This window comes from Quercus lobata, chromosome 10 (assembly GCF_001633185.2).
Source record: "Quercus lobata isolate SW786 chromosome 10, ValleyOak3.0 Primary Assembly, whole genome shotgun sequence".
Classification (NCBI taxonomy): domain Eukaryota; kingdom Viridiplantae; phylum Streptophyta; class Magnoliopsida; order Fagales; family Fagaceae; genus Quercus; species Quercus lobata.
In genome coordinates, this window is record NC_044913.1 from 10,599,301 (window position 1) to 10,660,447 (window position 61,147).

Genomic DNA, 61,147 nt, shown 5'->3' on the forward strand with positions numbered 1-61,147 from the left:
ATGCAGCATTATGTGGAATTGGAAGATATGGTGCATATGGCTATCAAAGTGGAACAACAACTCAAGAGAGGGAATGGGACACATGCAGGCCACAACTCTAGTTTTACCTCTTGGAAATCGAGTCATGCTAAGCCATTGGACAAGTCACAAATGCCCAAACCCGAGCCCAAGTCAGCGACCACCAGCCACGTTCCTCAAGGTAAAATCGAAGCCTCTACCTCTAGGAATCGTGATATTAAATGTTTTAGATGTCAAGGCAGAGCCACATAGCAAGTCAATGTCCAAACAAGTAAGTCATGGTGTTGCAAGCCAATGGTGAAATTGTGACCGATGATGAAGATTCCGACACCGACGACATGCCGCCATTAGAGGATGTTTCCGAGGAGGAGTATTTAGCCCCTGGCGCATTGACATTGGTGGCAAAGAGAGCATTGAGCTTGCAAGCGAAAGGAGTTGATGAAATATAGCGGAAGAATATCTTTCACACTAGGTGCTACGTTAAAGACAAGGTATGTAGTGTGATTATTGATGGTGGTAGTTGTACTAATGTTGCAAGCATAATTATGGTGGAGAAATTGAGATTGCCCATGTTAAAACACCCTAGACCGTACAAGTTGCAATGGCTAAATGATAGTGGTGAGATCAGGGTGAACAAGCAAGTGTTAGTTGCATTTCGAATCGGTAAATACGAAGATGAAGTGTTGTGTGATGTAGTACCGATGCAAGCGGGACACTTATTGCTAGGGCGTCCATGGCAATTCGATAGGCAAATGAAGCATGATGGCTTTACGAACAAGTATTATTTTGTACTTAATCAACGATCAATCACTCTTATACCATTGACATCGCAGCAAGTATACGAGGATCAAGTAAGATTACACAAGGAGAGTGATCAAAAGAAAGAAAGTGAGCAAAAGAAAAAGAGTGAAAATCAAAGAGAGGCCGAGAAAAATGAGGGAGAAAAAGAAAATCAAAATTCGGCCCTTGAGAGAAAGTCAAAGAGAAAACAAAAGAATTTCTATGTAAAAGTGAACAAGATCAAGCGAGCAATGTTTTCAAATAAGCCGATGATTGTACTTTTGTACAAAGAAGCACTTTTAAACACTAACGAACTTGACCTTGCTTTGCCTAGTTCTATTGTTTCTTTTTTGCAGGAGTACGAGGATGTCTTCCCCGAGAAAACACCACATAGGTTACCTTCAAGCCGAGGGATTGAACATCAAATTGATTTTGTTCCCGGTGCAACCATTCCAAACCGACCAGCTTATAGGAGCAATCCCGAGGAGACAAAGGAGCTTCAACGACAGGTAAGTGAATTGTTGGAGAAAGGGCACGTGAGGGAGAGCATGAGCCCATGTGCAGTTCCGGTCTTACTTGTACCTAAGAAGGATGGGACGTGGAGAATGTGCGTTGATTGCCGAGCCATCAACAACATAACAGTAAAGTATCGTCATCCTATCCCACGCTTAGATGATATGTTAGATGAGCTGCATGGTTCTTGCATATTTTCTAAGATTGATTTAAAAAGTGGTTATCATCAAGTTAGGATAAAAGAAGGAGATGAATGGAAAACCGCCTTTAAAACAAAATATGGTTTGTATGAATGGTTAGTTATGCCTTTTGGTTTGACTAATGCTCCGAGCACCTTTATGAGACTTATGAACTATGTTTTGCGTGCATTTATAGGCAGATTTGTTATTATCTATTTTGATGATATACTTATTTATAGCAAAAACATAGATGATCATGTAGTACATTTGAAATCCGTTTTAGATGTGCTAAGGAAAGAAAGGTTGTTTGCTAATTTAAAGAAGTGCACTTTTTTTACCGATACGCTTGTATTTTTGGGATTTGTTGTTAGTGCACAAGGTATACAGGTTGATGAAGAGAAGGTACATGCAATCCAAGATTGGCCGAGTCCCATAAGTGTAGGTAATGTTCGTAGTTTTCATGGACTTGCTAGTTTCTACCGGCGGTTCATGAAGGACTTCAATAGCTTAGCCACACCGCTTATCGAAATGATCAAGAAGAACGTTGGATTTCGGTGGGGAGAAGAACAAAAGAAGGCATTTTAATTAATCAAAGAGAAGCTGACTAACGCACCTTTGCTGTCTTTGCCCAACTTTTCTAAAACGTTTGAAATTAAATGTGATGCTTCAGCTATTGGTATAGGAGCCATTTTTATGCAAGAAGGACGACCAATTGCTTATTTCAGCGAGAAACTTAGCGGGGCAGCCTTAAACTACCCAACTTATGACAAGGAGTTGTATGCATTGGTTCGGGCTTTAGAGACGTGGCAGCACTACCTATGGCTTAAGGAGTTCGTGATTCACACCGATCATGAGTCCTTGAAACACTTGAAGGGCCAACACAAGCTAAACAAAAGGCATGCGCGATGGGTGGAGTTCATAGAGACGTTTCCATACGTCATTCGGTACAAGCAAGGTAAGGAGAATGTAGTCGCCGATGCACTTTCTCGCAGGTATGTCTTACTCTCCACACTTGATGCAAAATTGCTTGGTTTTGAACACATTAAAGAACTATATGTTGAAGACCATGAATTTTGTGAAGAATATCGAGCTTGTGAGAAAATCGCCTCTGGTAATTTCTTTAAGCTTGATGGATTCCTATTTCGAGAAAATAAGCTATACGTGCCTAATTGTTCTATAAGGGAGTTATTAGTGCAAGAATCACATGGTGGGGGATTAATGGGACATTTTGGAGTTGCAGGAACACTTCTATTGGCCTCACATGAAACGAGATGTTGAACGGATTTGTGGTAGATGTGTCACATGTAGGCAAGCTAAATCCAAAGTGCAGCCCAACGGTTTGTATACTCCTTTACCAATTCCTAGTGAGTCTTGGATTGATATTTTAATGGATTTTGTGTTAGGATTGCCTAGGACTAAACGTGGAAGAGATTCAATTTTTGTGGTTGTGGATAGATTTTCTAAAATGGCACATTTTATTCCATGTCACAAAACGGATGACGCTTCACATGTTGCTGATTTGTTCTTTAGAGAGATTGTGAGATTACATGGCATGCCTAAGACAATTGTTTCAGATAGAGATGCTAAGTTCTTGAGCTATTTTTGGAAGACTTTGTGGTGTAAGTTAGGTACTAAGCTATTCTTTTCCACTACTTGTCATCCACAAATTGATGGTCAAACTGAAATAGTAAATAGGACTTTGTCTACTCTATTGAGGGCAATCATTAGAAAGAACATCAAAACATGGGAAGAATGTTTACCACATATTGAGTTTGCATATAATAGAGCTGTTCATTCTGCTACCAAATTTTTGCCATTTGAAATTGTGTATGGGTTTAATCCTTTAACTCCATTGGATTTATCTCTTTTACCTTTGACGGAGCACGTTAATTTAGATGGCAAAAAGAAAGCTGACTTTGTGAAGCAGATTCATGAGAAAGCAAGACTCAACATTGAGCGAAGAACGAAGCAATATGCCACACAAGCCAACAAGGGACGTTGCAAACTGGTTTTTGAACCCGAAAATTGGGTTTGGCTGCAAATGAGAAAAGAAAGATTCCTGGCGAAAAGATGTTCCAAATTGCTCCCAAGAGGAGATGGTCCCTTCCAAGTTCTCGAGCGTATCAATGACAACACTTACAAGCTAGATTTACCTAGTGAGTACGATGTAAGTACCACTTTTAATATTACTGATTTGAGTCCTTTTGATATAGGTGATGATTTGAGGGAAAATCCTTTTCAAGAGGAGGGGAATGATGGAGATCAAGGCACTGCTTCGAAGGATCTCGTTCAAGTACCAATTGGGCTGGTTATGAGAGCACGAGCAAAGAAGTTCAAGGATGTACTCAACGGACTCATCCAAGAGTTATGGGTTTAAGCAAATTCGTGGAGACCCATTGAGCATGATCCACGTGGGCAACAAAAAATCGTTACCTTGATTCAAGTTCTAGAAGGATCCGGTCAAGGCTAAGAATTGGCATGAAATATTTTGGATCTATGTAAAAAACGTTATTCTAGGTTTATATGATTTATTTCCTTATTTTTAGGTGCATTTAATGCTTTTTAGGTCAAACTTTATTCCTAATATGGTTAGGTATCAATTAGGAGTTATTTTAGAATATATTTTCTTGTTTGTTAAGTTTTAAGGAGCCCTTAAATAGTCATCTAAGTCTATAAACGTTTTTCAGACATCATTGATAAAACTTATGAGATTTATTCTCTTTGGTTCTTTGAAGAACTACTCGAACTTATCGGGAATTCCCGTGGCGTTCATCTCGACTTATCAAACGGAGTTTCCACCACCGTTTGTAGCGTCTTCCTTATACCGAGGTTCTTGTTTGTCATAAACAACGGGTCGAGATCTCCCATTTGAATCTATCCATAGAACGATCTTGGGTTCCCTTTCGTTGTTAGGTCTCGTTATTCTTGACGGGATTCACATCACAAAGATGACAATGAAACTTTTTTCTAAGTCAGATAGAAATTCTATTATGCTTGAACTTATACATTCTGATGTATGTTAATTGAATGGTGTATTAACTAGAGGAGGTAAAAGATACTTCATTATATTCATTGATGATTTCTCTAGATTTACATATGTGTATTTAATGAGAAATAAAGATGAATTCTTTGACATGTTCAAACGCTATAAAACTGAAGTAGAAAATCAAAAGGATAGGAAAATAAAGATCCTACAGAGTGATAGAGGTGGTGAATATTTTGCTAATGATTATTCTATGTTTTGTGAGGAACATGATATAATACACCAAAGTTCAGCCCCTTATACACCCCAACAAAATGGTTTGGTTGAAAGAAAAAATAGGACTCTTGGAGACATGGTAAATGTCATAATCTTAAGCGCAGAGCTCCCATTTAATTTATGGGGAGAGGCATTGCTTACAACATATCATGTGCAGAATAGAGTACCTTCCAAGAAGATTAAAGTATCTCCATATGAGTTATGGAATTGAAGGAAACCAAACATTAATTATATGAAAGTGTAGGGGTGTTTAGCCTTTTATAGAGTAGTTGATCCAAAAAGAACAAAATTAGAACCAAGAGCTATGAAAAATGTGTTTGTAGGTTATGTTGAAAATTCAAAGGCATATAGATTATTAGACTTAAGCTCTAATACAATGGTGGAATCAAGAGATGTTGAGTTTATTGAGAATAAATTCAGTAAAGATTCCATGAATGCCTTGATACCTACTTAAACACAACAAGGTAACTCTAATCCTAATACTACTTTGGGTGGTGCTAAAAGGATTGAAAATGGTTCACCAAGTGAACAAAGAAAGAGTTAAAGGATAAGAAAAGTAAAGGATTTTGGTTCAGATTTCATTTCTTATCAAGTTCAATTGTACCTAGTTAAAGGTAATAGACAAGTGGTCTTAAATAAAATACCTATAGTATTCAACACAGAGAATGATCCTAAAACATTTGAGGAAGCTATGGCTTCTAGAGATTCAGCTTTCTGGAAAGAAGCTGTGTATGATGAGATGAACTCAATATTATCCAATAATACTTAAGTCCTAGTGGATCTACCTACTAGTTCTAAACCAATTGATTGTAAATGGGTATTTAGAAGAAAATATAATACTAATGGGTCAATACAAACTTTTAAAGCAAGATTAGTGGTAAAAGGTTTTAAACAAAGGGAAGGAGTAGGCTACTTTGATACCTATGCACCGGTAACTAGGATCACGTCTATTCATGTGTTGTTAGCACTTGCATCCATATATAAGTTAATTGTACATCAAATGAATGTTAAGACAACTTTCCTAAATGGTGATCTTAATGAGGAAGTTTACATGGAACAACCTGAGTGTTTTATACTTCCTATAAATGAAAAGTAAGTTTGCAAGTTAGTTAAGTCTTTGTATGGCTTGAAACAAGCTCCAAAACAATGGCATGAGAAGTTTGACTCAGCAATTTTTTCGGATGGCTTTGTGCACAATAGTTTCGACAAATGTATGTATTCCAAATTCACAAAGGAATATGAAGTCATTGTATGCCTTTATGTGAATGATATACTTATATTTGGTACAAATATGAAAGGTGTATATGAAACCAAAAAGTATCTTTCTTCTATGTTTCAAATGAAAGATTTAAACGAAGTAGATACTATTTTAGGAATCAAAATTAAAAGACATGGTGAGGGATTTGCAATCTGTCAATCTCATTATGTTAAGAAAGTGCTTCAAAGATTTGAACATCTTAATATAAAGGAAGCAAATACACCTTTCGATTGGAGCATAAAATTGGATGAAAACACTAGAAGAGCAATAGCTCAGCTTGAGTATGCTAGTGCTATTGGTAGCATGATGTATGCTATGCATTGTACAAGACCAGACATATCATTTTCAGTGAGCAAACTTTCTAGATTTACAAGTAATCCAAGTGTGGATCACTGGAAAGCAATTGGTAGAGTTCTTAGTTATTTAAAGAAAACCATAAGTTTAGGACTCTTTTATTCTGAATTTTTAGCTGTGTTGGAAGGTTATTCAGATGCTAGTTGAATTACTAGTGTGAGTGATAACAAATCCACATCTGGTTGGATATTCACTCTTGGTGGGGGTGTCATCTCTTGGGCATTAAAGAAGCAAACTTGTGTTTCTCACTCCACCATGGAATCAGAATTTATAGCATTGTCGGCAGTAGGCAAGGAAGCGAAATGGCTAAGAAATATGTTGTTAGACATAGAGTTGTGGTCACAACCGAGACCAGCCATTTTGGTGTACTGCGATAATGAAGCCACCTTGGGCAGAGCAAACAGTAAAATGTATAATGGTAAGTCTTGACATATAGGTCTAAGACATGATTACATAAGAGAATTAATAGAATCTGGTACCATTTCAATTGTCTATGTAAAGTCAAATAAAAATTTGGTAAACCCTTTAATCAAAGCAGTGTCTCGAGATATGATTAGGGTAATATCCATTGGAATGAGACTAAAACCCTTCTTTTAAAAGAATCACCAATAGTGGGAACCCAACCTCAAATTGATTTATTCTAAAGAGGTTTAAATGGTAACAAAAAGCTATTGATACGTGGTTAGTAAAAGCACTAATTTTGTGTCTCATTCAGGATGGATTAGTGCAGACTATTATGATGTAATTAATGATGAGTTTTACACTCTTAATGAAGTTTATAAAGTATAAATATCTGTGTAACAGGGACAAAAGAACGAACTTCACCTTTGTGAACATAAAAGTGGTGCTGCTTCTAGCAAGAGTAAAGGGTTTTCTTTTGTAAATTTTCACTAAACTGGAAAGGGCATAAGGCCATTATAGTGCTAATAATAGTGGATTTCTAAATGTGTTTTGGATGTTCTCATGTGTGTGTTATTTCCGATTTCAACACATAAAAGTTTTGGTTTAAGCAGCAAGCCACCATTAAATTTGTTAATTTCATGAGCAATTATACTAAGGAGAGGTTTAAGTTGAAAGACACCTTTTATTATGCATAATAGAATATCAATCAAGTGCGACATATATTATTACAACCTAGTGGGGGATTGTTGTATGTTTAGGTATATACAAGGATAGGTTGTAATAATGATATTTGAGTTTGGAGAATATGGTTTCATAAAGTGACAATTCAAGTGTTGGAATTTTCTAAGTGAAAATTCAAAAATCAGTATTTTCGATTAGTCGAAATTTTGGCTCGATTGATCGAAAATGGTAAAGAAAAAATCCTGGAGTTTCTGGATGTCTCGATCACTGTTCAATTCCTGTTTAACCAATCAAAAAGAACACTCGATCAATCGAAAGTAATTTTCGACCGATTGAAAATCATGAAACAAGATTTTCTGCATAATTTTCTAATGACTGTTCAGAAAGGTTGAAGAGGTTTCAAGCCTTGTTAACGGTTTTATGAAACATTTTAACTGTCCATACGTGCCTTTTGAAAAAATAACTAACTCCACAAAATAATAAGTTAAAGAGAAACACAAGAAATCTTGTGGTTATTTCCCAAAATTGCTATCTATAGAACCCAACATTTTGGTTGTATCTTGGGGACAAATTTGCAATAATCCTTTAGCAATAATAGTGTGAGAGACAAATATTGTCTAAGGAAACAATATAGTGCCTCCAAGTTATTTATTTTCTGTTTATCTTTTGTGTTAGTCTTGTTTTTCTATTATTATTTTGTGTAATATCCCCAACAAGTACATCTTCTTGCACAACACCATGACAGATTTTTTTTCACACTTTAACCATATATTTGCAACTGGTTTTCAGCATATCAAAGCATATCTTGTACATAAAAGCAATTTAAATTACGAAAAGGAAATATATGTAGTAAAAACCTTAACTTCAACCAAATTAAAGATGGACATCAATTTATTTCAATATTTCGGGAGTGGGGGGTTGAACTGGATTGTGACTGTGAATCTAACAAAATGTTTGATACGAGTAGCCGAGTACAAAATAATATCTAGTGCAAGCAACAAAATTGCCTTTCTTATGAACGAATCAGTTAAAGTATGCCGAAATAGAAAGATCACAAAATTAGGTGAGAGAGCACCGTAGAAAGAACTTAAAAGTTCATCTTAAAATAAGTCAAAATATAAACTAACTTTAGTAAAAACCATTTGCATTAAACAGGAAAAGTAACTCGCATGTTCTATTTGGTTCCCTAGGAAAATGTGTAGAGGATAATAAATATCTTTGAAATTCCTTTAAGGCATTTGCATAAGTTTGTGTAAAAATTCTTGTTCATTTTAGCATAAGAGTCTTTTTTTTTTTTTTTTTTACAACTATTTTTCAAAATGGTGAGGCTTAGGTCCAGTGCATTGGACCCGTTGAAATGGTGACACGTATCCAAAAGTGGACATAGTGATGGAGCCAGGATCTGACTTAAGGGGGGCAAAAATTACATTTGACCAAGGTTGTCAAATTCGGACCGGACTGGATGATCCGACCCGATTACCAATGACCCATGCCTTAACCTAGTTGTTTAGAGAGTGAAAACTCCATCACCTTGCTATCAACTTCAATGGCCTTTAGCAAGAACACTCAAGATTCATCAAGAATGACTTTAACCAGACTTGGTGCTTTTGTCATCAATAACTATTCTTTAAATGCTCATAGCAAACCTAAAACTCTTAATTAACTTCAATCTCAATTGATTCGAGAAACCAAGGTTCAAACAGTCATCTCCTTGGATTTTCTTGCAAGGGAGAAAATTTTCAACAAAGAGCTATCCACCTTAGAGTATCTCACGTTTGGGGGCAAATCCCCTTCTTCCTTCGCAAGAAGTTGTTTACATGATTCCTCATATATCATAGGAAGGCCAAGAGTTGAACTTCCCTTGGTTCATATGGATCTTCTTTCTCCTCAATCATCCTCTTAAGTCGTGTCAATCATGATGACTAACGCCTCTACTGTTGAGGAAAAGATGCTTGAAATATAGCAAAATATCATCTTTCTCACAAAAGCACTCAAAGATAGGGACCTTCAAATTGCAACCCTAATGAACAAGCTAGAAGTAAAAGATTCTGGTAAATTAAGCTATGGTCCTAAGTCTTCACATGACTTCATCCCCACAAAGGAAGACAAAGGGAAAGGAACTGAAGACACCATTAAGCTATGGTCCTACGTTAGTTGTTTTGTTATCTATTCAACGACTCCAAGATATGATAACAAACATCATTTAAGCACAATATGGAGGTTCTTCTACAATTTCTCTTATGTACTCAAAGCCCTAAACAAAGCACGTTGACAACACGAGAATGCCCAATAAGTATCAACCTCCTAAATTCATGCAGTTTGATGTCAAAGGCAATCCCAAGCAACACATTGCTCACTTTGTGGAAACTTGTGAAAATGCCGGAACTCAAGGAAACCTCTTCACAAAGCAATTTGTTCATTCTCTCAAAGAAAGTGCCTTTGATTGGTACACAAACTTGGAGCTTGAGTCAATTGATAGTTAAGAGCAACTTGAAAGAGAGTTTCTTAATCGATCATAGAGCACACGCCATATGGTGAGTGTGTTGAAGCTTACTAGTACCACGCAATGGACAAATGAGCCTGTTGTTGATTATATCAATCAATGGCACTCCTTATGTTTGGATTGAACAAATAGGATTTCTGAAATATCTGCTATGGTGATATGCATTCAACGTATGCATTGGGGACTTCTCTACATCCTTCAAGGGATAAAACATAGAACGTTCGAAGAACTAGCGACTTGTGCACATGATATGGGGTTAAGTATCTCTAATCGTGGCAACATGAATTCTCTTGCACTTGAGGAGAGGAAAGACAGAAAAGAAGTGAAGATTAATGGCACCTTTAAATATTTTGTGGTTGTTAACACTGCCTTAGTCAAGATTTCAAGAGAAGGTGTGAAAGCAAAGGACAATAGACTTGATGGGTGGCAAAAGAAAAACGTGCATAGTTCAACTTTTAAGGAAAAAGAGCGGAAAGTTTATCCATTTCCAGATGACGATGTGCCAAACATGTTAGAACAACTACTCCAAACAAAGGTAATTACTAGAATGCAAGCGAATAGAAGAGATGGAGAAAGTTGATAACCCTAACTATTGCAAATATCACCGCATCATTAGCCACCCAGTCCAAAAGTGCTTTGTTCTTAAAGAAATCATCATGAAGCTTGCCAAAGAAAAGAAGATTGATCTAGACTATGATGAATTAGTTGAAGCAAACCATACAACTATTGCCTGTGGGTCATCGAACGATGTACTTCCAACTCTAAAGCAAGGTGCACTTCCCCTAAATTTAGTTGCTCAAAAATCAAAAGGACCAAAAACAAGCCTCATATGCAATCAACAAAGGAATACAAGAAGCTTGGAACCACAAAGGTCAAGATGGAATGTGATCATTTGTTGCCTTAAAAGTTTAAGAATCATGTCACTCTACTAGAATTCTTCCCACAAAAGCTCCCTTAAAACAATCTGATGGAAACCATTCATATGGTCTCTTGTTATGAAATCCATGATGAGGAAGACAACTCAAAGCCAAATCTCAAGCATATCACTCCACCCAATTACATGCCTAAAAAGCCAGTGCAAAGATTGGCTAGAAGAAAGAATGATTTGTGAACCCTCGGCATGACACAACGAAAGTTACAAATGGCTTGAATCAAGAAGGTGCTAAATGCCCACTATAGACACCGTATTTTGTATCCCCATGACTCGGGCACCTGTTCCCTAATGATGCTAAATTCTATGACTCAAGATTGGTTTAGGACCCAATCAGATGTTAAATTGACTTGAGAAATGTTAAAATTAAAAAAAAAATTAAAAAAAAAACTTTTAATGAGCAAATAAATCTATTTTTGAAAAAGTAAACCCAAGGAAACCCTTGCTATGCGCACGCAAGAATCGGCTTGCGCATGCAGCTTTCTGCATGCGCACGTAGGCTCGATCTTGTGCATGCATAGTGGATTCCAAAAACATAAATAAGACAAGATTTCTAAATTAATACTGAGGTTTGGAACGAATCCCACATTATTTGAGAGTTATTCCAAACCCCTATTTTCACACTATAAGTAGCCTTACATGATATATTTTTAGAACACAAAAATCTCACTGGAAAACACTAAAATTCACTAGAAATAGTGATCAAAGTGGGAGTTTTTCACAAAATATCTTCAAGTCAATTATCTTTTGATTATGGCCTTTTCTGGGTTTGATCTTTGAGTTTAAAATTACTAATCACTTTTTTATTAAATTATGAATAGATTTGACTAAAGGGAACAATAAAAAATCAAGCTTGAAGAGCTTTTGTTTGGGGTATCTAGTCTAAATTTTTCTTTTTCTCTTCTTTTTCTTTTCATGCTTTAATCTTTCTATTTGTTTTAGTTGTTTGTTATTTTATGGTTTAACATGTTTATATAGCTTAGGTTTATGTAGTTGTTTGTTTTAAAAGTGTGTTAGGTTGTTAGAATTCATGTTTTGAAGTGTTGTTCTATTTGGCTATGTTTCTAGGGTTTTTGAGCAGAAATACACATGCGCATAATCTTGCCTGCACACGCAGGCTTGATTATGCGCACATAGGGTTGATCATGCGTGTGCATGAACCAGTCCAGAAACCCTAATTTTATTTCATTTGTTTTTGTTTCTGCTTTCACATGTAGTACTCCTATTTAGACTCTTCTCCATGTTTTCATGCTTTTAAGCTTCTGTTTTACATGTTTAATTGCTTGTTCAGTTTTACATGTTAGAATTAGAGTTTATCTTGTGTTTTCCTTACTTTGATGCCATGAACACACATTCACATGTTCATGCATAAATGCAATTGGTGCTGAGTTGCTGTCAGGTAAGTGAGGTAAGTCATGCATTCACATGAACATGCATTTTTTAGTAGGATTTTGTTTAATGATAGATGTGAATATGCTTGCTTGGGTGAGTTGTGCTTAATCATATGTTTGTTTGAACCTTTTAATGCTTATGTTCCTACCTTGGATGTATATAATGATATGATGATAGTAACATGCTAGGGTTTGTGCCATACCATGCTAGATGGATGCTAGATTGGTTTTACATGTATGCTAGATGAATGTTAGGGTTTATGATGTGATGATATGCATGATTAGATGTATGCTAGGGTTTGTGATGGGTGACAAGCATGATAGATGTATGTTTAGGGATGATTGATGTCATGTTGTGTGTTTAGATGAATGTTAGCGTGTGTGTGTGTGTGAGTCTAGAATGACAATATTGAATGTGCCTTAAATAGGGTTAAGACATAAGACACAATGAGAAAAAGCCAACCTTAGGGTTGGGCAATTTTGGGTGCCTAACACCTTCCCAAGACTGTACCTTAACTTCGAACCCATATCTCTAGTAGTAAAATCAAGAAAATGTCCTTCCTCAACAGGACGCTATATAAATGGTTCCTAGACTATTGCAAAAACTAGGTGGCGACTCCCCGTTATGTCCACACCCACCACGAATCTCAAGGTTTGATTGCATTAAGGCTTCAAGCTTCTCACCATCACGAATTTCAGCATTCAAAAGGTTAAGTGTTGCTCGCCCAACATAAAACCAAAATGCTCATGCACGTAGGTCAACCTTTGATCGATTAGGAACACTGAAAGCATATATCATCGGTTGTCCTCAAGGTCCAATAAAGGCTAAGGACCAAGGAGAGGAAAGTATTGTTAGAAAGGTTCATAGTCACATCGCCTCACGCATGAAGCGTAAGTCTATTCTTGACATTACCACAGAAGGTTCACTCAAAGTTAAAAGGTGAACAATCATATACAATACTCAGTCACATGTTCAAGATCAACAAGAAATTGAGAAAGCTTCACCAACATTGGAAGGTAGGAGGCAAACTACATTTGATGAAGTACAAGAAGTCTACAAGATAATTGACGGTGATGATCCGATGATCAGTCCTATTGATTGAAGGCTCCATAAGTACTCCTACATATGAAATTCAAGATTCCTCCTTGGTAAGAGTTTAAACTGCCCACCATGGCACTTCAAAGGTACATGATATCTTCCCTTTACCTTTGAATGTGTTCACCTAAAAAAAAAAAAAAAATATATATATATATATATATATATAAAAGCTCGTTAGGTTGAAAATCTTGAAAAATGCGACCTAAGCAAAAGTTAGAGCACCCCAAAAAAAAAAAAAAAAACTCGTTAGGTTGAAAACCTTTAAAAAATGTGACTTAGGCAAAAGTTAGAGAAAAAAAAAATCATTTTCTCTTAAACTACATGATGACTTGATCCCTCACGAATATATAGGCAACTTGGTATCTCATGCTAAGTTCAATCACATGTAAAAAGAAAATAAATAATAATAATAATAATAATAATAAACTCACCTTGAAGGATTTCACCATAAACGGTCAATTTGCTTTCAAAAGCTCTTTGATTGGAAGGGCAAAGCTTACGATTACACCACCTCTCCTTTGAGTTGTGTCAACTTGCATTGCTTCTCTTCTAAGTTGCATTGCCTCGCATCCCTAAAGTCTGCACAGCTTTGCCTCTCTTTTGAGTTGCATCACATTGCATCTTTAAAGTCTACACCACATTGCACGTGGATTGCATAGCCTCTCTTCTAGGTCATATCGCATCACCTCATATCTTTAAAGCTTGGACTACATCACCACTCATCTTAGTTGTATCGCCTCGCATCTCTAAAGTCTTGATGGCATTGCGCATCTTCAAAGTCTTGATGACATCTTCTCACATCTTTAAATTCTTCATCATATCACCCTTTAGCTTCAAAGTCATGTTGGCATCTCCTTGCGCCTTCGAAGTTTGGGACATGTCACTTTGTATCTATTAACGTGTAATTGCTTGTGGGTTTAGACCCACCTTATTTACTTGTATAGCATATATACTTGTACTACACATTCTGCCTTCTATATAAAGACACTCATATATATTCTATTACTTATGAAATACAATAATATTCATTTAGTATTTCTAATATGGTATCAGAGTCACTACTCTGACCTTTCTCTTAGTAGTCTTGTCTCTCTTGGTGTTACTCCACTCTCATCGCTTCTGCCATCACAATAGTTGCTGTCATTAAGGAGTCCCACACCACAAAGATCACTGCCTTGTAGTCTCTGCCGTGAATCTTATTCCGATTAACTTTTTGCATATACTACCGTGATTGTCTTGCCTCGATCTACTCAGCTGTGGAACTCTCGCAACCATTAGAGCCCTTACGCGTCGCCCAAAGAATCAGTGCCTCAACCACGCGCTGTCTTTTGGTCCAGGCTGACATCACCCGTGATGTCATCATTGCCACGTCAGCCCTAGTTGACGTCATCTACCATGTCAACACTTACGTCATCTTGCTGACATCATCACCGTTGACCGTTAACTTCTGCCGTTGACCGTTAACTTCTGTCATTGACCGTTGAGTTTAACCATTGACTTTTTTGCTGTCCAGCTGCTCCTTACCTAGTTTTTCACGTAGATTTCATTATTGCAGTCTATTTTTGCATATTTTTCTTCTAAATGGATAAGAATGATATTTTCCTTCCTCACCCCATCAATGCTATATTGGAGGGGAATAAGAATTACTTATCTTGGTCTCAAGTTATGCGCACTTTTCTTAAGGGTCGAATGCTCTGGCAATATTGTGCTGGTACAATCACTATTCCTATCAAGGGGGCAGTTGAAGAAGATACTGCCTACATCAGTCGCATGGTTGAATGGGATAGTCACAACCACATAATTCTCACTTGGATTCGGAACACCTCCATTTCCTCCATCTCTAATCTGTTAGGAAACTTTGATGATGCAAAATCTGTGTAGGATATGTTGGCCAAAAGATACTCCACTTCTCACAGATCCATGAAATATCAGTTAATGGTTGAGTTGCATCAACTCAAGCAAGAATCAGGGCAATCTATCAATGACTACTATGATCAGCTTCACTTCATTTAGGACCAAATTGACCTTTCTGGTCCAACTTAGGCATACTCGAAGGATGCTCAACAATATGCTACTATTCAAGATGAGTTTTGTCTCTATGAATTCTTAATGTCACTTAATAATGACTATGAGCCTATCTGAGGTCAGCTTCTTAATCACAGTCCTCCTCCCTCTCTTGATAGTAATATATATGAGTTAGTTGAAGAAGAAGCTCATCTTGCAACCCTTTAAGCCAAGAATAAGCTTAATTTTCTGGCTACTACTCCCTCTACTCCCCCCACAAAGCAACCTCCGCAATCAGGGTCCCCTGCTTCTATTTTGCCTGGGTCCCCTACTCCTATTTCGCTTGAAGATCTTCCACAAGACATTCCACCTCGTCACTCAACCCGGGAAAGATCCATTCATGCACATTTACTTGACTATCATTGTTACACTGCCCTTACTACACTACACGAGCCTCACACATATCATGAGGCCTCCACTAGGCTTTTATGGCAATTGTGATGAAAGAGGAACTTGATGCATTATCAAAAAACCATAATTGGGATTTGATTACTCTCCTTCTTGGACAGTCTATGGTTGGTTGTAAATGGATCTATAAAATCAAGACTCGCTTTGATGGGTCCATTGAGTGCTATAAGGCTCGTTTTGTTGCAAAAGGTTTTACACAGGAGTATGGGATTGATTATGAAGAGACCTTTGCTCTGGTTACTCATATCTCATCTGTTCATGCTCTCTTAGCTGTTGCTGCTACCAGTAAATGTGACATTTTTTCAAATGGATGTCAAAAATGCCTTCCTTAATGGGGATTTAAGTGAAGAAGTTTATATGCAACCTCCTCTTGGTCTTTCTGTTGAATCAAAAAGGTTTGTCGCCTTTGACTTGCATTTTATGGCCTTAAACAAGCTCCAAGAGCTTGGTTTACCAAGTTCAACTCCACTAGCTTTCGCTTGGGTTACACTGCCATTTTGTTACTTCTATATGTGAATGATATGATCATAACTAATGATAACCTCAGTGGCATTCAAGAACTCAAAGATTTTCTCAGTTAATAGTTTGAGATGAAAGATCTTGGACATCTCAGCTATTTCTTGAGTCTTGAAATCACTTATTCCACAGATGGTCTTTATATTACTCAAGCCAAGTATGCTTTTAAACTTTTGTCTCGTGCTAGACTCACTAATAGCAAGACTATTGGCACTCCGGTTGAACTTAATACGCATCTGACTCCCTCGAGGGAGAAACCATTGTCTAATCCCTCTCTTTACAAACGATTGGTTGGCAGCCTAGTTCATCTCACTGTCACTCATCCAGACATTTCTTATGTTGTTCACCAAATGAACCAGTATCTATCTGCTCCATGATCGACTCACTATGCTGCTGTTCTACGCATTCTTTGATAATTGAAGGACACTCTCTTTCATTGTCTTTTCTACTCAACTCAGTCTCCTCTTGTTCTTCGTGCATTCTCTGATTCTGATTAGGTAGGAGATCCTACTGATCGCAAGTCCACCACTGAGCCAGTATCTGTCTGCTCCACGATCGACTCACAATGCTGCTATTCTACACATTATTTGATACTTGAACGACACTCTCTTCCATTGTCTTTTCTACTTAACTCAGTCTCCTCTTGTTCTCCGTGCATTCTTTGATGCTGATTAGGCAGGAGATCGTACTGATCGCAGGTCTACCACTGGTTATTGTTTTCTTCTTAGTTCTTCTTTGATTTATTGGCGAAGTAAGAAACAAACTATTGTGGCCCGCTCCAGTACTGAAGTAGAATATTGTGCTCTTGCTAATACCACATCTGAGCTCCTTTGGCTACGATGGCTTCTTAAAGACTTAGGTGTGTCCACATCCTCTGTTACTCCTCTTTATTGTGACAACCAAAATGCCATTTATATTGCTCACAACGATGTCTTTCATGAACGGACTAAACACATCTAGATCAATTGTCATTTTATCCGCTATCATTTTGTCCATGGTGCTCTTAAGCTATTCTCGGTCTCCTCTAAAGATCAACTTGTAAGTATCTTCACCAAGACATGTCCTAAAGGACGCCTTCATGCTTTGGTTGACAACCTCAAGTTGCTCTCACACCCACCTTGAGTTTGAGGGGGGGGCTGTTAACGTGTAATGGGTTGTGGGCTTTAGACCCACCTTGTTTACTTGTATAATACACATATTTGTACTACACACTTACTTGTACTACACACTCTGCCTCCTATATAAAGACACTCATGTATATTCTATTACTTGTGAAATATAATAATATTCATTCAGTATTTCTAACAGTATCTCTAAAGGAGCCTTAATGACAAAGTAAAGGTTTTAGTCAAAGGTTCATCAAGCTCATAAGACATAACATGGTGCCATCCGCATTCTAGCATGGGTGATTGTTCTTGTATGTTAATGAGATAATCAACACTCTTGAAAGAAAGAAAAAAAAATGAAAGAGAGCAAAATAAATTTTCCACTTGAGCATGGGAAGATCACCACCCTACTACCCTAGGGAACATACAGGAAGATAGTTTGCACCCTTAAGCATGGGAGGATCACCACCCTACTACCCAAAGGTGCATCAAAATAAATTGTCCACTTGAGCACCACCCTGCTATCTAAGGGGACATTCAGACCCCCCCCCCCTAAAAAAAAGAAAAAAAAAAGAAAAGAAAAGTAAGAAGCCGAAGAAATAGTTGTCAAAAAAAACAAGAGCATGAAGTTTTAATACGAAGCAAAAAGAGAAAAGCAAAAGAAAGAGAACAATGAGAAGACCAAATTTCAGCAAAAATAAAATCAAGCGCCAACAGCTTTTGAAAAAAAAAAATTAAAAATAAATAAATAAATTTGCAGCTTAAATAGAAGAGAAAGCGAAGAAAATTCAAAATAGGAGAAAAGTCGCATGAGAAATATTCGGCTTCAAGCTTCACTTTTATAGGTGTAGGTTACGGCTAAAACCCTACGATCAAACAGCCGCCTCTTTAATTGGTGTGTGAATATGTTTCCAATTACTTACTTTTTTTCTCCTCGCTCTTCGTAGGAGCTTTTCCTCTCACCAAGGGCGAGTTCTTTCTTGTCCACTGAGGCATTGGTCGTTGGCAGTGGACCTCATCACCTTTATTTCTATCCAACCCCAACAAACCCATCCCACTCCCCACTCAGCTCAGCTTCAACCTCGCTCATAAACCGCTACAGCCTTGACCGAAGTTAATCGGTGGTGGGTCCAATTTTTTGACTAAAAAAAAAAAAAACTACAATACATAGGCCTCAGGTGGTGGGTCACAGACATGCTCGGAGTACAGTGAGCGCCCATTTTCTCCTTGCAGATGTGCTTACCAAGTCAAAGATAATACGTGCACTATTTTTTTTTTTTTTCACCTTGGTTGTTAGCAGTGGACCTCACCATCCTTATTCCCATCCAACCCCAACAAAACCATCCCACTCCCCACTCAGCCCACCTGCAGCCTCATTCATAAACTGCTACAGGGATGGACCCGGACATCCTTGATCGAATTCAACGCATATCGCTGGTCGCGGAAGAGAAAGCCGATATTGCAGTCCAACAAAGCCACCATGAAAAGCCATTAGAAGAATGTTCCCTCAACCTCTTTGGACGACTACTCACGAACAAGCCATACAATCAAAGGGTAGCTAAAAACCCCTTTCGGGAACGTAAGGAATGGAGTGTACCAGTTCTGTTTCAAACTTGAGAGCTAGCTAAGGTGGGTTTTTGAGAATGGCCCTTGGAGCTTTGATAACCACCTCTTGGTGGTTCGGTGATGGGAGAAGGGATGTCGACGCAGAACATCACCTTCCCTAGCATCTCCCTATGGGTCCAGGTGTGGGGTTTGCCCTTTGACCTGCTTAATGAGGAAGCTACCAAGGATATAGGGAGTGGCTTGGGACGAGTTGTTGGCGTAGACCAAACGGCTCTCTTTTCAAATCAAGCTAGGTTCCTCCGGGTTCGAGTGGAGATACCGCTCAACCAACCGCTATGACGGAGAGGCCCAGTTGTCAGTCTCGAGGGCGAGAGGTCTTGGGTGGAGTTCAGGTATGAACGCATCAATGGGCTGTGTTTCTTGTGCGGCAGACTCAGACATGAGACAAAGACCTGTAACTTACCTAAACCGTGCACCACGGATGGAGAACAACCCTATAGAGAATGGCTTAAAGCGGGAGGACGACAGAGACCAACCGGAGCAAACAGGAGATCCAAGAGCCCTCCTAAACAACCCATCGCCGAACCCACATCACAACCGGCGGTGCCGCAAAGCCCTGGGGTACATTCCTTGACTTCGGTGACAGGATCGGAAAGATCTGGAAAAGAATCCCAAAGATGAGGGAGACCACCAAACCCGAGAAAAGTTATTAGGCCTCACACCAGAGGATACGTCCCATCAAGATAAACACCATGTGGAAGGCGCTGATTCGGGCAAGCCAGCTTTTGAGGAGAAAGCAGTCTCTGAGATTGATATGGATCAGCAAGATTTGGGGGCCCGTTTTCAAGGTGAAGTATCTACAGGACAAAACCATGCAACGTACCCTAACCCCTCATCAACTCCAAGGAAGTGGACGAAAATAGAAAGATCACAAAACATGAATATGGAGACAATTGAGCCACTCCTAGCAAAGGAGGCGAGACACAAAAGGAAAAATACAGTGGCCTTGGAATCAACAGAGGACGAGGCAGGTGGAAGTGGTAAGTGACACAGAAGCATGGAAGTGTCTCACCCTATCACAGTAACAACGGTGGTGGCTGGGTCCCAGCCCCGCCGAACCCAATGATCATCATGAGTTGGAACTACAAGGGGCTTGGGAACCGTCGTGCAGTTCAAGTACTCGCCGACTTGGTGAGATCAAAAGGACCCACATTTTTATTTCTAATGGAAACAAAGCTGTCTATACAGGAAATGGAACCCATAAAGAACGAGATCGGCTTTCACTCCATGCTAGCAGTTTCGAGTGTTCGTCGAAGTGGAAGGATTGCTCTCCTATGGAAGGATACAATCACAGTTGACCCACAAACTTTTTCTCTCCACCATATTGATGTGCATGTTACTGTCTCTATTCAGGAACCATGGAGACTAACTAGGGTGTACAACCACCCCGAGGAACAATGCAAAAGGGAGACGTGGACCATGATAAAGAACCTCCATACTCAAGCAGCGTTACCATGGGCATGTATCGGAGATTTCAACGAAATTCTCCAATCCTTTGAAAAGAGTGGTGGGCTACCCAAACCGCTTGGGGTAATGCAGGAGTTTCGAAGCACCTTACTTCAGTGTGACTTGGTTGATATAGGATACCAAGGGTACCCATATACTTGGCGGAATGGGAGGTTTGGAAACGCTTTTGTGGAGCTTCGCCTTGACCAGGCTTTAGTGAACTTGAAATGGAAGGAGAGGTTCCCGTTGGCAAAGGTTCAACAAGAAACGACTTCATATTTAGACCACGACCCCATTACATTGCATACTGATACCAGGAGTAACTCGAGGGGCCGAAGGAAGAAGTTGTAGAGGTTTGAAGAGAAATGGGCCACACATGAGACGTGCGAGGAGCTCATCCGAACGTCCTGGTCACAAGCCCAACCAATAGGGAGCCCGATGTTTCGCTTGTTTGAAAAATAAAGAGATGCAGACAGGACCTGGTGAGGTGGAGCCGAGATACTTTTGGGAATACACGCACTAAGCTAACCACAAAATAGAGTGAACTACAAGAATTGGCTACTACAAACTATGGCCTCAATCTTGACCATATCAACTCAGTGCGAAAGGAGGTGAATGGTTTACTGCATGATGAAGAATTTTTTTGGAGGCAATGATCCTGTGCTATCTGGCTTCCGACTGGAGATAAAAATACTAAGTTCTTCTATCAAAGAGCCAGCCAACATAAGAGGAAGAACCATATAGAGGGGCTAACTGTTGAAGTAGGGGTATGGCAAAACGATGAGAACAAGGTTACAGAGATGATTGAGGGGTATTATCAGAGACTATTTATAACCTCAAATCTGACACACATGAATGAAGTGCTCAACTCTGTGGAACGTGTTGTGACGGAGGAGATGAGCTGTTCCTTGCTGATACCGTATACGGAAGATGAGGTTCGAGTGGCCCTGCTCCAAATGCACCCTTCCAAGTCCCCAGGACCCAATGGAATGTCGTCGTTCTTCCAACGGTTCTGGCCCATTGTAGGGCCGGATGTCACCTCGGCAATTCTCTCAGTTTTGCACTCGGCCACTACTTGCGGAAAATGCAACACTCCCACATGATGCTCATACCAAAAAAGTCAAACCCGGAATAAATCACTGAATACCGACCCATTAGCCTAGGAAACATGGTTGCTTAAATGGTATCAAAGGTAATAGTGAACCGGGTAAAGACAATCCTGCCTAGCGTCATCTCAAACTCCTAGAGTGCATTTGTCCCTAATAGACTGATCATAGACAATACTTCAGTGGCTTACAAAATGCTCCATCGCATGCGAAACAGACGGAAAGGAAAAATAAGGCATATAGCAGTGAAGTTGGATATTAGCAAGGCCTACGATAGGGTCGAGTGGAACTTTCTTAAACAAATTATGCTTAAGATCGATCTACCTGAACAGTGGGTTGCCTTGGCCATGGAAACGATGCAAACTGCTTCCTATTCATTTCTTATAAATGGCGAGCCAAGGGGACATATCACACCAACCCGTGGGATCAAACAAGGTGACCCTCTTTCCCCTTATCTTTTCCTTTTGTGCACTGAGGGCCTTTCTTCTTTATTAAGGCAGGCCACCACATCGGGTCAGCTGCATGGCATCCCTTCATGTCGAGGTGGAGTGCAGATTTCACACCTCCTTTTTGCCGACGATAGCCTGCTCTTTTGTGAAGCCACCTCTGACGATTGTCAGAAACTCCTGAGCATACTTGGGGCCTATGAAGCAGCCTCGGGGCAGGCCATTAACCGACATAAAACCTCCCTTTTCTTTAGTCAAAACACAAGATTGGAGACTCGAGTGGAAATTCGGAGTTTGCTGGGTGCACAAGAGATGATGGACTATGTTAACTACCTAGGATTGCCTATGGTGGGAGGGAAATCTAAAGTCAGTACATTTAAAGAGTTGCAAGAGAAGATTACAAATAGGGTGATAGGGTGGAAGGAGAAGAATATATCAAAGGTTGGGCGAGAGGTCTTAATAAAAAATGTCGCTCAAGCCATACCAACTTACTCTATGAGCTTATTCAAGATCCCTAAGACAATTTGTGATGGGATAAACTCAACCCTCTCTAAATATTGGTGGGGGCAGACCTGTAATGAGAAAAAAATCCACTGGATAAATTGGAGTAAGCTGTGCGGATTGAAGAGGAAAGGGGGAATGGGTTTTAGGGATATACACGCTTTCAACTTGGCAATGCTAGCCAAACAAGCATGGCGGCTGCTCACGGAGACCCACTCACTATTTTACTGAGTATACAAAGCTCGCTACTTCCCTTTGAGCACGTTCATGGATGCCGAGTTGGGAACAAACCCCTCCTTTGTTTGGCGAAGCTTGCTTCAGGCCCATGAGGTGATAAGGGAGGGATTGATATAGGAGGTGGGAGATGGGAGATCAACTGGAATCAGTTCTCACAAGTGGCTACCCCGACCCCCACAGTTCCTAGATGGAGCAAATACATGTTTGAAGGTGTGAGACCTGGTTAGTGAAGAAACCAACCAGTGGAACCGCAGCTTGTTAGCGGCCACGTTTACCCAGTCCACATTGAAGGACATTTTGTGGTGTAAGAGGGGAGAATTAAACTCAAGGGATAGTTTGAAGTGGAAGGAAAACAAAAACCAGGTCTTCTCGGTAAGAACAGCATATCAAGTGGCACTCAGACCAAACAAACCTCCAACTGGAGAACACTCCTTGGACGCACAGGACCAACGCATGTGGAAGAAAGTTTGGTCACTCAATATTCCCCCAAAGGTCCGCACCTTTATGTGGTGGGCATGCTTGGACGTTCTCCCCACCAAAGCTAACCTGGCTCGGCGGAAGGTGCGAATAGATACCAGATGCTCTCTATGTTGCCAGCAAAATGAAACTACGTGCTACATTTTATGGGAATGCCCGTTAGCCCGTAATGTGTGGGCCTTAGTACGGGGAAAGTGCTGGCACAACAAATGATGGGGAGGCTGGACAGAAAGGAGCTCGAAGTGTGGTCTATTACAGCATGGTCTATATGGAATGCAAGAAATCGCGTTCAGTTCAAGCATGTACAGACCCACCCCATTGATATATACAAGCAAGTCTGAATTACTGGAGTAGTATCAACGGCTGGCCAAGCCTCTTTCCCACCACCCTACGATATGACCTTTACGTGCTTTTTGCATGTAGGGTTGTATTTTTTAATACTTTTATGGTTGTTGTTTAAGGAGTTTCTTCTTGGGCCACGGAGTTAGTGGGATGTGGGGTCAAGCTTGTTTTAAACTCCTCTAACACTTTGTGTCTCTTCCTTTGTACCTTTTATACATTAATATAATTCTATCACTTTTGTCAAAAAAAAAAAAAATGGTGTGTGGTCCACGCAATTTTTATGGGCTCTAAATTTCACTAAAGGATCCAAGAATTGTTGAATTCAATTAAGCCCTTTATGGCCTACCACGTGCAACCTTGCACTGGTTCTCAATTTACAAAGCCCAGTGCTTACTTACCCGTAGAAAAGAGCATGTTCAAGTTATTTCCAATTTGTCCAAGACAAATCATGGCAGCTTGTTAGCATCACAATCAGAATTAGTGCCATGATACATGGGTTTCTTTTGTTGCCAATGTCCACGTTGGCTGTAAATAAAGTAATAAACAACTGAAGGCAAATCCTCCAAGGAAAAAAAAAAAAAAAAAAAAAAGGCAAAAATGCAAAATTGACCCTCTAACTTTTAGCTTTTGTCATTTCAGTCCTCTAACTTTCAGCTTTGTCATTTCAATCCTCTAAGTTTCAATTTTTGTCAATGTAGTCTTCCGTTAGAATTCAGTTATCTTTTTCCGTTAAATGACCCTCTTTAACTTTCAGCTCTTTTTTTTTTTTTTTTAATAATAATTTTCAATTTAAAAAAAAAAAAAAAAAAAAAAAAAAATAGCGAGTAAGAAATCAAAACCTTGAACATGTTGGAGAAGTCTGATTCATGAACCTAAATCGGAGTCCCAAATGAAACATAGCCAACAAGGATGTTCTCGGGCAACAAACCAATAGCACGCTGCATGCCGCACGCCTCAAAGCCGATTTGACATAGCCCATCTCCTCCTCGATCATGCAAGTATCGAGCACGAAAATGAAATCCGGCGAGAGTGTATTGATCAGTGGTGTGTTAAGCATAGAGTTTGCCGGGGAGATTATGGAATAGTGAGGAGTGAAATGGTTGCGCTGGTAACAGAAGGGGCAGATCCAGATCTTGGCAGTGAAGACGACGCAAGCGTAAGGGTTGAGAGTAGTGGCACAGGTTTTGCAGCGACGTGGAGCGTGGGGATGTCAGGGTGAGGGTGGATTTGAGAAATGGAGGCAGTGAGTGGGATTACGCACTTACTCGCTTCAACCTTCGTTCGTGGCCACACGTTCCAACTCATCCGAACTTCGTCGATTCCCTCTGGATTTGCATTCACCATTTTTGACATGTTTTTTTATTTATTTTTTTTACAGCTTTTTTTTTTTTTATAGTTTTCTTTTAACTATGAAAATTATTATATAAAAATATATATATATATATATCAAAACGGTGTAGTTTTGATCACTTAACGGAAAAAGATAACTAAGTTCTAACGGAAGACTACATTGACAAAAATTAAAATGACAAAACTGAAAGTTAGAGGACTAAAGTGACAAAAGCTGAAAGTTAAATGGTCAGTTTTGCATTTTTACCTCGTTCATTTACCACACTTAAAAAATTGTGTACATGAACATGTCTCGAGGGGGCATTTGTAGAAGTGGAAATTTTGCAACCAATCACAAAGCGCCATGTGCTATTTAGTGGGTCCCGTTAACAATATTTAGAAACCAATAGAAATATTCCAAGTGTTTCTAAATAAAAATTGCAAAGAATACTTAAGAGCCAATTACACGTCAACACGTGTTGATATTTAATTTAAAATAACATAAGCAGTCAAATTAAATACCGCCATGTATTATTTTAAATTAGAATACTTTGGCTAATCATATAATGTCATGTGTCCCTTAGAGAATAAGATATAAAGTCCCTCCATTCAAATCATGACACATGTCATTAATGATAGTCAATCATGTGTCATCACATCTCCCCATGACTCCTATAGATAGAGACCCTTCTCAGTCTTGAAGGAGGGGATTCAAAAACATTTAGAAGTCTTGAAGCTCTACCAGAATCAAGATCCAAAACTTCCAAGAACTTCAACCTTTGAATATGAAGAATATTCGAAGCAAAAACATTCAATTCTTCCTTCTAGATCATAAAGCTCAATGGAATCAAGCTCAAAAGCCTCCATAAACACCAAGAGACTACAAATTAATGAAGTTCTACAGATCCAAGCCTCCAAGGCCCTAAAGAAATTTCACTACAAATCTTTATAGACGAAAAACATTCGAAGAACATTCTTCCAAGTCTCAAAGTTCTACTGGAATCTAGCTTCAAATCCTCCAAAAACTTCAAAGACTTTGATCCATCGAAACTTCAATGGATTTAAGCTCTAAAGTCCCGGAGAAATTTCACCACAAATCTTCAAAGATCAAGAACATTCAAAGAACCCACAAAGAACACAAAGAACGCGAAGAACAAGAAATCTCTAACAAGCATACAGCCAGAGATTCATTGCAATTTCATTCCAAAGACCTTTCAATCCACTTTCCAATCTAAGTAGAGGACATCTTATGTTCGAGTCAAGACTTCATCGATGCAATACTTGAATTGAAGACTTTTCTAGGAAGATCGAATCAGAAGATTATTCTATTGTATTAGAATCTAAATATAGAGAATTGTACTTGCAAATTCATCAATACAAATTTACGCTTATGAAACACATTCAATTGTTTGATTTTCAAACTTGAGATTTTGTGTTTACATGTGCCACTTACCAAATATCAGATCAGGGAACAATAAAAATAAAAACAAAAACAATTAAATTAATAGTAAAAAAAAAAAAAAAAAAAAAAACCTTTTTCTAAGACTCTAAAGTGTAGGACTCATCTTCTACGGTTTTTCCTTGACGTCATCAAATAGAGAGGAAAATGGTTAAGAATCAAAATCCCTAATTGAATGATTCGAGGAAATTAGAGACCCTATATTGTAAAGCCACATTATGCCAAAAGTAGATTTAGTGATACACCAAACTATTTGAGAGAGAGAGAGAGAAGAAGAAGAAGAATACTGTAAAATGACACCCTTTTGTATAATTGAATTTTCTTAATAATCACCCTGAAAAAAAGAAAAAAAAAATTCTAGTGCTAATTTAGGGCCATCAAACAAGCTACATTGGTTGTAGGAAGACCTAATTTAGTGGTCTACCACTATTCACAAAGTTTGTGCACTTGGCATTTTGGTGAATCTTTGATTGGTTTCGGGGAACTGTGATGGATTTCCCTGTGATTTGCTTGTTCTTAATGTTGAGGAATGGTAGAATGGAGATATCTTATAAAGCAAGCACATGTCTTGCACGTGCCACCAACATTAGTCATAGATAAATACTCGAATTTTAAACTAAATAAAATTCAGTCTCATATAAATAATTGTCACAATCATGAGTCAAGACCCAACCTCATAAATTCATCTATATTCTATATATCTAAAAGCTGAAGCGTAATATTTATTTTTATTATGCTCCTATTAAGCCACATTATCGTTCACATCATTTTTTAGCCTTTTTATTTATTTTCCCTTTTTCATTCTTCTAAAAAAAAGTTTTATTTATCTTCCCTTTTCTCATTCTTCAAAGAAAAAAAGTCTTTATGTTGCTGATTCACATTTCTACTATTACTCTGTTTCAAATTCCCACTGTTTGCCACCCTCTTGAATTAATTGTTTCTTCTCATATTCGATTTTGGAAAATAAACAAGTGTAACGGTTCTTCCAAAAAATCCTTAAATTCGCTTATATACCGATATACCTCCATCTCAATCCAAACACGGCTAAACAAGCTCTAAATGCACTGTACCATCACCTAACACAAATCCATCCTTTGATTCTTTTCTTTTTTTTAAGATTCAAGATTTCAAGTGTACGAGAGTTTCTACTTTAAAAAAAAAAAAAAGAAAAGAAAAAAGCCTATACAGGATTTCTACTTTGGCTTTTTCTTGTCTGAGCTTTCTAGATTATTATTTGGACTGCAGTGGCAGAGCTGGGGGGAGGGGGGGGGTTGTGTTTGTGGTGGGCATGGCCCCTCTTGCTTTTCCAATTTTCCTTTAGAGAGGGTAATATATCATAATTTACCCAAAAATATTACACCTTGGTCTCTCTTCAAATTTCAAAATTTGGCTCAAATTGTTGAAGCAATCCAAGAAAACCCAAGTAATTTAATTGGTACGAATTATTATTATTTGAATGATACATAAAGACCAAAAAAATAACACACAAAAAACTATGAGATGGCCCATTCCCCATCCCGTGGTCCTCCAAAGGAAAAACCCAAATTTTCCTCAAAGACATTCCAAAATCCAAATTACCATAGTCCACCTTCCCATCACGCTGCTAGTCCCCTCTATGTGAGTGAATGGTTGTTCATAGGTTCCGGGCTCCATCACCTAGCAGTACGCTAGAACCACTGGTATCTCTCTGTGTTTAACCTGTGAATAGAAAGCTAGGTAGCAGATTTACTGCCTAGCTTTACTGCTTTTGTTTTGAAATACTGTGCTATACTGCTATACACCCTCCCCCCTCCCCCCTGGCATCATTGACTCCATCAATGCTACCCCTAAATCCTCCCACCCTCGGCATCCCAACACCCCATATTGGCTCCCATCTCCAAATAGTCAATTCACCTCAAGTTCTGCCTATCTCATTGTCCTTGACCGCTCCCCCCCAACCCCTCCTCTCAACCTCTCTGGAAATGGCTTTGGAAAACTCCCCCTCTCCCCAAAATCGCCACCTTCTTATGGCTAGCTTGCCATAATAGTCTTCCCACCAAAACTCTTCTCCTTCAAAGAAAGATCCACACTGATTCCTCTTGCCCTCTACAAAACTTCGCCTGAGTTCACCCTTCATATTTTACGTGATTGTCCCTGATCAACCCCATCTGGTCATCTCTCGACACTCTCCACTCTCATCCAGATTTCCACTCTCACTCAGCATTAGACTGGATCAAGAAAATGACCGCCCTCCATGACACCATCTCTAACTATCCCAACATTTCTTGGCAAGTTGGTTTCCCCTTTACTATTTGGGCTATTTGGTTGGCCAAGAACAAATTGGTCGTGGAAAATATCCCCTTCTCTCCTAGTGAAATCCTCCTCAAAATCCATTCACTCTCTTACCTACCACGAACCCTCTCTGCCGCTGCTCCCAACATGAACATTAGCCAGTCCCCCCCCTCCCCCTTTCCCACAGGCTTCTTCAAGCTCAACACAAATGGTTCTGTCCTCTTTAGTAACCCCAGCAAAGCTAGTGCTGGTGGCCTTATTAGAGCCAATTCAGGTTCTTGGATTGGAGGTTTCTCAGGAAACATTGGCCTCACCCATTCCATGGCAGCTGAATTATAGGGCCTTCGCAATGGGCTAACCTTAGCAAAACAACTCAACATCAGCAAATTTTATGTTGAAACTGATGCAAAACTCGTGGTTACTCTTATCAATGATAGTCCATCTATCTCTTCTCAGCCTTGCAGCTCTTTGATCTATGATTGCAGGCACCTCTTCTAGCTTTTTGAAGAGGCTCACATCCATCACCTCTACCGCAAAGCAAACCACTGTGCAGACCTTTTGTCTAAGGAATGAGCTACCATTAGTGACAGTCTTATTTTGTACTCATGCCCTCCTCCCTTTCTTTTGTACCGGCTTTATGTTGATTCTTGGGGTGTTACTTACCCTAAACTTTGTATTGCTTAATTTATTTTAATAAAATTTCCTTTTCACCCCAAAAAAAAAAAAAAAAATTGTAGCTGTCCAATTTCTTTACATATTTGTTTATATAACTTTAGTGTTGTATTTTTTTTTTATGGGTACGTACGTGTTGTTTTTTGGGGGGTAGAAATGGGTGTGTGTGTGTGTGTGGTTTTTTTTTTTTTTTTTTTGGTGTTTGATAAATGGGTATGCGTTGTTGATCACCTGTTATTGTGCTACTGCCTAAACAAGGTTAAAGTTGATTATACGGGAATATATTAAAAAAATTGATAAGCTATATTCCCGTTTTGTAATGTGTTGTTCATCACCCATTTTCGAAAAGGTATATCCCGTTGATTATGAATAGGGTAAATTTCACCAACCTACTCTGGGGTTTGTGAAAACACAAACTAGGTCGAAAAAAAATTCTAAAACCCACCCATTTGATCCTTAAAATACAATTTTGTCTTTAACTTTCTCTATTTTGTCTCTGTTCCTCGCCCTCTCTCTTCTCTGAATTCTCTCTCTCTAACCGGCAAAACCCACCGCCAAACAAACCTGTAGCTAGAAAACCACCACCCAACAAACTCATATCACCATACCAGAAACTTACAGTTAGGGAAGAGCGTGGTGATGAAGGTTGTAAAGTGGGTATGATGAAGCAGATCAAGGCAGAAATCTCGGTGATGAAGATGGTACAACATCCAAACACAGTTGAGCTCCACGAAATTATGGCGAGCAAATTCAAGATCTACTTTGCCATGGAACTCGTCAGTGGAGGCGAGCTTTTCTAAAGAAGAAGTGACGAGAGTCTATTTCCAAAAACCCATCTCTGCCATCAATTTTTGCCACAGCCATGGAGCCCACCACCGAGATCTCAAGCCAGAGAACTTGCTCTTAGACGAAGAAGGTAATTTGAAAGTCACTGATTTCAGTCTAAATGATGGGTTGCTATGCACAATGTGTGACACACCAGCTTACGCGGCGCCGGAGGTGATTGGAAAGAAAGGCTACGATGGTGCTAAAGCTCTCTGGGTGGTTCAAGTTTAATGGTTGTGGGTGTGGGACTTGTGGATGATATGGGTTTGTTGGGAGGTGGTCTTCCTAGCCAGATGTGGGTGTAGGTGATATGGGTTTGCTGGGCAGTAGGTTTTCTAGGCAGCAATGGGTATGGGTGATATAAGTTTGTTGGGTGGTGGGTTTTCTAGCGACTGTAGGTGATATGGGTTTGTTTGGCGGTGGGTTTAGACGGTTAGAGAGAGATTAGAGAGAGAATTCAGAGAAGAGAGAGGGAGAGCAACAAAGATAGAATAGAGAGAGTGATAGAAAGTTGGGGACAAAATTTTCTTTTGAGGACTAAATTGGTAGATTTTAGAATGTTTTAGACCTAGTTAGTATTATTATAAACCTCAGGGGAGGTTTGTGAAATTTACCCTTATGAATATCATTTATTGCTATAACTGTGTTGTCTTTACTGAACGGGCATGTGCTGTTGCCCTAAATTATTTGATGATATACCCGTTTATCAACAGCACATACCCGTTTATCAAAAAAAAAAAAAACCAAAATAGTATTATGATATATTAGTAAAGACTAGGGATAGAGATAGATAATAGTCTAAGAAATAGTTCAGTTTTTAAGGAGAACAAATAATCTTCGAGAAATTTTAAAAAATAAATTATACACATTACAGCAAACTTTAACAATTTAATCTACAATCCACATAACTACATACATTTCTTACATGTGACAAAACTATTCCAAAATCCAAAGAAACCCACTTTCCAAATCAACTCACTTCAATTTAAAATTCACAATCACATGAACAAATCCATATGGTTGTTAATTTGTTCGGGTGAGCTCTTCCTTGACATGGGTGAATCTAATTTAAGCATTTACATAAAGTAATTTGCTACATGACTTCCTAAATGGCAAGTTCATGTTATCAAAAACAGAAAGAAAAACATGTGATAAATACCAATCAACCTGACCCAACTTCTAACCTGATTGTCTTGACCTGACCTGACCTGGCCCATCTCTTCCCTATCTGTTGGTCTCTGTCCTGCTGCCGTAACGACCATCATTTTCATGTTGTTTTCACAGCATCCACGTGTAGTGCAAATAAAATAGTTTTCTCCTTCCTCGAGATAAATTTGATCATTTCCCTTGTTATATTCCAAAGCACCTTCTGGTGCTTTGCATGTTTCATAAGCATGTTTGTCTACACACACCACATTGTACTCCGTTGGGTTGTATTCAAACTCTGTAACATAGAAACAAAGAGAAAATTGAATCTTAGCTGGGAGATTCGAAAATCTTTAAATTTCCTTAATAGAGTATCACTGACAAAATCAACTCAGATTATGTACAAAAATTATATGACTAATCTAATCTGATGTGTTTCTAGATTGGTGTGATTGTATTAACAAATAAAAAATAAAATAAAAAAGAGTTCATACTCACCGAGTTTATCACCCGCATAGAAGATTGTTCCAATAGGAAACCAATTACCAATGTTTTCCTTGGTCCAACCCTTTAAACCACCAACAAGAAAAGTTTTTGTCTCTGCCAAAGCAGTCTCTTGGTAAAATCTCAAAGCCAATAATGTTATAAACAAAAAAGCTGCTTCCTTGGCCATCTGGCTATTAAAATTTCTGCAACAAATAGAGCAACAATACGGATAGAGAAGAATCATACTAAAGTCACTATCAATTTTATTACAAAAAATCAAAATTACAAAAATTTTACAAATTGACAAAACAAAGGTGTTTAGAACCATGTAACATAAAAAGAATTTGAATTAGTTTTTTTGTTTAGTAATTAGAATTTATACATTACTCTCAAATAAAAATATTGAAATCCAATTGCATTTGTTATAAAGAACCAGGTAAACAAACAACCAGCGTAACAATTGCTGGATGCATAAGATTAGACAAAAACACTGGCTTAAAACAAAATGAGCTTACCAGATTCCAAATTGGAGAATGAGGGTATCATATGCATAATAAGCTTATTTATTTATTTAAGCCCCAAGCCATAAGAAGTAATTTAGGGGTGGCAAAATCAATCCAAACTCATTTACCCACGCAAACCCATCCAATTATTAATCGGGTCAAATACCGTTTTTTTTTTTTTTTTTTTAAGCATTGGGTCAAATACTGTATTAACCAATTAATACTTGTGTTAATTAGGTTTTAACTAGGTACCCAATTAGACCCTAGTATCATTTCTACAAATAACCAAACTCTAAAACTATGTAGCATGGGTGCGTTTCGGGATTCGGGTGCGGGTGTAGATGCGGGACTCAGCAATTTTTGAAAAAGGTAGATGCGGGTGCGATGGGACTCGGCGATTAAAAAATTATTAAAAATATTTTTATTTATATTTTTAATATATTGCTAAGCATACTTTTTCACATTATACAAACATATACCAAATTTAAGAGCAATAGTAGATAATAACTAAAACATGATTTTCATAAATTAAACACAACTCACAAGATTGAAACTAAAACATTTCATGATGTTAGGAAATTAAAATACAACTCACAAGTTCGAAATTAAAACTAAATAAAAGATAATCAATAAGACAATCAACAAGAGAATCAAACACTAACTTCTTCATCATCAAGATCAATGTGAGGAGAGGAGCTTATGTTTTGGCGTTTGTGTGAAACTGGGCTAAAGTAGGGTTTAGAAATAAGTCAAACGGTGCGTTCTGCACCTTTTTTTCTTTTTTGGTTGAATTTCGGCCTGAATCAGCCGCTTCAGCCGATTTAGGCCCGAGTCAGCCCGATTCCGGGTGAATCGGCCCGTGTCGGAGCCGCGTCGGCACGAGTCGGCGAAAAGCATGTGGAATCCACATGGCACGACACGGCCGGACGCGCGGGCAGCGGCGTCCCCTGCGCGTCGCCGCGTCCCACCGCGTCGGACGCGGATGCGACACCTCTGGTGCCGCGTTCGTGCTTCATAGCTCTAAAATAACCCAAAACCACTAAAAGAACAAAACACCCTTTAGAACCACCAAAATAATTAAAATACACTCCTAATGACCAAAAATATCCCAAAACCTCTAAAATGACCAAAATGCCCCCAAAATCTCTAAAATCACCAAATATGCTCAAAAACCACTAAACCTAAACCTTAATGGGAATCTATTTTATTTCCTGCCAGGATTTTCTGTCCCAATTTAGTATTTGCATTAATGCACCGATCCCCCTCACCACCACCACCCACCCACAACTATCAAACAAGAGTTGCCAACCTGATTATTGATGACCACCATGTGTGCAAGACTTACCAATTAGATTTTTGTTTGCCACCATCTGTGCAGGTTTAGACTCAGTATCTCCACTATCTGAGCCTTTCCCTTCTCTTTGGTAATAAGCTGCTGTGACTAATTCATATCCCTTGCCTGCATATGACCTTTCACCGTTTCTACGAAAATACAGGGATTGAAACTCTGAATTTTGCTTATGCATCTAAGCTATAAATTTTGAATCACACAAAGCGTATTGGTTGGGTTCCAACATCTTTCTTAATTAGAGCCCAAAAACCCTCCAACAATTTTGTGCTCTGCCTACAGGGATTATGATAGACTTCCAAAGTCTGCCAACCTTGAGTTCAATCACTAATAAGAATTGACCAAAAGAATTTGAACCCCGATGCAAAGTGTAAGAAGTATCACCTTCCTTGAGTGTAAAAAATTGCTTGGGGCTGTCCCCAACCTCAGTGTGCTCAATATTATTCATCAGCCATTGTGTCGTAATCTTGCCCATAAAAACTGGTTTCATGAAGTATTTTCCCCATTCAAAAATCCATAGAGAGAAACAATTTCCCCCTTCCTCTACCACCACCTGAAAAAGCTTAGATTCAATTAAAAAAACTGTGAAACCCACCAATGTCGATCTGAGAAGTGAAAAAAGAACAAAATCTGTGGCTAATTTAAGGTAGTCGGGCCTACATTATCATCTAGCTTAATGTTTCCCATCCTGGATAACTAGGATGGGGTTCTTGTTTTTTAAGACCTATGAAAGTTTCTTTTATGGTTTGTGTGATTGATGCAGGAGGTGGTGGGAAGACAGCTTTATTATATTTTATTTGATTTTATGTATTAATGGCAATTTTGTAATTTCTTAATATTCTAGAATGGGTTGTGCTAATAGTCCATTCGTTCTTATTTTAGTTTAGTTATTTAGTTGTGCTTAGTAATAAAAGCCCAAGAGTCCAAGTCTTATTATGTGGCGTTTGGTATGGGAGAATCCACATTTCTCCTGACATCTAGATTCCTAAGAATGTGATTCCTTGCAATCTAGATGGTTAGGAATATGGCTATTCTTATGTTTGGTTTCATTAGGAATCTTTTAAGAGTCCTAAGAATGTGAGATGATAATGTTTGGTTTATTCTTAGGAATCTTAAATGAATTATTTATTTTTTTCCATTCTATCCTTAGATTTGAATGTTAACTACCAAGTCCTTTAAAAAATTCTTTCTTTAAATAAATAATGAAAAACAAAATATAAACTATTAATTATGAAAAATTCATTAATACTGTAGTCTAACATTTTAAAATGACAAGTACAATACAAAAAAAACTATTTAAATTCTCAAATGCTTTATTCTTAATAATAATTTTTTAAAGAGCTTAATCCATAACAAAACAACCTGACAATGGTTGGGTCTATAAGACAAGACTCACAAGAGAAAAGATATAATTTGTTTTATATTTTATTTTAATTGCTTAAATGATAAAGAAAAATGGTTAAAATTGTCAATTTATAAAAAAAACAATTTCTTTTAGGCTTAGAAATCTTGATACCCACCTATTTTAAAGAGAATCCACATTCCTACTGAAAGGGATTTAAAAGGGGAATTCAGATTCCCCTAGCAGCTGATTCCCTAGAGTAATTTGCAACCAAACATTGGGAATCTTTAACCCACCTATTTTAAAGAGAATCCACATTCCTACTAAGAAGGATTTAAAGGGGGAATCCAGATTCTCCTAGCATCTGATTCCCTAAAGTGATTTGCAACCAAACATGGGAATCTTTAAACATTCCTGGGAATCTTAAAACATTACCCCATACCAAACGCTACATTAGGGTTTTAAGAAATCCTAGTTCTACTAAGGATAGGTATTAGACTTATATTTAAAGGGTTGTAATGCTTTCTATTGAAGATGAAGACTAATATATTTTTAGAATTTATGAGCTCTTAAGCTTTCTTTTATGGTTTGTGTGATGCAACCTTCTCTAAGGTGTGATGCCAAGGAATGTGATGCTTAGGAAGTCTAGGAGTGATGCCTAGAGAGTTATTTCACAGCACTATTCACAGCAACCTAAAATCTGATTGTTCTCCTCTGTTTCATCTTCAAACCCCAGTAATCCTTGTCCCCTTTGGAAACCCTAAAATCCTATTATTTTCCAATCTTTTCCCCACCAAAACCTAACCCTAAACCCTCAAAACCCAAGTGCTACCAGATCTGCCAAGAAGTTTTAAATCAGATTTTGTTGTTCCTCTTGTCCTACATCAGTTTGATATTAGAGCAGGGATTTTGCATCATGTGTGGAAAGCTAGGGATGGCCAAACCCATTGGGTAACAGGTACACGGGTAACACCCAATTCATCATGGATAAAAGATTATCAGGTTAGATTTTATCCAAACTCGTAATTCACAGGTCCGGTATGGATATTACCCAACCTGATCTATTTAAAAATAAAAAAAGTTTCAGTCCATCCATGATGCACCGACTTAACCAGTGAAGCAACACCTGTTACATGTGGGCAAGCCATTGATGTTCCATCTTTTATGCCAAATTGGGATGGCTTCAAACGTATTGGAGCATTCCCAGGTTCTGTTTTTGGAATCGTGGCCACTAAAATGGCCACTCCTGGAGCCATTATATGGTTATTTGTATCAGGCTGCAATATCAAATTAATTATAGACTATGTTAATGCAAGGAAAGTACGCTAGAACATTATGTTAAATATGCATGAATGCATGTTGAATGCACACATATAAATATGTTGGGTAGAATGAGACCATACATTATGTGACAGATTCGAACAGAAGCATCTATATTTATATATTGTCAGTTGCATGAGAAAGAAAATTACCTTTAAAATGTTTCTGAAAGAAGTGAAGGACCTCTGGCTGAAAAATATGCAACAACTGGTGCAGGTTTATATCTTGGAACTTCTATTGTTGGAAGGATTGTTGCTCTTGGATTCCTGTCATAGGGGAATAGAATAATGAGAGTGCTTAACTTGGTTATATGAAATCATGTAGTTTAATTACTTCTCCTACAAGAATGTCCTATGCATACTGCACTAGCTGAAAAGACTGCCATAAGAAGGACTTGTAGAATAAATAAAGAAACTATCATACTGTAAGAACATAGATGGTCCAATTCAACATATTCTGTGATGGACATTGAATGACATTATTGTTGGGATGTTTAGATCACAGGGATTTATTTTCTCGACATATTGAGGAAACATTTAGATTGAAAGACCCTAATTTTATTGTTATATGCTTCCTTGAGGAAGCTCCAATCAAGTAGGAACAACTAAAGCTTATCAAGTATGGAACCTATAAGATGCACATCCTTAAAATATTGAACAACTTGAAAGGTCAGATTTATACTGTCCTCTTCTTCGTTTGTTAATGCTGGATAAATCAAAAAAGTTGATAATGTCTATAATTTTTCAAAGAGATGTTAAGATTGAGGAAATACCACCTGTCTCAACGTCTTAACAGGAAAGACTGAGATTGACAGACGGAGAAAGACAGAGAGTCCGTAATGCAGTGAGAGAATTTTGATGGCCTGCCACTGCCTGCTCTGCCTTCCGCCACCGTCATACCTCGGAACCGTTACCAGCAATTTCTTTTATCTATCTATTTTAAGTTAGATGACAAACATGATATAGGAATAAATTGTGGTCATCTAAATTAAAATAGATAGATAAAAGAAATTTTTTAGAGCGTGTCTCCTCAACCTATTGAATAGAGAGAGAATCGACTGAAATAAACTTTCTTTCAATTTTTTTTTTTTTTTTTTGAGAAACAACTTTCTTTCAATTAAAATAAAAACATTGTTCATTTGCAAATATCCACAATTACATTGTTCATTTGCAAATCAATTTTTTTTTTCTCACTTCATTACTGACCTTCCTCAATTTTCTCTTTCCCTCTTCAGAGTCCTCAACCTCAAAGCAAACTCTCTCTCCAGCCAAATCCCAGACCTCACCAGCCTCCTCAACCTCAAATCTCTCTTCCTCAACAACAACAACTTCTCCGGAAACTTACCTGCCTCAATCTCCAGTCTCCACCGCTTAAAAAACGTCGTCCTGCCCGGAAACCAGATCTCCGGTCAGATCCCAACCTCCAGCGACTGTACACACTGTATTTGCAGGACAATAACTTGACAGGTTCACTTTGTCTTATAGAAGAAGAAGAAGAAGAAGAAGAAGAAGAAGAAGATTTGGGTATTGCTGGGTAGTTTATAGAAGAAAAAGATGATGATGATGTGGTTTTGGTTTGGGATAAGAGAAGAAGAAGCAGCGGCGGCGGCGCCGTCGAAGAGCAGAAACGGCGGCTGAGAGAGAGATTTGAGAGGAGAGGAGTGAGAGGATCAGTGAGAGTAACCTGAGTGGTGAAATAATAATAATAATAAAATGATTGTTTAAAAAAAGTAGAGTAAACAATAGATAATATTTTAACCCAAAAAAAAAAAAAAAAAAAAACAATAGATAATATGACGCTACCGTCTAAAATAGAAAAAGGAAAAAGTGAGTTGTTTTCCTAAAAAGGAAATTTTGCAAAGACCAAGTAAGAAAAGGGAAATTACTGTGAAAGATTAATACATTTATGGTACTTCAACGGTATCAATAATTTTCCTTAAATAAAAAATAAAAAAGGTTCCTGCCAAAAAAACAACACCACACAAACCGATTAATACACAAACACAACCACCCACTCCCACTGCCAAAAACCCAAATTACCCAAAAACCACCACACAAATCACCACCAACACAGCCATACCACCACTGACCCACGAAACCCAGAGAGAGAATCAACTGAAATAAAAACATTTGCATTCGCAATACTTAAAAAAAATTGGGATAACAAAATCAAAAAGAACTAATTCAGAGATTGCATGAAATTTGGGTTTTGAGTTTTGATCCGTACCTTTTACTATATCAAAGCGAATTCTGATGTTTTTGAAAAAACTTCGATAGTGACTTCACCCAACACAAACAACCCAAAAATAGAGAGAGAAGTTTTTTGAGATAACAGAAAGAAATGGATAGATGTGAAGCAAGTGAAAACTGCTTTTGTTTTTATACTCCTGTTTAAACGGTCATGATTAAAAAATGAAAAATCTATGGCTCAGATTTTATTCTCAAAAAAAAAAAAATCAAAAAGCTGTCCACCACACCACCACGGTAGCCTCCCAGTGCACTAGCCACTGAGCAACGTTATTTTGGACATTCGTGTAAGGGTTTGTTTGGTTAGAGGGTGAAAAAGTAGGAAGAGAGGAAATTGAGAGGGGATAAAAAAATTTTAGTCTTTTTTCATGGTGTTGGTTTGAGAGTAGAAAAATTGATGGATAGTAAAAATAGCTTGTATAAATTTACTTTCATGCCCTTAATAGATAAAAAAATAACAAATAAGAAAAAAATGAATAAAAGAACCAAAAGTGCAGAGAAGGACCAAAAAAATAGCTAAAGAAGGAAATTTATTTTAAAAAAAGCTAAACAAAAATAAAAACTAAAAAATAAAAAACTAAAGGAGAAAAACTAGCTCAATAATTTAAAACTTTGCCCAAAACAAAGAGAAAAATTAGTTTTGGGCCGGGTAGGAAAAGCCCAAAATTTGGAAAATATATCAACTTCAAGTCGTTCAAACCATATCTTATACACCACATCGCACATGTGACTACAAAAATAAGGTGCAGTGCAGTTATGGTTTTAGCTAAACCACACTGTAAAGTATGGTGCTAAAAATGACCTAAAACTGTACCGCACCACACTGCGAACACTTCTAATCACACCCTTCAATAGTGGTGGAGCCAAGCGACAAAAATATGCACACAATCAAAATACTAACTATTTTATTCTAAAAAAAATAATATATATATATATATGTATATATTTAAACATACACTAACTACTGTCAGAATTTTTGGTTTATTCACTTTATTGTCATAATTTTTTACTTATTTCAATTTGATGTTTACATGTTTTTCCACAAAAATTGCACATTTAAAACTATTAATACGATGAAAAGTGTCATAAGGCTAGCTACAAAAAATGTAAACCGAAATAGTATTAAAATCATATGTTCTTGTGTGAATTTGTTCATTTTTTGTAGTTAGCCTTATGATACTTCTAGACATATTAATAGTTCTAAATGGGTAACTTTTGTGAAAAAACATGTAAACCTTTAATTGAAATGAGTTAAAAATTATGATAATAAACCACAAAACGAAAAAAACCTCAGCACAGATGCTTCGCGTGTGCAATGAGGCTAGTATTTGTTTAAAGTAATGTTAGGAAAATATTAGGAGTGATTTAAAGAATTGAGAAATCATGTAATTAACTTTTTAAATCCTCTTAAATATATAGAAAAGAGATAATATAGGAAGATTCTTTATGTCAGGAATGCAAGCTTCATCGAGAGGATACCATGCATGCGCTCTGGTCTTGCCCGAAACTGAACGATGCATGGAAAGTCCACTTTAATCAACTGCAGGCAGCCATGGTACACAACGTCTCCTTCCTCGAAATTATTGACAGTGCCTCACTTGAAAAAAAATCCTTTGATCTTTTTGCCATGATGGTCTCTACAATTTGGATGCGGCGCAATAAAGTTCGTGTGGGCGAAGCAGTAATTCCATTGGGGCAGATACCTTCCTCGGCCTATGATGCTCCTCAGGAGTTTCATCAACTGCATCCTATGCATGCTACGATCCCGAGGACAGCTCGTGCTGTGCGTTGGAGGCCACCCCCTGCAACATGTGTAAAAGCAAACTTTGACGAAGCAGTTTTCTCACAGGATGAACTAGCTGGCATCGGCATCATAATCCGGAATGAACAAGAATTAGTTATGGTTGCTCTCTCATAGCAAATTCCACTACCTACTTCAATGGAGATGGTGGAAGTGGTAGCGGCTCTCCGGGCTTTGGTTTTTGCTAAGGAACTCGATTTTGATAGGGTGATTGTGGAAGGAGATTCTACAAGCACTATTTCCTCTATTAATGGAGGTCACATGGATCACTTGGCTTTGGGACACATACTATTGGATACCAAATTTTTATTTTCTAGCTTTTCTTACATTTCAATTCAGCATATTAATAGAGAAGGGAACTATGTGGCACATAAGCTTGCGCGACAGGCTATTAGGTTTCCTTTTCTGGTTTGGATGGAGTCTATTCCACCAGACATTCTTGATGTGTGCCGACTCGATTTGCTAAGAATGCAATAATATGATCACTACCCCTGAGGGGATTTTTCTCCCAAAAAAAAAAAAAATGAAGATAGCATAACAACCAAAAGAGAATTGATAATATTGACTAAGCTAATTAAAGAATGTAAGTGTTATACATATCAATAAATTCAAGCATAATGAGGTAATTATTTATTTTACAAAACAATGATCACTAAGGACTTGTGCATAACAATGATCACTAAGGACTTGTGCATGATTGCATGCAAGTTTTAACTTCTTCTCTCACCCGGACTCAACTAAAACCAAATTGTGATACTTTGGCATTTATGCGACTAAATTAGTCACTAGCATTTATAAAAATGAAAAATATGAGTTAAATTTATATTTTTTTTTGTACATTGAAACGAAGACATGGTTGTTGTATTTGTTATTTTAATTTTTTTTAATCACAATAGAATTAATGCATATATTATGAAATTAATTTCAATTTGGTTCCAAGTATATAATAACCGGTTACTTTATAATAATAAAAAGGAAAACCAAACTATGGAGGTTAGTTCTTTCTCAAAAAAAAAAAAAAAAAAAAAAAACCTATAGAAGTTAGTTTGTTTTTTATTTTGTAAAGAGGAAATATATTCATTAAAAGAAAAAAAAAAATACAGAACATGGAGATGTGAAAAGAAAACAGTTAAAAAACCAAAATAACATAATAAATAAAAATATTAAAAGGAAAAAAGAAGTACAGTTGAAAGGACACCAATTCTATCATCTATAAGTTTAAATTTTTTTTTAATTATAGCATGTGTTCTCAATTACAACTGAAGCCTAATAATAATTATTAATTTTTTTAATAAACAGGCCAAAATCTAAGACATAATTTGAAAAAAAAAAAATACAGAGATTTTAAAAGAAAACAATTAAAACATCAAAATAACACAGTTGAAGGATCACCGATTCTATCATCTTAAGTTTAAACTTCTTAATTATAGCATATATTCTCAATTACAACCAAAGCCCAATAATTATTAATTTTTTAATAAATAGGCCAAATTCTAAGACAATTTTTAAATTTGTAGTGATCAGTGGATTTAGCAATCATAACAGATTCTCCAAAAAAAAATAAAAAATGCATAAACAAAACCGTAGTACATGGATAAAAAAAATGCATTGAAGAAAACTTACATACCATTTTCATGAAATAAAGCAAGGTTTGTACACAAAGTTTTTGTTTTCACACTAAAAGAACAGGGACGAAGTTAGGACTTGAAGTTAAGGGAGGTAGCTTTGCTATTGGTTGCATGTGACGGCTCTAACCTCCAACTCAGTTGCTTAGAGGTTGTTTGGTTTAATGAGTTTTGGGTCATATAACTTAGTTTTCATATCTCAAAACTCAAAAATTTTGAGACCAACTCAAAGCATGTTGTTTGGTTTAGTTTTTGAGTTGAGTTTTTGTAACTCAACTCAAAAAATTTGAGTTAGAGTGATGAGAATAGAAAACAAATTCTAGAAGTTTCCAAATTCTTAAAATTGAGATATCAAGTATTTTTGTAAATATTTGATGATTATGGGACCCATGGTCAAACACCACCTCTCTCTCTCTCTAGAAATTTCTATAATTTCTCATGGAATCTTTCTCTCTGGAATTCTCTAAGAGCTTTCTTTGCATAAGTTAATCTCAGCCACTAATTTGTTCATATTATAATAGCCACTGATTTGTTCATATTATAATACGGTAGGGACAAATTAAAAAATTCAGTGCAAGGCATACTAGTGGAGGACTTAAGGTTTTTCAATGGTTCATTTAGAAGTTGTGCTCTATTTCAAGACCAAAGAAACAGAGTGGCATTTAATAAACCTAAAAACAAAAAGTAGGCATGGATATTTAATAAGTATTAATTATAATAATTGAAATGGGTTCAAGTTACATATGATGTAACTCTACAAAAGTTACACATTTTTTAAACCGTAGATTTCTAAGAAATCTAATGGTTATAAAATCATTATAATCAATGTCATCTTTAAAATTAATTGTTTTCCATATTAGCTAACCTAATTAATTTGAGATAATATTATATTATTTTCTTTTTAACTTTCTTTCTCTCTCCTAATCAACTCATCCCTAACCTTACACAAAAGCATATTCTCAACTTTCTTGGGCATGGAGGCAATTGTGCTTGGTCGGGTTGGGTCGGGTTAAGGGGATTTTTTGACCCAGCCCACTATAGTGGGTCAAAAAAAATTCAACACAACCCACCCAACTCATCACATAAGTCCAACTCAACCCACATGGGTCGGGTTGACCCATGGGTTGGGCAATTATTATTATTATTATTATTAATAAATTGAGTAGAGAAAAATATAAATATAAATATATTAAAAAAACCCAAAGATTAATATCAATGTGATTCCTTAAAGGCAAAAAATACTAATGACTAAACAACAATAGTAATTTTCTAGAATTTGTGTGAACTAATTGGTTTTTATATGGGATATGAAAAGCAAGTTATTTAAAAAAATTATTAATTTTATAATATATTTTAAATATATATATTAAATATATGGATGGATCGGGTTGAGTTTGACAGATTTCAAATTTTATGACTCAAACCCAACCTAACCTACTATCATAAAAAATTTTGTAACCTAACCCAACTCACCAAGCCCTAAAAGCTAACCCAACCCAGTGAGTTGGGTCGGGTCGATTTTGACGAGTTGGTTGCACACCCCTAATTGTGCTAGACTTTCCAATTGTTAAAGAAGCCATTGATCAGGTATTGTGTAATGACCAAGTCTGCTTATTCAAACAAAACCTTTGTATAGTTGCTCTCTTGATTTATCAAAATCAACAAATACTTTTGCTGGGAATCTTTCTCAACATACCCTTTATAGCTTTTGAATGTCACATCGCTAAATCCACTTGAGAGCAAGGGCACTGAGGATTTTTCACCAAATTTATATATTGAACGACATCATCACATCAATTGCAAAAAAAAAAAATCAAACCTTTATCATTCACAATTACCTAGGGCTACATCACTAATAGCTCCAATGCTAGGCTTAAATTACAGAAAATCCTGCAACAATGCAATGGTCAGAACTACAGCTAAGCACCACCAGTGTGACGTCTATGGCATTTCTGATTAACATTCTCCACAAATTTCTAACGACAACCAGGCAGATTGATAATATAAATTTAGTTAAATCTCATACTCTCGGGAAACAAGGATTGTGTCCATAAAAAATAAAAGCCAACTCACCCCAAAGTGTGCTTTCTTCTAAACAACTTCTTCACGCCAATGATTGGGCATCTCAGTTGTACAGCAAGCAAGCCTGGACGAAGAATTAATTGGCTGAGTTTAGACAACCATTTCAGTATGGTGCATAACTCCATGCCCAAGAACGTTGAGAATATGCTTTTGTGTAAGGTTAGTGATGAAATGATTAGGAGAGAGAAAGAAAGTTAAAAAGAAAATAATATTATATTCTCTCAAATTAATTAGGTTAGTACCACCGCCTACCCTTGGTGCGATGGTTACTCTACAAGTATAAGTACTTGTGGGGTGTGGGGTGTGGGGTGTGGGAGGCAAGAGTCGGGGTTCAAATCTCTAGGTGGGAGCTTCACACACATATACACTTAGATTAAGTTAGAGTAGAAATCCTATCATGTATCAAAAAAAAAAAAAAAAATTAGGTTAGCTAATATAAAAAGCAATTAATTTTAAAGATGACATTAATTATAGTGATTTTCTAACCATTAGATTTCTTAGAAATCTACGGTTTAAAAAATGTGTAATTTTTGTAGAGTTACATCAGGTATAACTTAAACCTATCTCATAATAATTAAGGGTATTTTTTGGAAGGTCGAGGTTCAGGACCAAAGAAACAGAGTAGTATTTAATAAACCCAAAAACAAAAAGTAAACAGGAATATTTAATAAGTATTAGCTATAATGATCAAGGGTTTTTTTTTTGGGGGGGGCTCCGCTCATTACTCACTCTAATGGAGCTTGGCACAAAGTTTAGGGAAAATCTTGCCTCACAACCAATATTTTTATCTGATTACTACTATTATATGAATGATGAATTGTCATTTGAAGTCTTATTAAGTGTATATGTGTGTGTGAAACTCCCTCCTGGAGACTTGAACTTCAACATTTTTACTTTCCACGTCCCATAAACACTTATACTTGTGGAGTAACCATCGCACCAACGGTGTACAGTGGTGAAATCCTAAACTTTTATATCTTCATTTATAGGGATAGTAATTAAACTAAAGGATATTTGTAATAAAGAACTTTTGATGCACAATTAGAGGTTCATTAATTGCATAGCGTTTTCATTGTAACATCTCTTAGTAAATAATGTTGGTTAATTAAATGAGATGAGTCATGTTTCCATTGTGTTTCATTCTCCACCACTAAATTTACCGTTGAAATTTATCCTTAATGACTAGTTAAATTTGTCGTCAAGAGAGAGGGGTTGATTTTTAAGTACAGAATTCAACTTCAGTTACGACAAATTATCACTTTTAATGCATAAATATTGGATATTTTTAGAGTGAGTTAGATACATTATTGTTTTTATTTTTATTTTTTACGAGAGAGCAAAAGATAAATGGAATAATGGATGAATCTAGTATCACAACAAAACCAACAACTTGCCCATATGGCGATATTGTGAGTGATAAAGTTGTGAACCCACATAAACCCACCACTTTTATTTCACCATTTACAACTTGCCAGGTGGGCAAATTGTGATAAAAATTATAAATTTTGTTATGGTGTTAGCATTATTTTAGATGGATACTTCTAATTGGCTAGGTCTCTCTAAGCTAGTCAAAATTATTATAACAGTCAACTTGATCAGTGTAATGACACCAACATGGTCATATGATCATATCATGTCAAATAAATTATGTGAAAGAAAGTGTATGGAGAAAAATAAGGAAAAAAAAAAAAATTCAAAGTGCAAAGAAATGATAATAGTTGAAGCAGCAAGAGCCTAAAGTTGCTTATGGCTATAGGAATATAGGACGTTTTTCTTCACTATATTGTATTGATATAATTATAAAAATTATTTATTTTAGCAGAGGTGAGCTTAAATAATAATAAAAAATTATAACATATGATTTCTTTGTATCAGAATAAATTATCACAAGCACAGTATTTGTATGGTAATATGGAACAAACCAATGTTTATAAACTTAAAGTCATAAAGGGCATTTTACAGTTTCCCCATCTTCTACAAGGTTTATCAATTGAAAACTATGCTTTGTAAATTTTTTTTATAAATAGCTATATTAAAACAATTAAGGTTTTTTTTTTCCCAAATTAAAGTATTTAAATGAGATTTTTGCTTAGGACACATTTGCATAATTTCCATTGACCCAATTTCTCAAACAACAAATGCATCCCGATATTAAATCCTCAGCATTGGATATTAACTTGTCCCATATGTGGTAATTAAAAACAAAGGTAAGATGATTATAAATATGTTCAACTATTTGACTACATGTTGCAAAAAAATTGCCTTCACTCAAAATTAATTTGTGGAGTAAATTTTCTTTTTATTTAATAAGAAGCCCTTAAACATATTCTAAAAGAGAACGAGTTAAATCCTCATCAAATTTCATATTAATTTTTCCCGCATATAATAAGTAAAAACAAGGTCAAGATGGTCATAAACATGTTCAACCATTTTACTAAATGTTGAAAACATTGCTTCCACTCAGAATTAATTTGTGGAGTAAATTTCATTTAATTTAAAATAAGAAACCATAAAACAAATTCTGAAAGACAAAAATGCCCATCAATCTAGCCAATGCCTTTATGCCACATGTGTACGATTAGAGTATTTATACCAACAAGTACCGTACTCAATTCTATTCTCACATATCTGAAACCATGACCTTGATTGACCATATGCTATATGTAACTGCTTAATTATATTTAATATACTTATTACATATTTATTAAATTCTTAATTGCGGTTGTTAAAGTATCCATCAAAAGCTAAGAAATACCAAATTTCCAAAGTGGAGGATACTTGAATCTCCCTCAGAGAAATCCCATTGATATTATGGGATCAGATCGGAGTCAAATGGTCTTTACTACTTGTCTGGACATAATGAAACCTCTGAATTTTGTTGTACCAGATGAAGTCTCATGCATATCAGCCGAAAATGGGTACTACAAAAAAATTGGCATGAACAAGAATAGAGCATTGCCAATAACTAAAAAACCCCAAAAAGGTCGTAAGAAATCTAATGTTGTTAAGGGTCAATGGACAGTTGAAGAAGACAGGTACAAAAGATTTCATTCCTCAATAATATATATATATATATATATATGGATAATTTTTACATTATTTGGATAAATTATTGTCTTACACTTTCAATATTCACACTCCATACCCATTGGACATTAGTTTGAAAAATATGAATTTTATGTGGATACTTGATGTCCATATATACTTCGTAAATGATTATTCAATATGTATGGAGTATGAATGTTAAAGGTGTGAGACAATCAAGATCCTATCAATTATGTATTTTTGTTATCTATAAATCTAGCAACACAAAAATTTTCACAAAATTTTTCATGTTTTTACAACTATTGACTTGATTTATTATGATTTATGTATAATAAAAGTGATATCGGTGATAAACTTATGTGAAACTGATATTACTTCAATCACAACTTATCATATTAACAAGTAGTGAAAAAAGTTGTCAAATTTTGTGTTTCTCTAGTATTGCTCTTTTGTTATTCCCCACGTTTGGTTGTCTTTATCATGTATTGATGCATGTAAACACAGGCATTTGATTCAACTGGTTAAGCAATATGGAGTGAGAAAATGGTCTTATATTGCTCAAATGTTGCCTGGGAGGATAGGAAAGCAATGCCGAGAGAGATGGCATAACCATCTTAGACCAGACATCAAGGTTTTATTAATTTCTTCTTCATTGATTCTATATTATTCTATCTTTACCCCTACATGTTTTTATGGAATTCACTGATTAAAATGGAGATACAAATATGCATTTTTTAACACTAGAAACCAATGCATGAAAATGCCTTCTATTTTTGCTCATATTCTTTCGTTACTTTGCAGAAGGATACATGGAGTGAAGAGGAAGATAAGGTACTAATTCAGGCCCATGCAGAGATTGGAAATAAATGGGCAGAGATTGCAAAGAGGTTGCCAGGGAGAACTGAAAACTCCATCAAGAACCATTGGAATGCAACCAAAAGAAGGCAATACTCGAAACGAAAATGTCGTTCAAAGTACCCTAGAGGCTCTCTTCTACAAGAATACATCAAGGGCTTGACCTTGGACCCATCAAACATGGTGCAAAACAGAAGAAAAACTTCTTCTAGTAATGCCACAGCCAATAACACCACCATTAAAACTCCAACTCAGCTGCCACAGTACACTGATCGGTTTTGTCCTAATGCTCGGTTGTTTCCAATCTATGATTTCAATGAGGTTCCGAACTTTTGTTTTGACGAAAACATGTTTCAGGAGAGCTGTAGTATCGATGCTCTTCTTGATGACATACCTAATAATGCTCCTATTATGGATGAGAACAATTTTGATGATCAAATGCCTTGTGGTCCTGTGGTTGATGAGAATATGCTGCATTGTGCTCCAGTAGTTGTGGATGAGAATGATTTTGACATGGATATTCCAGTTGATATGACTCCAGTGGTAGATTGTGGTGTGAAGAAGGAGCTGGATTTGGTGGAGATGATGTCTCAATTTAATGAAGCCAAATGTGTTAAGCCCCTAGAAGCCAGTATATGCAATATACTTCAATTACAAAAATAAATTTACTATTTTGGCCTTCATATTAAGGGGGTTTTAAGCAAATTTAGAGAGGAAGAGACTTCCTGCCACATTCAAGAAAACACAATATTCAGTAGACGAAAAAGAAACAACATTAAACCAAATTTAAAGCAAAAAAACTAACATTTTTACTAGAAGAATTCAATATTATTTTTAATAACAACGAACAACAAAGACATGATTGGTTACCTGTTGCTTAGGAGAGATCAAGTTAGAAAAAGCTCTCTTGATACTCTTAACATAATGATAAGATCCTGCTAATATGATTAAAATCAAGAACACTTTGCTAGTTTCTTCGAGCGAAACTAGGCGTCCAAGACTTAAAGAACAGATCTAGTGCTAAACGAAGAAGAAGAAAAAGAGATAAGGAAGAAACAAAGGAAAAGAAGAATAAGTTTATACATTTCACATATGGTCCTTACAATTCATTCCCTAATCTATTTATACAATCTGATTCATCCACTAACTACTGCATAACAACTAATCACAATAACTACCTAACTAACTCCAACTCAGCTCAGCCATAACTACCTAACTCCAACTCAGCTCTGCCTTTAATTGCCTCCAGCTCAGCACAGCATAGCCTTAGCATGCGCACAGCTTCAGCCCTGCACCTCTTCAGCACTTGCACTACACACACATCAACATTCGTACACACCATAGAACCTACACCCATACAGCACCTATCACATAAACGAAGACCTTCTTTTAGGATTTTGATCAGCTTTGATACAAAACTCCTTATAACCAAAAATGTTTCTAATAAATTGAGCATTCATTATGAAGATGAAAATTTTCAAAAAAGAAGGGTATTCCATGATTTTCACTTTCTTGTTTAACTCCTTTTCTAGAACTCACCAGGTGCAATGTTAAAAATAGGTGCTGCACTTAAATTTATATAGGCTTGAAGGTATGTTTTCATATGCAACGTCTAAGTTGTAAAATATTATTCATTAAGACAATATATGCTCAAAAATTCCAGCCCAACAACTATAACTATATTGTTCTTTGTTCCTATTAATTCTCCATATTTGCAAAGATATTGTAATATCACCTTCCTAAATTAGCTGAAACTCACAACTTTGAATGGATTATTTTTCAACTGCACACCAATATTTCCTTCTTAAGCTTACACAAGAGACAAGTAATTATGCTTAAAATGTAAGGAAGAAAATTGGATTGATGTTCAATACTCGTGCATGTAGGTGTGAGTTTCATTGGAGTGCATGTATCCAAAGAAAAAAAAAATCCAGATTAATTAGAATTTGAAATATATAGATACAATTTATTATCATCATGTTAAGATATCAATTGATTTATATTTTATGTAGGTAGGATTTAATCACCCATAGATTATTCAAACATATTTATTGGTTAAAATAACTTGAACCCATTTATGTACTTTTTTTTATTTTTATAAACTCATTTACATACTTAATTAGACCTTAACTAATTAAGAGTTTTGTAATCCAACTAGTATCACTTAGGCTTTGGAGCAATGATGAAATCTAATTGGAATGCAGGGCCAAAAACCTTGTCTATATAATTAAATCCTTCTATTTCCAACTGTAAGTGAAATCTGATGTTTTGTTGTAAGAGCCACCTCCACAATTTTTTTCCCCTCTCTTGGACAGTTGAGGAGGCATTCATTCAGGAGTTATTGACGATACCTAAAAAAATCCAAAAACTATCAGCATCATCAAATCATGGAATTCTTTAATTTTTGCTAAACTATATCAAGGGTTAAATATACAATCTTAAGGCTCATCATCCAAAATGTAAAATTAAAATTAAAAAGTTAATCTTTACAAGTGTTTAATGTTTATCCCTTCCAAGTAAGTTAGACAGATCTCAGTGTTGGAAATATTTGAGTGAATAAACAAGTTTTGATACAAAAAATAATATCCCAAATAATTAGCAAGAATATAAAATAAAAAAGGAGTTTAGAACAATCTCACAATGCTATAGAATCACGCTGCGAAAGCGTTGTCCTTGAAAGTTGATTCGTGTCACCCAAAGTAAAACTTAGTGCGATTGGTTCTCTTGGCCAAACAATCCCCCAGGATTAGACTATAGCATCGACCTTTGTGATGTACGCACTTCCACTCACAAAAGGTTTAAGAACAACTCTCTATTGCCTTTCCTTATAACAAATATTCTTGTAGAAAAAATATGTGGGAGAGAAAGATAGTAACTTATGTATTTCTAAAATATAGAGTAGTAAAAAAGACCCCTTTAAAAAGTGTGTTATGATGAGTATTATATAGGCTGCTTATGAAGATAATAGTCTATAGTTATTGGTTACTAATAACCCTTAAAAGCCCCATAGCTATATTATCAATTATTGTCTAATGGCTATTTTTCTCATAATTGTCCAACGGCTATTTTACTCATAAATTTCCAACGGCTAGAAAATATATAAAAATAAAAGTGTTTGGAACACACACCCACACCAACACTCAGTACAACACAACTCTTTGAGATAATTAGGGTGTGATTCCATCCAAAAAAGAACTTTAATTAGTTTTTGTAATCTTGATATTGTAGATTATGCACAGTTGTTATTCGATCATGCTCTCTTTGCAAGAAATCTAGTCCACTACCAAGTCCAATGACTATTGACTGCACAATTTTATCAAACTTTTGGGACCCCTTTGGCTTTCCCAAATAAACATTACTAAATTACAAAATTATTCTAATGCCATCAACAGACACCACAAAAAGTAATAAAAAGTTACCAAGCTATTGCTACTCATATCAGCCATTATTACTTCAATGTTTTGCTATTTTCAAACTGGGGAAGAGAAGAAAGCATCTACATTCTAGGAACTGGAAGAGTAAATGTAACAGGCTAAACAGTGGGGAAATTTTTTTTATCAGTTTAGATAAACATTAAATAGAAAACACGACAATTCTCAAAAAAAAAGAAAAAGAAAAAGAAAACACAACAAAACAAAGAGTTGCTCATAAATAAACACAAAAGTAAATACCACTTGACTTGTCTCTACCCTTGCTAATATTAGAGCTATAGCATCTGATAAGCATGGCATGGCATAATTTGCAATACATGAGTTTGTCATCAACTCCAACACCCACTTCTCACACTCTATCCCAAGTCACTAGCAATAGTAAAAATCTTTCATGGACAAAAGGAAGCCATCCATTTCCTCTAATACCAAACAAAGATTAATTTCCTTTTTCTCTCAAAAAGAAAGTCTAATACAAGGGTGAGTAACTCATTCATATACACCAGTGATCTTCTCCTCAGTAGAGACATTCAGGTTGCCATTGATGTAATGGAATACTAAATGTTTCCACTAAAGAGAAGACCTGTGGTATGAAAAGGAAGATCACTACCCAATCAAGAGATTGAGAGGATGGTCAAGGACACATAGAAATACAAGGCTAAAGATGATTGTCAAGAGTCTTATAACTCAATTTATAGGCACCTTTAACAACAACATATACTTGTCCTAAACTTAGTTTCTATTCATGAGCTAAGACATTTGGGGGGGGGGGGGGTGTTTGGTACATGCACTTAAAAACTGAAAACATATATTTGAAAACATGTGTGGAAATACGTGTGAATGAAAAGTGTATAGAAATACATTTAATATTGTTTGAAAACTAAAAACATGTTTTTGAGTGGGTGTACCAAATAAGGCCTAGATTTTCCTAAGCCCAAGCACTCAGTAACAACTACTGAACTCAACTACAGAGGAGTGCTACATTAGCTCCTAGGATCTTGCAATATCCCAAACCACCATATATGGTTGATCTTTTCTATTGTATTCTGCTTGGGCCTAACCATTTGTGAAACGTTCTTACTTCATAATTCCTAAAATTTACACTAATTTAGTTTGTCATCCGTAATTTTTATGAAGTTTATTCAAAACATTATACATTCAAACTTTCTATTTATTTCTAGATAATTTTTAACTGAAGTGTCAAACTTATTTTTAACAATTAATAAAGAATCTAGCGTGCATGTTATATGAATTTCGTATAAACTTTAGAGAAAAAATTAATATATTCTCCAAATTATCAAGAACTTGAGTCCCGCATTATGTGTTTATGTTAAAAGACTATTTTATTTTAATTTTGTTTAGTTATGATTTATGTTAACTTAATTTTTGAGATTTTAGTAATAGTTTTGACATGACTTTTACTAGCACTTTGCTTCAAAATTTACAGATAAAATTGGAGATGTTATGCACCTTTTTTTTGTTATTATTAATAAGGATGAAACAACACAAAATTCATATCATTTACTAATTCAATCACATTGTTCTAGACTCAACTTAACTCAGCCATGCTTAAAACAGCTAAGTGTCTGATTGGGAACAATAGACTAAAGTGGACAAAATAGACTAAACTAGACAAAATGGACTGAGTTGAACCAAATGGTCTGAATTGGACCAAAGTGGACCAAAAGGACCCAATGGGCTGGACCTGAGAGACCAAAGTGGACCTAATGGAGCAAAAGGACCGAATGGACAAAAGTGTACCTAAGGGACCAAAATGGACCAAAAAGAGCAAATGATTGAAGTGGACTGAATGGACCGGCGTGGACCAAAGTTGACCGAATGGACTAAAGTGGTCAAAATTGGATCGAAATGGATCTAATTGGACCAAATGAACTAAATTGAATTGAAGTGGTTTGAATGGATATTTTTAGAGTGAATTAGATACATTATTGTTTTTTTTTTTTTTTTTTTTTTTTTTTTTTTGTGAGACAACGAAAGATAAATGGAATAATGGATGAATCCAATACGGCAATACCACAATAAAATCCACAACTTGCCCATGTAATTGATGTTATGAGTGGTAGAGTTGTAGACTTATATAGATCCACCACTTTTATTCCATCACTCACAACTTACTACGTGGGTAAATTGTGACAAAAGTTTTGTTATGGTATTAGCATTATTCTAGATGGATACTTCTAATTGGCTAGCTCTCTCTAAGCTGTCCAGATTATTAGGATGCCTTTATTCTTGAATATAATTGTCAAAAACAGTCAACTTGATTAGTGTAATGACACCAGCATGGTCATATGATCATATCAAATAAATTATGTGAAAGAAAGTATATAAGAGAAAAAAAAATCAAACGAAAAGTGCAAAGAAATAATAATAATTGAAGCAACAAGATCCTAAATTTATCTATAGCTATAGGAATATAGGACGTTTTTCTTCACTATATTTTATTGATATGATTATAAAAGTTATTTATTTTAGTAAAGGTGAGCTTAAATAATGAATAATAAAAATTCTTACTTATGATTTCTTTGTATCGAAATAAATTATCACAAACACTAATAAGTATTTGTGTGGTAATAACCAATGTTTACAAACTTAAAGTCATAAAGAGCAATTTTACAGTTTCCTCATCTTCTACAAGGTTTATCAATTGCAAATTATGCTTTTAATTTTTTTTCATATTAAAACTATTAAAGTTTTTTTCTTTACAAATTTAAGTAATTAAATGAGATTTTTGCTTAGGACACATTTGCATAATTTCCATTGACCCAATTTCTCAAACAACCAATGCATCCTGGTTTTAAATCCTCAACTTGTCCCATATGTAGTAAGTAAAAACATGAGAAAGATGACCACAGCATTAGATATTAACTAGTCCCATATGTAGTAAGTAAAAACAAAGGTCATGATCATCATAAATATGTTCAACCATTTGACTACATGCTGCAAAAAAGTTGCCTTCACTCAAAATTAATTTGTGGAGTAAATTTTCTTTTTATTTAATAAGAATCCCTTAAACATATTGTAAAAGACAATGAGTTAAATCCTCCTCAAATTGAGTGAGTAAATGTATCTAAAAGATAGGCTATTTTGGATATACACTACAGTAAGTTTCTTTAAAAAACGTTCTCCCCTCTTCCTGTATGTGTGTTAAAAATATTTAGTATTCTAAAAAAAAAAAAAAAAAATCCTCTTCAAATTGCATATTAATTTTTACCGTTAAGTAAAAACAAGGTCAAGATGGTCATAAATATGTTCAACCATTTTACTACATGTTGCAAAACATTGCTTCCACTCAGAATTAATTTGTTGAGTAAATTTCATTTTATTTAAAATAAGAAACCATAAAACAAATTCTGAAAGACAAAAATGCCCATCAATCTAGCCAATGCCTTCATGCCATGTGTCAGATTAGAGTATTTAAACCAACAAGTACGTACCGTACTCAATTCTATTCTCACATATCCGAAACCATGACCTTCATTGACCATATGCTATATGTAACTGTTGTTAAAGTATCCATCAAAAGCTAAGAAATACCAAATTAAGTCTTAACAAAGCAAATTTTGGTCACCATTGGATGATTTAGATTTAAAGGACATGATCGACCGACGACCACTACAATTAACGACATCTAAAGCTCACCTATTAAGCAACACAAAGGAGATTAGAACCAAAACACTAGGCCATTTGCCTCACTTTTAGTCCTCATCTCTCCGTCTCTCTCTAATGGAGCTTGACACAAAGTTTAGGGAAAATCTTGCTTCACAACCAGTACTTTTGTCAGATAATTACTTGGAAGTCCTATATGAAAGATGATTTCTCCTTTGAAGCTCCTTCATCAAAGGGTTTCTAGCAAGATTTTCACCATCTTGATCAGTTTCAAACTAATGGGCCTTCATCAAATCCCATTTTTGGGGTGCAAACTCAGTGTTATGATTCATTGAATAACAATTTCACATATGGGTGCACCTCAACTGATTTTGATATTTACTAAGTGTAAGCCATTTATGGATAATGGTGGGCACGGTCATGTTGTGGACTATTCCCAAAGTGGAGGATACTTGAATCTCTTCCTCAGAGAAAAAGCTCTCTTGATACCCTAACATAAACAAAGACCTCCTTTTAGGATTTTGATCAGCTTTGATACAAAACTCCTTATAACCAAAAATGTTTCTATTAAGTTGAGCATTCATCATGAAGATGGAAAATTTCGAAAAAGAAGGGTATTACGTGATTTTCACTTTCAAGTTTTACTCCTTTTCAAGAACTCACATGGTGCAATGTTTAAAATAGGTGCCGCACTTAAATTTATATAGGCCTGAAGGTATGTTTTCATATGCAACGTCTAAAATATTATTCATTAAGACATGATATGCTCAAAAATTCCAGCCCAACAACTATAACTATATTGTTCTTTGTTCCTATTCATTCTCCATTTTTGCAAAGATATTGTAATATCACCTTCCTAAATTAGCTGAAACTCACCACTTTGAATGGATTATTTTTCAATTGCACACCAATTTTTCCTTCCTAAGCTTACGCAAGAGACAAGTAATTATGCTTAAAAGGTAAGGAAGAAAATTGGAGTGATGTTCAATACTCGTGCATATATTCATTAAAAAGGTGTGAGTTTCATTGGAGTGCATGTATCCGAAGAAAAAAAAATTCCAGATTAACTAGAATTTGAAATATATGGATACAATTTATTATCATCATGTTAAGATATCAATTCAAATAAACCCATTCCCACCCAACACATGACAAAAACTTACATACAAAACAAAACTACATTACTATTAACTATAAAAACAAAAGCAGTCTAGCAAATCTAATGTCCATGGCAGTTTAAGAATATCTCATAAATGTAGCCAATCACATAAGGAATACAATAATTCAAAGAGACAACACCCTTTTGCAACTACCAACTGTGACCTCCGAAACGCTTAATTACACAGATGCAAATGACTAAAATTAATAATGCTTGCCAAAACGATTTAATTATATTATATAAATAAACTTAAAAAAAAAAAGAAACAAAAAATCAAATTAGTTAAAAAAAAATGAGATGGATCAGAACTATTGGCTTGGTTTCTCAAAAGAGAGAAACAAAAATCGCTCAGTTTGTTCAGCTTCGATCATTTGGGGAAATAATCATCACTTCCATCAAAATTTTATTTAATCTTTAATTTCCAAAAGAACTAGAAAAAAATTAAGATATCTTATCTCACAAGCTACAAATAAGATTTCAACTAAAGTGGAACAAGTTATACATAAAAAAAACCATACAAGTAAAATGCTTGCAGAGACACAATTTCGGAAGAGATGCACACAAAAAAAAATGTTGTATAAATTGTATTTCTAACAAAATAATTATAAACTAGAGATGGATCAGAACATTGGAGTGATGTTCAATACTCTGCATATATTCATTAAAAAGGTGTGAGTTTCATTGGAGTGCATGTATCCGAAGAAAAAAAAATTCCAGATTAACTAGAATTTGAAATACATGGATACAATTTATTATCATCATATTAAGATATCAATTGAGGATGACTAAATGTAAGATTCAAGGGAGACAAGAAAATGCTAGCGATAGCGTTGGAGGATGACTCATTAAGATTCAAGTGAAAATGGAGAGAAAAACACTTAAAATGACTTCGAGAATGACTTAAAGGAAGATTGAACTTTTAATTTATTAGTGATTGATTTCTAGATATAACTTTTATTGTTGAACAAGTGATGTGGTGCTTTTTGTTTTTGGTTGTGATGTTAGAGTTGTAGACATTGTTGGATGGATCAAAAAGTTCACCTTAATGTATTGGTGTGTTACGGATAAGGATGAGACTCATAGTAGCTTTGTCATGGGGCTTTGGAGTTAAGACAAGGTTATTATGTAGTCCAAGAAATCATATGAATTTTTATTAGTGAAACTATAGTCTCGTAGACAAATTGATGGATTGCTTTAATCAAGTACTGAATTTTGTACTCTTCCTTGCTCATCTCTAAGAGGTGAAAACCATAGGATCCCTAGCTCATATCTAAGGAGTGAAAAAAAAAATATTTAGCAAAAAAAAACATAGAAGTGAAAAACAAATACTAGCCTACCGTTTAGTTTGGGTTGGTGAGATTCTAAGTTATCTTACATTTGCTTTGCTAATGATCTTGCTTAGTATGTTTATATTTATTTATTTTAGATGAAGTTACTGGCGATCATACCTTAGACATTGAGACACAATAAAGGTTGATTGAGGTGCTGTTAGGCCAAAAAAACAAGTGTGAGAATTGAGATTAAGCTGTTAAGATGTGAATTTAATCATTGGTATCAGTGAAACACATGTTAAAAAACGGTTAAATAGTACAAGTAGAGGCCAACCCATGAATGCAAATCTTCTGTACCACTTTTTGTGTACGAATCTATGTTCTACCAATCATTACTTACCATATGTATGATTGGTTTCTATTTTAAACTTCAGTTATTCTATAAGGAAAGTAAAATGAAAACATGACAAGTAGTGATTGGTGGAATGTAGAGTGGTACACAAAAAGTGGTACAAAAGATTTGGACTCCCACCCCATTCAATTAAGTTTTTGTCATGTAGCTTTCTACTTAATTCTAGATAATTTTTATCTGAAGTGTCAAACTTATTTTTAACAATTAATAAAGAATCTAAGGTGCATGTTATACGAATTTCATATAAACTTTAGAGGAAAAATAATATATTCTCCAAATTATCAAGAACGCAAGTCCCGGCCGCATTACGTGTTTATGTTAAAAGACTATTTTATTTTAATTTTGTTGAGTTATGATTTATATTAACATAATTTTTGAGATTTTAGTAATAGTTTTAACATGACCTTTACTAGCACTTTGCTTCAAAATTTAGGGATGAAATTGGATATGTTATGCACCTTTTTTTCGTTATTATTGAAAAGAATGAAACAACACAAAATTCATATCATTTACTAATTCAATCAAATTGTTCTAGACTCAACTTAACTCAGGTATGCTTAAAACAGCTAAGTTTCTGTTTGGGAACAATAGATTAAAGCGGACAAAATGAACTAAACTAGAGCAAATGGACCAAGTTGAACCAAATGGTCTGAATTGGACTGAAGTAGACGAAAAGGACCGAATGGACTGGACGTCAGAGACCAAAGTGGACCTAATGGAGCAAAAGGACCAAATGGACTAAAGTGTACCTAAGGGACCGAAGTAGACGAAAATGGACCAAAAAGAGTGAATGACCAACGTGAACTGAATGGACCCAGTGGACTAAAGTATACCTAAGGGACTGAAGTAGACCAGAATGGACCAAAAAGAGAAAATGACCAAAGTGGACTGAATGGACCGACGTGGACCAAAGTGGTCAAAATTGGATCAAAATGGATCTAATTGGATCAAATGAACTAAATTGAACCGAAGTGGTTTGAAGGGATATTTGTAGAGTGAATTAGATTTTTTTTTTTTTTTTGGTGAGACGACAAAAGATAAATGGAATAAAGGATGAATCCAATACCACAATAAAATCCACAACCTGCCCATGTGTTGATATTATGAGTGGTGGAGTTGTAGACTTATATAGACCCACCACTTTTATTCCATTGCTCACAACTTACTATGTGGGTCAGTTGTGCAAAAGTTTTGTTATGGTATTAGCATTATTCTAGATGGATACTTCTAATTGGCTAACTCTCTTTAAGCTGTCCAAATTATTAGGATGCCTTTATTCTTGAATATATTTGTCAAAAACGGTCAACTTGATTAGTGTAATGACACCAGCATGGTCATAGGATCATATCAAATAAATTATGTGAAAGAAAGTATATAAGAGAAGAAAAAAGAAATCAAACGAAAAGTGCAAAGAAATAATAATAGTTGAAGCAACAAGAGCCTAAATTTATTTATAGCTATAGGAATATTGGATGTTTTTTTTTTTCACTATAATATATTGATATGATTATAAAAATGATTTATTTAGTAAAGGTGAGCTTAAATAATAAATAAATAAAAATTCTCATTTATGATTTCTTTGTGTCGAAATAAATTATCACAAACTCTAATAAGTATTTGTGTGGTAATAAATTATAACCAATGTTTACAAACTTAAAGTCATAAAGAGCATTTTTACAGTTTCCTCATCTTCTACAAGGTTTCAATTGCAAATTATTCTTGTAAAATTTTTTTATAAATTGCAACATTAAAACAATTAAATTTTTTTCTTTCCAAATTTAAGTAATTGAATGAGATTTTTGCTTAGGACACATTTGCATAATTTCCATTGACCCAATTTCTCAAACAACAAATGCATCCCGGTTTTAAATCCTTAGCATTGAATATTAACTTTTCCCATATGTAGTAAGTAAAAACGTAAGTAAGATGATCACAGCATTAGAAATCATTAGAAATTAACTAGTCCTATATGTTGTAAGTAAAAACAAAGTTCATGATCATCATAAATATGTTCAACGAATTGACTACATGCTGCAAAAAAGTTACCTTCACTCAAAATTAATTTGTGGAGTAAATTTTCTTTTTATTTAATAAGAAGCCCTTAAACATATTCTTAAAGACAACTATTTTTTTTTTTTTTTTTTTAGAAATAATTACAACATGTTACTAACCCTACAGCTCGAACCCTTTCTCCCCTAAATCTCCAAATACTTTGTACATAGGGAGGTGCTAATTCAGTTACAAGGCTCTTGACAAAAGACTACTAGTTAAATCCTCATCAAATTGCATATTAATTTTTCCCGCATATAGTAAGTAAAAACAAGGTCAAGATGGTCATAAATATGTTCAACCACTTTACTAAATGTTGCAAAACATTGCTTCCACTCAGAATTAATTTGTGGAGTAAATTTCATTTTATTTAAAATAAGAAACCATAAAACAAATTTTGAAAGACAAAAATGCCCATCAATCTAGCCAATGCCTTTATGCCATGTGTCCGATTAGAGTATTTATACCAACAAATACCGTACTCAATTCTATTCTCACGTCTGAAACCATGACCTTCATTGACCATATGCCATATGTAACTGCTTAATTATATTTAATATACTTATTACATATTTATTAAACTCTTAATTACAGTAGTTAAAGTATCCATCAAAAGCTCAGAAATACCAAATAAGTCTTAACAAAACAAAATTTGGTCACCATTAGTTTTAAAGGTCATGTTCGACCACTCCTCATCTCGCCCTCTCTCTCTAATGGAGCTCGACACAGAATTTAGGGAAAATCTTGCTTCACAACCAATGCTTTTGTCTGATAATTACTTGAAGTCCCATATGAAAGATGATTTCTCCTTTGAAGCTCCTTCATCAAAGGGTTTCTTGCAAGATTTTCACCATCTTGATCAGTTTCAAACTATTGGGTCTTCATCAAATCCCATCTTTAGGGTGCAAACTCAGTGTTATGATACATTGAATAACAATTTGGCATGGGTGCACGTCAACTGATTTTGATATGTACGAGTGTAAGCCATTTATGGATAATGGTGGGCATGGTCATGTTATGGACAATTTCGAGAGTGGAGGATACTTGAATCTCTCCCTCAGAGAAAAAGCTCTCTTGATACTCTAACATAAACAAAGACCTTTTAGGATTTTGATCAGCTTTGATACAAAACTTCTTATAACCAAAAATGTTTCGAATAAGTTGAGCATTCAAAATGAAGATGAAAATTTTCAAAAAAGAAGG

General features: G+C 35.9%; 3 protein-coding genes and 1 non-coding gene across 4 annotated transcripts; 2 read left to right on the forward strand and 2 right to left on the reverse strand.

The window, feature by feature from the left end:
- The first annotated feature begins 21,385 nt into the window (after window positions 1–21,385).
- On the forward strand, window positions 21,386–30,430 carry LOC115964326 (CBL-interacting serine/threonine-protein kinase 6-like). The gene is made up of 2 exons (XM_031083661.1): window positions 21,386–21,543; window positions 30,235–30,430. The coding sequence occupies exons 1-2, from the start codon at window positions 21,386–21,388 to the stop codon at window positions 30,428–30,430; spliced, it is 354 nt and encodes a 117-aa protein (XP_030939521.1).
- Window positions 30,431–31,044: 614 nt separating this feature from the next.
- Window positions 31,045–36,285, reverse strand: LOC115962984 (basic blue protein-like). Its single transcript, XM_031081868.1, has 3 exons — window positions 36,151–36,285; window positions 31,844–32,034; window positions 31,045–31,643 (listed from the first exon to the last, which is right to left on the reverse strand). Exons 2-3 carry the CDS (start codon window positions 32,016–32,018, stop codon window positions 31,318–31,320), a joined length of 501 nt encoding a protein of 166 aa, XP_030937728.1. The 5' UTR covers window positions 32,019–32,034; window positions 36,151–36,285; the 3' UTR covers window positions 31,045–31,317.
- A 10,672-nt stretch (window positions 36,286–46,957) lies between these two features.
- LOC115964327 (transcription factor MYB98-like) lies at window positions 46,958–48,713 on the forward strand. The gene is made up of 3 exons (XM_031083662.1): window positions 46,958–47,133; window positions 47,648–47,774; window positions 47,945–48,713. The coding sequence occupies exons 1-3, from the start codon at window positions 46,958–46,960 to the stop codon at window positions 48,659–48,661; spliced, it is 1,020 nt and encodes a 339-aa protein (XP_030939522.1). The 3' UTR covers window positions 48,662–48,713.
- A 7,796-nt stretch (window positions 48,714–56,509) lies between these two features.
- LOC115966147 lies at window positions 56,510–56,608 on the reverse strand. The gene has a single exon (XR_004086336.1). It is a non-coding gene; the product is annotated as a small nucleolar RNA Z103 (small nucleolar RNA).
- Window positions 56,609–61,147: the final 4,539 nt, after the last annotated feature.

What these genes read in the sequence shown, in the direction of transcription:
- LOC115962984 (XM_031081868.1), bottom strand. Translation starts at nt 32,018, where the DNA reads ATGGCCAAGGAAGCAGCTTTTTTGTTTATAACATTATTGGCTTTGAGA. An exon ending in CTATGCGGGTGATAAACTCG is followed by an intron (nt 31,644 to 31,843) that starts GTGAGTATGAAC and finishes TCTATGTTACAG; the next exon opens with AGTTTGAATACAACCCAACG.
- LOC115964327 (XM_031083662.1), top strand. Translation starts at nt 46,958, where the DNA reads ATGAAACCTCTGAATTTTGTTGTACCAGATGAAGTCTCATGCATATCA. An exon ending in TGGACAGTTGAAGAAGACAG is followed by an intron (nt 47,134 to 47,647) that starts GTACAAAAGATT and finishes ATGTAAACACAG; the next exon opens with GCATTTGATTCAACTGGTTA. An exon ending in ATCTTAGACCAGACATCAAG is followed by an intron (nt 47,775 to 47,944) that starts GTTTTATTAATT and finishes GTTACTTTGCAG; the next exon opens with AAGGATACATGGAGTGAAGA.
- LOC115964326 (XM_031083661.1), top strand. Translation starts at nt 21,386, where the DNA reads ATGAATGAAGTGCTCAACTCTGTGGAACGTGTTGTGACGGAGGAGATG. An exon ending in ATGTCGTCGTTCTTCCAACG is followed by an intron (nt 21,544 to 30,234) that starts GTTCTGGCCCAT and finishes TTTTTGCCACAG; the next exon opens with CCATGGAGCCCACCACCGAG.